The sequence below is a fragment of the Aulostomus chinensis genome, chromosome 2 (genome assembly GCF_037954235.1).
Source record: "Aulostomus chinensis isolate RoL2024-O1b breed Wild chromosome 2, RoL_Achi_v1.0, whole genome shotgun sequence".
NCBI lineage: Eukaryota > Metazoa > Chordata > Actinopteri > Syngnathiformes > Aulostomidae > Aulostomus > Aulostomus chinensis.
The window spans coordinates 11615681-11686778 of NC_141321.1; the positions used below are offsets into that span (position 1 = coordinate 11615681).

Genomic DNA, 71098 nt, shown 5'->3' on the forward strand with positions numbered 1-71098 from the left:
CAACAGAAATCAAACCCGTCTCCTTAGTGAGTCCTCCACTCCAACTCCACTCTCTACACAGATTTTCTCACTTCATAGTGATGTCAGATTTCTTTGTTACTCGTGGTCGTAATTATTACGACCACTAGATTGCACTTGCAGTAAACATCAATACCACTTGTATTTCTGACCCATCTGGTGGTTTTTCATTGGAGGAGAGTCTCTAAATTTATATAAAGGCTCCAAACTGTTGATCAGAAACCTAAAAGCTATGAAGAAGCTCTGCGTGATGAAAGGCTTCCCCTCTAAATGAATAAACCTCAGACGGAGCCAAACATGAACCTGGGTGGGCAGACATCTGCCTTGACCCGCTGGATTTCAGCAGATTAATGGGGGAGAGGTGAGAGACAGGAGGGAGAGGGGAGGAGAGGAATCAGTACTGTTGTAAACGGATTGATTGGGTGTAAACAAGATAAAATACATATGTATTACAAGCATGCATTAAATGAGAATTTGAAGGGCAGATTTGGGGCTCTAAATCTAGACACTAGTCTATTACACAAACTGGGGGAAAAAATGCAGTTGGACATGATTCCATCCATCCAGGAGTAAATGAGGCTGAGTCACTCATGTTTTTGTCTGAAGATGGCAGTACAATCAATGTTAACCCCAGTGTATCAACTACAGAAGGAGTCATACTCCTCCATCCATCCATCCTCTATACCGCTTAACCGTTAAGGGTCGCGGGGGGGGGGGGGGGTGTCAGTCTGTCGCAGGGTCATAATACTCCTCTTGTGAATTGTAAAATCATTTTGGAGTAATTGAGGTTATTTTTGCAAACTTGACAGTTCCGCGATACTTGCTCAGTTGCGCGCACACACACACACACTGTACTTTTCCCTCTCTAAAAGGTTTTGTGCGTGTTTTATTTTGAAAAATCAATTTCAAGGACAATTCAACAATCATTTAGAGAAATGTTTAAAAAAAAACTCAGTTGGGTGTGGTTATTGCTCCCTTGGGTCATACAGCTCTATACGGTTCTGTAGTAAACGGCTCGTCCGCTAATCAGCAGGAGAAGGTCGCCATGTTCAGTTGTTTGTTTAGCATGAACTTAATCTGGAAGTTCCATCATGTAAAATCTTCTGAGGGCCAAAAAGGGAACACAATGTATGAAGTGAGTGTGGCTGAAGCAGATTATAGTGAACTCACTGGCATAAAAATGTAAGCTGACAGTTGAAGAATCAAAACTAGATCCCGGCGCCTGGGTGGAAACACGTGGACAGCATGTTTTGTAACTGCCGGCTCCTCTTATTACTGTCCGACTCTCTCCAGTATGAAATCTCCTATGAAGGCACGATGCCAAAAAACCCAGCAGACAGTCGACGTGAGATACATCAGTGATTTCAAGCGTTTTGGTGTCTGTGTGCAGAGTAGCTGACACACATAAAACTCACCCAACTTGTGTGTGAATGTCAATAATATTAATATATGTCACCACTTGGACTGTCATGAGGCTTTTACTGAAGCTAAAAATCATAAACACATTTACACTTTAATCAATATCACAGAAAATATGGTGCAGCAATCAGTGTTCCTTCTCTCCTGAGACGTCGCTGCCAAACACGTTAATACAACTTGAGGAATAATTTATGGGTTGAGCGGCACCACGACAGCACTTGAACTGTTACACATCCCCCGATTGATTGAAAAGGCTTAGGAAAATAACGTTTTTCTGGGTTGCTCATAATAACGCGCCGTATAATGTACCCCCCCCCCCCCACACACACACACACACAAAAAAGACTGATAATGGTTGTAGTGATGAAGGAGAGAGGATCCAAAAATGGCACCAAATCCATTCAGTTTTATTTACAAACCTACATTTAAATGAGCTCTCTCTCGTTTTTTTTTTCTTCAGTGAGCGAGTTGAAACAGAGGACAAGGAAGCGATGGGAGGTATATCAGAATTCTTATGGGGGGGGGGTGGTTCTAGCTGGAGATGACAGCAGGGTTGCTGTGTGTGGATTCAACAAATGATACAGACGAGTATAAATGAAAAATAAAACTGACCAATCTGAGTTAATTATGTTTAAACCTACATGAGATTTCCTGCAATATAAGTAATACCATTCTTCCTTTTTTTTTTTTTTAAATGAGGGCTTATGTAAATTTCCATTCATCTTTGGATGATGGGTGGTTCCCTGGATTTGTTCCTGGTGGCTGGAACCTGTGGTATTAGCCAGAGAGAAGACTTTTAGCAATCATTGCTCTTAAATTCTGAACACCGTGATAATGTGGCAGCATCACCAGGACAATTTCATCAGTGACGTAACCCTGCCAGACGTGGACTCAGGAGATCACACCAGAATCCATCTAATCAGCCTGGAGTTGAGTCCAGTGGTTGGGGTCAATCGGTGACCTTTGAGGGTGCAGGAGTGCGGTTGCATCCGAGGTTAGCACAGGTGTTGCTGTAGCTTCAGTTCAATCAGAAACTACGGTATTTCCTTCATTGTGGATTTGACTGGTTGAATTTAGCGTGACGACGCTTCTGTCGGCATTCGTCTTGTTTCAATGACTTTTGCTTCACCTCAGAAGCAGGCGAGAGGAGCAGAGAGCGGTCGGGGGAGGAGCGAGACAGATGGACACTTGTGTTTCTGCTGGTTGTCTTCACTCGTCCCACGATTGCAGTCGCACCTGAACCAGCATTCCTTCACTGGTGCTCCTCCTCTGCACGCTCCCAAACACCATGTGAGGTCCACGCGTTTACTACCCCGCAGGCGGAAACTTAGCCTGCAGCATGAAAACTTAATTAAATAAAATGAAAGCAGTAGAATGACACAATTGACAGTTGATAAAAGTTGATGCAGAGGACACAAGTGAGTGTCAGTTCATGTCATACATATGGAGTAGGTATAAAATCATTAAACATAAATAATTAATGTTTGGATTTTACTTTGGGTGTATATGAAAACAGACAGAAATAATAATAATACTCCTCCTTCCAAACTGCTGTACGCATTGATTTTATTTTAGAATCACGGAATTTGTTGAACTTCTTCGAATTACTTTCTCATGATATATTTGTGAGTTTTGATTGTTATTTCGGTATAAATCCACTGAAGGAATGGTTGTTAAGAGAGCATTAGAACTGCGAGTGAGTTCTCTTATCACGAATAATTATGTGTGTCTGACAGCTGCAAAGTTGATTTTCCATAATGTTGATCAAACCAAATCGTTTCCAGTCTTCTGCAGTCGGTGAAGACCGACCGCGGCGCCTCCTCGGCTCACGCAGGCAGATTTTCTCAGCAAGTTGGAAAACATTCTAAACGTCACGAATGTGCTCAGTAAGTCTGTGATCGACGCGGCGAAGGCTTCGCTTTTCTCAAACGAGCTTTTTGTTTCGGGGTGTTGACACGTCATTTAAGCAGCCACCATGTGAAGAGGTTGTTTTCATGTATTTCTGTGAGATTTGGGTTGCGGTCTCCCACGGAGTCTCCTTTTCTTCATATTACATTCTTAACATGTCTGCTGCTGAACTTTGCAGACTGACAGGTAATAAATATTAATATAGTTATAATGTCATACATATATATTGGAATATATATTAAATGTAATTATTACCAGGCAAACGTCTGACTTTGAAATGTCTGAGTGCTTCAGGAAACTTTATTTTTACTTCCATGTAGTCATTATTTTTGCTTCTTCTTTTTGCTTTTTTTAAATTGATCATTCCCCAGCGAATCACGAACACAAAACCAAATTACTCACACTTAGAACCAAATCTAAGCACACAGAATCTCTGACATTGTGTGCTTCACAAAGTCATTTTCACTAGCTGGTATACAATTTCTTTTGTGAATTAGTGTCCCCGAATGCCTCATTAATGAGGAGATGGGGAGGCTTGGCAGCAGTAGTGCAGCAGAGATTTTGTTTGGGTTCTTTTCGTCTTTTTTCTTTTTGATTCTACGATTTTAAATGAGCCTATGGCATATTTGACAGCAGTCGGTTCTGAGCAAGTGCGGTGATGGAGGCAACAGGAACAGGAGCTTGTTAAATGAACAACTGTAGCTTTCATTAAAATGACACTACTGAGGGATGGAAGTGTGTTGTACACACGCAGTGGGATGCCGGCACCCTGTACACATTTGATCATACAGTAATTATCAGCGGTATTAAATCTGTTGTCCTAATGTGTAAATCAGGTATATGAGGAAAATGGTCTTAAATAGACATTTGCGACACTTTAAACTGGACTTTTAAGGCAAGAAAACTTAAAAAAAAACATTTATTGATTGAAGCAAGGTTCACTGATCACTGATCAGTTGAGATGCACACTGTGGTCATGCCCGAGATAAGCTGAGATCTTGATCCAGCGCAGTGATGCTGGACGTTGATTTGCTGGCTAATGAGCTGTCCCACAGTGCTTTGCAACGAGGTCTGCAGGTGCTTCAGGGGATCACATGCATCCAATCTCCTCCAACCTCAATGTCTGCAACTTCCATCAATTTCCATCAAATATGAAGCGGGTCAGTGTGAAAGGCAAATGATTACAGTCGGTTGATTCCCTGATTGAACGCCACTGACCTCTCTGCTACAAACGTCTTTTTACAAAGCACCAGAGGATGTCAAACGATTCCTTTCTCCTCTGTGGGGAGGGCTGAAGGGTCCAGTCCACACTGCTTCATCTGGACGGCGATGTCAAATAGGTAGTCATAGCATTCACACCTACAGGGCAGCCAGATGAACACATGAAATACATTTAAACCCATATTAAAAGGTCGTGAGACAAGCTCAGAGAAGTTTAAAAGCTCACATGGTTTTGGCTTTCTCCCATGACTCGCCCCAGACGTAGACCCCATGTCGTCGGACCAGGACAGCACATGAATCTGGGTATTCCTCCATGGCCCGAGCCATGCGGTCCTTCAGGTCCTTCTCTTCTGGCGTATTCTCAACGATAGGCACTCGCAGGATGTCATCATACCTGATCACGCAGCATAAGGTACATCATCCGGTTTCAGCCATCATCCGCAACTGTCATATTCAATTTTGACAAAACTTGCCAGCTCTGCTTGTCAAGGCTTGATGCTTCTCTGCCATGCAGCCTGACAGAATGTGAGGAAATCAAAGTCGTGCCTTGGTGGTGGATCCAGCGTCAGGCTGAAACCAGCTTAGTCATCTATCAAACTTAAGTACATTTGCTGGTACCTGCTTTTAGAATGTGAGGATTTGCTTCTGTTGTGTAATATATTGAAACAAATGTACGACTGTGGAAGCAGGAACAATAAATCCAGTCAGAATACCTACTATTAAGAAACAACATCATTGTAGGGGCCCACATGTTTCAGCCTGACATAGAAAGCAGGACAAGAAAGAGCAGATATATGAGCTAAGGGGTCAACCCAGCCAACACATGATGAGAGCTACTCTACACTGCCTTAACTGCCCATGATGGCGACAGGGTCTTTGTTCTTCAAAGCTGGACTTTGTTCCCCCTCTAGTTGGGCAACACAGCGCAGTCCTGCAGACATTTGTAATGGCAGAAACTTCTCGGGGTGCCTCCGTTGGTGCTCCACGTCATGGACGGCTCCAGTGCATTTCAGGTGTTAGAATAAAAATGGAATTGTGACGCACCGACAAATTTACCCCCCCCCCCCCTTTTTTAACCATCAGTGCCAAGATACCTCAGTAATTAAGACTTTACCAAGCCAGTCTAGAGTGAGAAATGAATATATTTGGGAACTCTTTGGACTTTGCCAGTTCTGACTGCTTGATTACATACTGATAGTTGGTGCCTGAGGTGCCTTTACGAATCCCCTTGATCATCTCCTGGTGTGTTATCCTGAACTCTTTGCCAGGATACAGCAGTGTTGCCATGACAGCAGCCTTGGAGTGGGTGTGTATAACTGCCTGTGCCCCTGTAGTTTTGCAAAGGAAAAGCAGATTTAGATTTTTGAGTGTTGTCTACAGGTACTGTTTTCGCTCCCCCCAAAAAAATGTTAAAGTAAAAAGGAATAATTGTAACAACTAGCAAGAGAAATCACGCCACCTGTCACAAATGATGAAAAACAAATGAAAAAAAAGAGTGCTACACGTGTGAAATCCGAGTTGTGTGAGAAGTAACGGACGCATTTGGAAGCTCCATCATGCAAATTGCCGCACTCATTTGCAGTTTTGTAGAGTTTGCAGATGCAGCCTGTACACGTTCCTCTGGAGTTCCACGAAAGAAGCGTTGAGCAAGTACTGCCGACAAAAATCTGAAGAAATATTGAAACTGCTGTTCACAATATGCTTGCTTGACCATGAAATATAGAAAAACTGATTATTGCTATTACTATCATTGATACATCAACATATCTGCTGGTGACTTTTTCATGCTGTTGATTTCTTACACGTCATGTCTTCATTTTTTTAATGTTCTCTTCGTTTTACTTTCAGCGCTAAAGGGCAGATACTGAGACACCAATCAAAACTATTCATAACTAATCAATATTAATGATAATATTTCTCAGTTCAGTGCTGCTTGAATAAAACCCCTACAAGAGACAGAAAGCTTTTCAGAATAAACCTCTGCAATACCTCACAGGCTGCGCATCAGATGAAGTAGCTGTAGTAAAAATACTGCAGATGAGCGAATATGCAGTGCGATAATAAGCAAAGAGTAAAGATGAAAAATATTTGGAGTCTATCAGGTGTTACAGGTGACATGTGAAGGACTAGATTTTTGCAATTCCAGTCAAACAACCAAGACTCAACTAAAAAGAGCCCACTATTGTCACATCATTATCTCAGAGTCATCGCTGGGCCTGGGCTCAGAGAGTGTGTGTGTTTAATCTCACCTCTCATTGTGTAGGCATTCATAAAAAGTGGGGTGCACTGACTCTTCTTCAGTTTCTTCCAGGCAGGAGGACAGCTGATGTCCCTCTCCTCCACATCACACACAAACATGTCATCTGGCTGAGGAGCACAAACACAAGAAAGCTCCACTTTAAAACCCTGGAAACACTACGCTTACTATCCCTGCTGGTGCAGACAAAGAAACCTGCTCACCTGTATCCTCTCCTTCTGGACTCCTGATGGTGCAATGTAGATCTCGTCTCTGTGAGACAACCACAACAGGCTTTGTGTTCATTTCAAGAGGAAAGTCGAGAACTGTCAGTCTGATCTGGAAGGAGAAATCCCCTCAGCTGACTGAATCCATGTTTGGAGGGTGCTACATATTTGTAGCAAGTGTTGGAGTTGGAAGTCTCCAGTCTTTTTAAAGGTGTCAGTTTGGTCTTGGAATCTGAAACATTTTTACTCTGGTCTTGTCTCCGTCTGGACCTAACGGGCTCAAGATTTTATGTCAAGACCACAACTGTGGTGACATTGGTTAGTGCCAGCAAATCATCTGACTGGGGAGAAAGATGTCCTGCTACAACTGCAACCAATAACTTGACTTGACCAGCCACTTCTGAACAATACTGGAATCTTTTAGCAACTGCCCCCTATTGACCACTCCCCACCCTCCTTCACCGCTCCTCACCCTCCTTCACCGCTCCTCACCCTCCTTCACCGCTCCCCACCCTCCTTCACCGCTCCCCACCTCCCTTCACCGCTCCTCACCCTCCTTCACCACTCCCCACCCTCCTTCACCGCTCCTCACCCTCCTTCACCGCTCCTCACCCTCCTTCACCGCTCCCCACCTCCCTTCACCACTCCCCACCCTCCTTCACCGCTCCCCACCCTCCTTCACCACTCCCCACCCTCCTTCACCGCTCCTCACCTCCCTTCACCGCTCCTCACCTCCCTTCACCGCTCCCCACCTCCCTTCACCGCTCCTCACCCCCCTTCACCGCTCCCCACCTCCCTTCACCGCTCCTCACCCCCCTCCACCGCTCCCCACCCCCTTCATCCCTCCTCACCCCCCTCCACTGCTACCCACCTCCCTCCACTGCTCCCCAACCCCCTTCACCCCTCCTCACCCCCTCCACCACTACCCACCTCCCTTCACTGCTCCCCACCACCCTTCAACCCTCCTCACCTCCCTTCACCGCTACCCACCTCACTTCACCGCTCCCCACCCCCCCCTCACCGCTCATCCCCCTTCACCCCTCCTCACCCCCCTTCACTGCTCCCCACCCCCCTTCACCGCTCATCCCTGTTAACTGCTTCTCACCCTCTTTCACTTCAACTGTCAGTGGAAGAAGCCAGGAGAAGGACGATGTCAGCTAATTCGCCTGTTATAAAATTTGGCGAAACAAACCATAAACATTTAATTTGTAAACAAACTTAGAAAAAAAAAAGACCATCTCCTGGCTCTGGTCTGTCTGCACACCAGTCTCGGTCATGGCTGGGTCTCAGTTTAGGTGGTCTTGACTACTTCACTAACCGTAACTGTCGCCTCACAGTCTAATCCTGTGAAACGGTACGTTCTCTATAGGATTTAAACTGGATCTCCATTGCTTTTGGTGGCTGTTGCTAACTTCCTGTGGCAGCCCTATTAAATTCTTTATTTTCTACAATCTCAAGTAGCTCCTATGAGTATTGTTTTATTGTCCTGTCTTGCTGCTGTGTTTTACTGTGGTTGTATCTTGTTTTATTGAGTTGTCCTGCTACTATGTTTTCGTGTGCATTTTATTGTGTTCATTAAATTGGAAAGCACTTCGAGCCACCCTGCTGTTTTGAAATGCGCTCTCTAAATAACGTTGGATCAGACTGGATAATGATTTAGCTCATATTTTATTCAATTGTTTATTAATATTGGGCACTTCACTTCCTGTGGTGGCCATGTTGGTATATGATAGGTAGATTTTGGGCTGTGTGACATGTTAAAGTTCCAAACGTGAGTGGGGGGTTGATGAATCATGGCGTGAGGGTAAATGTGCTACATTTGGCAGACACCCTGGCAGCTGCAGGTGCGGACCATATCTCTTTCATCACGAGCGTCACAGCCTTCTACGGCAATAGCCACGCAGATTTCCTCAGGTTTGCCAAAATGTTATGCTGTGATAAGAACGCTGATATTTTGCCACTTCTTTAACATGCTGCCTACTGCCTTCACCAAAAATAGTCGGAGAAATCAACAGTTTTAACTGTTAAGGTCAGTTGATTCCTCTTTGAAGTGGATTGTGTTAAATGTTGAGAGCGTTAACATTTCCCTGAAGAACGCACTGCCTAGTGTCATTATACTCTTCTTTATCTTGGAACAAACACTGTAAAAGGAGTAGTCTATTGATTTTCGGTGTAAGACTTGGTGGTGAGGCTGCCTCCAGCTGTGACTCATTTCTGAGGCAAACCAAAGCAGCATAGGACAAAAAAAAGGCTTCAAAACTTCAAATTCAGACCTGCACACAGGAAAATATAATACAGCCATTCTCTGCCCTGCTGCAGGGTATATTAGGGTTTCCTTAGATGACACCCAGCTTGCTTAATCTGGTTATTTATTTCGGTCTTTATAACGGGGCTATGCCATAGCATCCACACCTCTCCCCCTCATGACACGTTTTTCATTATCAATACCCTTCAGGTAAATCCACGTTATTTCAAGTGTAACTCTGAGCCAGTCTACACTCACTGCATCATTTTGACAACATCTCAAAAGTGGACAAGAGGCTGAGAGTGGGTCGTGTACAGGTGCAGGGAATCAGAGGCATGGGGCCCTCGCTCCCTCATGGTGTAAAGTGGCGCACAGCACACGTGTGATTGTTTAGCTTCCCACCAACGCAGGGTTCATTTTCCCACCCAGCGCCCATGTTTGACTATAAATGTGCTTCTGCTTTCTGTGCGTACCAGGCACAATGTTGGAACGTTTTGATTCTGAGGCAGCTTAAAGCCTTTGCACTGATACTTCTCCTCCAATAAATTCTGTATTTTGATGCAAATTTTAAAAGTACTCTATCATTCATTTTCTACTGCTTATCCCATTAAGGGTCATGGGGGGGGGGGTGGAGCCTATCTCAGCAGTCTTCAGGTGAGAGGCGGGGTTCACCCTGGACAGGTCACCAGTCCATCACAGGACCAACACATAGAGACAGACAACCATTCACACTCACAGTCACACCTACGGTCAATTTAGAGTATCAATCAGCCTCGTCCCCTCTTGATGTCTTTGGACTGTGGGAGGAAGCTGGAGTACCAGAGAGAACCCACACAGGAACAGGGAGAACATGCAGACTCACACAGAAAGATCCTGTGATGGAGCCGGGACTGGAACCTGGAACCTTCTTGCTGTGAGGGGACAGTGCTGACCACTGAACCACCGTGCTGCTCAAAGTATTCTATTGGAAAAGGCAAAATTTTAAAAAGTTTCCTCTATTTTGCAAAAAAGGTTCTATGCTTGCTTAGGGAGGTTTTTTTCTTGCTTTAGAGTAAAAACAAATATGTTCTGGTCCAGCGAATCCTTGTTTGTGAATGACCAGCTCCTCCTGCTGCTGGTGTCTTCCCGGATATTCCCAAACTTTGTCACTGGACAGCAGCAACATGACCAACCACAGCTGGTACCAAAGAACAGTTCCCCCTCTCCAGTTTTGCTGATAGACTGCCAGGAGGACCCCTTCTCCCACTCTGTTACAGTCATGTGTAACCAATTTGAATTCACTTTGTTGCAACATTTCCCAAGTTCCCTTTCTTGACAATTAAATGGAAACATGAGAAACAAAAACCCAGTCTCAAGCCTAGAGGTACACTGCTTTTCCTGCTTGGAGTAATGTTCACACATGATGCTGCATCAACACAGCTGGTGTCCAATTCATATTTGTTTTAAATATGTTTCATGTAATATCTCCAACGTTTGAACTGACCTAAATTAGGGGACCTTGCGGGTGGTCTGCTGGGCCTGAAGCATCAGACAACTGATGTCTGCTGCAATGTCTAACATGAGGACTTCTGTGCTCTGTAAATGTGCCAGATTAATGAATCTTTCTGTCCAGCAGTACTTAAATATTTATTCTAGGCTCTGGGGCCACATTTAGGGAGTGTCTGGCAGACCCTTGGCAGTGGGTAATTTGTCCTGCATGGGCACTTGGTTCTCTGTGGAATGGAGCAATCTATTTGAATTTGGTTTTGAGTGTTAAGTTTTGGGTTCCTTTTTGCGTGCCTGCAGCAGACAAACTCTCTAGTGGGTGCTGGTGTGTTGTCTCTCTGTCCAATCTGTTCTTTTGAAATTGGTTTATGGTAGCTGGAATATTTGATCAAAAGCAATTTTGGCACCCACTTCGTGGCCTCCAGAGGGCACACGCAGAAGGGGGTCCCCAGCAGACATCCATATCTGCATATATTAGGTGACACCATGAATGCTGCAGATGCTGGTACTCTGTTGTCTGATCAAAATGCCCTGAGCTGCTGGTCTATGGAACTCAGTGCTGTTTCTTTTCAATCAGACCCTAAAGCAAGAGTTGCAAATAAATAAACGATATTAAAGGAAAATATTGTCTGGAACAATGCTTTCCCATCTGATTGAGATACCGGCAAACGCGGAGCTGCAGTTCTTCTGCAGGCCATTTGATGATAACTGATGGGTTTGTAGCTGCCATTCAAAACAAGAGAGTTCAAAGATGTTTGTAATAACCTGTCAAAAGATGTCAGCTTTCATTTTGTTTCATTACAGAAAAACTGTGACCTTCTGTCCTCAGACCAGATTTGCACCCGTTGTCAAAGTTGATATAAATTATCTCCTATCAGGCTCAGTGGACTTTGATGAGTTTGTCATCTAACATTTTCTTCTCAGGGGAAAAAACAAATCTCAGTTTTGACATGAAGATATGAAAACAGAAATGTTTAATCAAAGTGTGTCGGTCAGTTGAGTTCCTAATGAAAGCTTCTGATATACAGTGGATGTGAGACGCGGTCACTGCTTAGCGTACAATGTCAGTTCCTTCATGACATCTAGATAGAAATAAGTCAACATACAAACCCTCTTCTCACGCTGATCCCTCCGCCCGTCCCCGTCACCCATCCCAGCTGGTAGAAGAGCCGGCACAGCTCTGGAATGAGGACACGAGGATGCTCCTTGTCCTGCAGCAGCCAGAGAAACCAAACAATCACAAATCACCTCGGTCATCTTTACACTACCGCGGCAGCATAAATCGAGCAATAACTACATATTCACCTCTTACTTAAAAACAAAACTAACCATGGCAATGGTTGCAACAACCTATTTGCAATTTAGCAAAAACAACTTCAAGAGGAGAATTCAACAGATTTATATGTTAATTGCCTATAAAGCCTAATTGCATTGGTTTTGCTTAGTCTGTTCTTTTGCGTGTTTTTTTTTTTTATCTACCACTATTTTCAGTTCAATGGTTTGAGTCATTGTTTACTTTCAATGTTGAATTATAATTGTTTATCTTTCTCACTTTGTTGTGTGAGGCCCTTTGCAATGGTTGTTTCATGAAGTGCTAAAAATTAGGGATTGACTTTTTTTTTTTTAATTTTCATTTAGTGGATGATTGTTTTTTTACACAGTAATGTAGCAGAAGAAGAAAACCACTTGAGCATTGTGCTGAGTTAAGCCTGTAACACTCCATGTTTTCTCACGGCAGTGACAGTCTGCTGGGAACCTGAGACACTTTAATATTCATCCAAACAATGTCTTAGGAGTTAGCAATCTTATTCGTTTTTCTCAAAAGAGAAAAGTAACAGAAAAAAAAAAAACGCTGCTCAAAGATATGAACGATATTAGAATTGCCAACTTAATCCGAGAAGCTAATGTCCAATTAAGATTTTAATTCTGACAGTAAATCTCGGTTCATTACTGGGTTGGAGATACTGGATGATAACGTGTGAAATGGCTGCAGCAGGTGGAAAGAGTGTAGAGAAAAAAAAAACAGACTGAGGAGACAGCAGCAGGGTTTCTATGTGTGTGTGTGTGTGTGTGTGGGGGGGGTGTATGTGTGTGCGTAAATACTGCTTCGTGACACCACTTAGCAACACTGTTGTCTTGAGTGACGTGTTCACCACCAGCTCAGGGGCTGGAGTCAATTTTGAGTGAATCCAACATCCAGGGTCCCGCTGCTGTAAACACGTATTTAGAGGGCTTTCGCATCAGGGTCACAACTTTCAAGATTGAAGTCTTCAGTAGTAACCAGCAGTCTGGAGTGCCAGAGGGGATGAAGGAAGTTGGAAACTACTGAGAGACTTAAATCACATCTGGTTTTGGTCTTTTCATTTGAAATTTCAGAGGAAAAATAAGGAATAACCCCAGTTTTTTAACTGAAAGTCCCCCCTTCACTGCAATTTTTTTTTTTTTTTCCCCCTTTGGTTTGAAGTTTAGTTTTTCCATCCAGAATGATGCAGGGCATGTGTACAGCTGTTGTTTCTCTGATCACAAAAGAAAGTTTGTCAAGTTTAAGGTGTGTACTTGGTATGTCTTGTGCAATCATAACTAGTTCGAGCCCATCGTGGTCCAGTGTCACGTCCGCATTTGCATTCTCAGGAACTTCAGGATTTTTTTCAGTGGGGAGGAAAGGGAGGAGCTGCGCTTTTTGAAACGTGTCTACAGGGGATCCTTCACCGCTTACATGCACTGTGCTTTTAATGTCCCCCAATTTGTGTTTTCAGTAGTGCCCCGCCAGTGCCAATAAACATCGCATTATTACTGAGCGCAACCCTACACTCCATAAAAGACACACATTTTTCACTCTGGCTCCTGTTTGTCATGTTCAGGCATATTTTATCACTCCATTTCAGCCAAATGTTTGCGTTTATCTGTCATATTACAGTTGCTTGGAAACCACTGACCACATTTAATAGCTATTCATAATACAAAAGAGAAGATATTTTGGAGATCGTTGCAGCTGCATTGATTTTAATGTCAGAAAGAGAAAAGGCGTGGTGCTCTTAGGTCACAACTGAAGTGGGTTTAGTCCAGTGATCCTCAATAGGTGGCCCCCAAGGCGGCATCTTGATTTGTGACTCCCAAATCTGTTATTCCTTCACTGTGTGTTTTGGTTGGGTCAGCATATCAACGCAGGGTGGCCATAGGGAGTTTTGGGAGGTTTTCTGAATGGCCGGTCCCGTTAGAGCTTTTTTTTTTTTTTTTGTAACCCCGAACGCCATGATTATATTCCACCCTGCCCTCACTCACCACGAGTGCGCAGGTGGTTTACGGTGGTATCGGCTCGTGTAGAAGCCTCCAGCTCGTAGGGTGACATGCTTGTTTCAAGATGAACAGGTTTCAACAGTGAACTCACAGAGAATTAAAACACATTACTAAAGTGGAAATGCTCAGATTAACTTTATGACCCTTAAGTACTGAAGTTCATCTCCACTGCTGCACATACAAAGTCCCCCTGGGTCACAAATGTGTTTTCCTCGGCCAGACGCTGCCAGTACCGACTTGAAATACAAGCACCAACGCCTCCTTCAGTCACAGTTTCTCATGTTCAGGTGTATTTTACAGTAATTTCTCCACAAATCAGAGGATTCTCGCCTGTATCTCGATGGACTGTTGACCTGCATCCTGGCTGCCATCACTAGTGCCACACAAAGGTGAAGAGCCCTGTGAAAAAAAAAAAATGACATTATAAAAAATGTCATCACTGGTAGCCAAAGAAAATACGGTTTGGAAAACTGTTGCAGACACATTGGGTTCAGGCTCATAATCACATTTAATCACACAGTTAGGATGAAATTATTACTCCCTGAAATATGAAACTGTGGTGACACCACATAAAAAGAAGTCAACTCCTTCCCCTTCCTCTATCAGTTCAACTGAACTGAAGGAACGTGGGCAATGGCCCTGTTGATTCTGGTTTTATGCCAATGATTACACAATAGGAAACCCTCAAAGATGGTAAGGCAAATTGATTTTTACAGCGCCTGATCTTGCGCAGGGCACATTTGTAGAAAACTAAACAAGTAAAAAAACAGAAACTAAAAACAGACGGCAGGATCAAAGACCACAGAGAACAAAAGAGGGAAAGAATAAATGACAGGATAGTGAAGGTTAATGCGAGAACCACATCTGAGGTCATGTTGTTTCAGTGCCAGCGTCACTTTTGATAGGAACGAACAAACTTCATGTCCAAACATGCTCCGTTACTGCAAGAAAAAAACTCTGAGCCGAAAGAGACAGACTGTGTCACTGTGTGTGTGTGTCAGGCAGGGATATGTTTAATATCTGACGGTTACAGCCGTCAACAAATATTCTACACGTGAATGTACATAAGGGATGGCCATTTTAAGCGGAAATACTTTTTGATATTCACTGGCAGGTGAGAGACGAACAGAAAATATGACATCCTCACGCTCTCATCAGGCTGTTTTCACTTCGTGGGAGAAGAAGTTCCACACTGAACTTTTAGACATCCGCTATGGTCGCACTGCGCGTTTCTCCTGCAGCCTCTCACACTAAACTATACACCGCCCTCATCCAGGAAACAGCCACTGCTACTGAACTCACTGCCGGCGCCAGCTAGCGTGTCACATGCTTCTTTGATTTTTTTTTTCTAAATATTCAATGGCAATCCGAATCTTGAAAAATGATCATCCACCCCAAATAAACATTCAAACTTAAGAAAAAAAAAAAAAAAACAACCTCAAATTTCTTATCTAATGTGAAAACTGTGCCAGACAAATCAATTAATATTGGCCTTGTGGATTCTTTCTGCTGAGAAGATGAGAATCACTGAAGGCAGCGGTCGATGTTTATCTGATGGGCTGCAAAAAAGTTTAATTAAAAGATAGTTTCATACATTTAAAGGATTAAGTTAGTGCTCATTCAAATGGAACAAAAGCAAAACACCAGTCACTGGGGCCATAGAGAAGTAGCTGCTGTTTTAGCAAACAGTAAAATGTAAAAAAAACAATAGTCATCTGTGGAGAGGCTGGTAAACTTTGAACATTCACTTGAAGCCATTTAGCCAGTGGACGAAAAGCTCATTTCAATTTGGAAAGACTTATAGAAAGGTTTCTTTTTTTTTAATGAATTTAAATTTTAAAAAAAAAGTTTAAGTCATTAAACTGTTCACTAGGGACCCTGTGTCCAAAATAAAAAGTGCAGGCAAAACAAACCTTGGTGCTTTCATTTTCTAGACTCATGAGCAGCAGGTACAAGTACACACACAACCACGCTCACAGTATTTGTATACTGATGTAGTCATGGAAACGCTCTGACGAGCAATACGTCGCTCCACCTCAGGAGCCTCAAGCCTCAAGCACTGAACGAGGAGTCCAGTCATTGCATCGATCTGCTATCAGTAACATCACCTGTTTTGGCTGGAACGGAAATGTGCAAGACAAACATGCTGGCACCCACGATTAGCAACAGCTCTGCCAGGGAAATGTTTGAAGCCATAATGCTTTGTAGACAAACACAAAATGGCCAGACTTCAGCCATGGAGTCAACATGAAGCATCATCAAGTCTGCCGGTGGGTCTGCCCACCTCAGCTAAAATCATCCGAGTTTTAAATGTCCTGCCATGGTGAAACACCTGCAAAAACTGGTGTGGTGTCATTATTCAGGTTTTATGGTCGACATTTGACATCTGCTCTCCCTGCCATGCCCCCCCACCCCCCAATAAAGAGTGGCATCATGCTCAGGAATGACCATTCTGTTACAAAACATTCTCTTGATTCTTTTCCAAAGGTCCATAAAACTGACAAATGTTAATTATCAGTGACACTCACCGTGATTGAAAGCTGAAGATAAAAAAAAGGACAGCTGGCATTATAGTAAAATGAATGCTAAATAATGCTATTTATCATAGGAAAGCATAGTACACCAGTACAGGGATACGCAATAATGAAAGCTACTCCAGGCTGTCAGTTAAACATGCAGCACAGGACAAATTTACATTTTTCTTTCTCATACACATGGATTTATGTTGTCATAGCTCTGTGAATGTGAAGCTGATTGACTTTCCAGATAAATTACAGCACATCTCACTCAGTTGATGAACACTTGGAAAATTTCTTTTTACAATTGTGTTTCCATCCATCCATTCATTCATTCCATTTTCTGTGAAGGTCGTGGGGGGGTGGAGCCTATCCCAGCAGCCTTCAGGTGAGAGGCGGGGTTCACCCTGGACAGGTCACCAGTCCATCACAGGACCAACACATAGAGACAGACAACCATTCACACTCACAGTCACACCTACGGTCAATTTAGAGTATCAATCAGCCTCGTCCCCTCTTGATGTCTTTGGCCTGTGGGAGGAAGCTGGAGTACCAGAGAGAACCCACACAGGAACAGGGAGAACATGGAGACTCCACACAGAAAGATCCTGTGATGGAGCCAGGACTCAAACCCGAACCACTGCACCACCGTGACGCCTCATTTGTTTTTACACTTAACTGAAAATTTTTCATGGAACTTTTTAGTATTGCACCAAAAATAATTCACTACTTCATCTGACACACTGAACCTTACATTAATTGATACTAACTTCTAAAATGCATGTCCTAGCCGCAGAGACATAGTATTACTGGTAGGGTGTTAAACCATGAAGAGTCCCATAAACAACTGATGGAACCATGAAGAGATATTACATCTCCGTGTTTTACTACATTTGAAACTCATGAATTAAAAAGTAGAAATAGGGTGTTTGATGATGCAAAGCAGTACACAGTGACACTAGTAGGAATAATAATAAATGGCAAGTTGGTAAGATGGCACTTATTATGATTAGCCCACGTTGCTAATGCTCATTCATTACGTCATGAATTCTACTGCCAAAAAGTTTCTATAATGACAAAACTACCAAGTATTCTGTTTGAATTAATTTCTTTGTACTTTGTTTGAGTTTGTCTCGTTAAGTCCGAGTTTTAACGATAACGTAATTCGCAGAAGCTCACAAAAACGTGACAAGGGAGGTCGGGGACAACTATTGATTACGTTGCCGTCACTGTGAAACAGCGGCGGTGGAGCTAAACTACGGCGGTTCACCATAGATGGGCATTCATGCTAGGTCTCCGGTATTAGCCCCTAGCAGCAGGAAATAAAACCTGACCGAGATGAAATGAAACTCGAATGCTCACCTTTTGGTAGGGTAGGCTGGAGAACATTTTCAACAAACTGGGGCTGGGGTTACGTCATCACTGTGCGACGTTTATGACCGAGATGAACTCCGCGGACTGCTACGGCGTAAACGCCGCAAAGACATCCCTCTCATCATCATCACATATTCTGTATGTATACTTTTATAATATTTTACAGGGAAATTGTATACACATGAAACAAAGTAACAAAGTAAGTCATCCTTACAAAATACACAATTGCGGTCATATATATATATATATATATATATATATATATATATATATATATATATATATATATATATACATATATATATATATTTTTAATAACAGGGTGTTTGATGATGATCACAATTGTGATTTTTTTGATAGAGAGATAAAGAGATATATAGATATAAATAAATAAACATATGAATAAATATTCATGTATATATGTATATATATATATGTATATATACATATATATATATACACACACACACACACACATATATATATAGGGAAAACATTAAACTGAATAATAATGGGCTTTTAAACAAAAATCAGAGGGCTACACTTATTCTGCACACACACACACACACTCATACACACACACATACACATATACACAGATTTTCACTCTCTTTCACTCACTTTTTATCTGCTAAACATTTCCCTAACGTAGCAAGTGTTTTCAGAAAAAGTCACAAAGGCTCCTATGAATCCACATCGGGCTCCACCAGTTGCTTCACATGGAGGTGATCACTTTACAAAAATTGATTAAAGACCATAATTGCTCTCCTGAGATGTGATCTTTTTTGTCCTCTCCTCAGTGATGGGGGTAATTGCTTATTACTGCATTGTAAACAGTGAGTAAAAAAAATAATTTTGCTCATAAATATGAAGGAAAAGATATGTGTAACACTTCTAAACCTACAACATCCTTAAAATAAATCAACAGCTCCTGGAAACAGATGAACTAAATGTAACCATCTTTACTTGGCGATTTACACCAGGTCTGTTCCCAACCCAGTCTCATGTCAAAATGTGAAAAAGTGTGTTTGCGAAGATCTCATCTACTTTACAAATGTGTACAGTAAATAGCAGTGAGTCCTCTGTATGTTATTTATTTACATTTGGAAAAAACAGACAATATCAAAAAAGGATGAAAGGTTCAAGAAATGTGAAAGACAAGGAATTTTCTTTCCCAGCTCTCTCCAACACTCAGTCCCCTGGGTGGTTACATCCAAACTGCAGCCATTATCAGTACTAGATTACAACCCATAAATTCCAAGATTCCTTTTAAGATTTCCATCAGAATAAAAATATATTTCACAAGAGTGTCTGGTCTGAACACGTTGTGTAGTGTGATCGCGGGAATGATCTGCATTTGGCCCCTACAGCCGCTCCTCCTCACAGTTTCGAGTTGCTTCCTCTTCAACACTCCCATTGCATGTGGTAACGGGAAACTCCGAAGAGGCTTGTTTACTCTGTGGCAGTTTGGCCAATATTTTGTAGGGCAGATGTCAGCGAGAGTCTGTCACTTGTCAGATTAAAGTGTCATTAAATGTTCAAAGGAGTGGAAACGGTCCCACCCACTCTAAGACTACGGCATCTTTAAGAGGCTCTGTGAGCTACGTTTGACATATTTACTCATACTAATGCTTTCTGAAATATAAGTCAACTTAAATTGTTTGAGACTTGTTCAGACGTGCGAACATTGTGGCTCTTTGGATGGTCAGTTTGGACCTCAACAGCTATGGATTGATAAATGGAGATTTGGCAGCAATATTCCCAACCCTTGCATCACGTGCGTTCAAACTCGCAGCTTACAGTAAATTAGTTATAACCGAACAGAGATGTCAGTTTTTCCTCAGTGTTTTGTTTCCTCTTTTACTGTGCCAAGGTTTTTCAGATGTTTCCTTATTAAGGAAAAAAAAAGGTGTCACAAACCCCAACACTGATTCTTCGGTCTGTTGAGGAGAGCTGCGGTCGGATTTTGATGAAGTTTGTGAAACTGATAGAACTTCCTCTGAGGAATAATAGATTCTGGAACTTCCGTGTTCCTCTGTTCTCTTACACAGGCTGCAAAAAAAACCAAACCCAAGGTACGAAAGCCCCGTGTGTCACGGTCATGAATTAGAAGTCTGAAAACATTTCACATGGCTGATGTCATCAAAAAGTTACTCACATTCCCAGGCTGGTATCATCTGTATAATCTATAATCTGCCACTACGTCTCGGTTCATAAATTCATTTTCATTCATAGATTTTTTTTTTCAACAAACATTTCCTTGTCTAATACCTTTTTAAATGTTTGACAGTTCATCTACACAGACAGAATATGTGTTTTTGGGATGATAAACATGGTAGTCATCCACTGAAAGGGACGTGTGCAGCAGCAAGAGAGAGCACTAAGACGGATCCTCTTAAATTTTCCCCACATGCTGCTGCATTTTGTCCAGCTGTGCCTGGATTCAGACCATTTTTGAAGTTGAGGGTTTTTCCTTTCAAGATTTCAATGCACTTCTATTTGAGAAGAAAAGGACTCACAGCATCAAATGATCACAGCTTCATTCAAAAGACTCGCCTTTGAAAGATGAAAAAAAAGAAACCTTCAACCAAAGTGAAATACTGCTGCTAATTGAACAGCTCACCCTGAAATTCAGGATTCTGTCACTATTGATTCACCCTCGTGTTGGTCGACCAAAAAAAACCCCAAAACCCTCAAGACTTAAAACTTAAATCTTTTTTTTAAGTTTTGGAGTTTCCAAAATGTCAGTAGTTAAGATAAAAAGTGAACTACAAATGTCATTATACTTTATATTTTGTCATAGAACCACAGATCCTTTAGCAATAACTAATTTGTAAGATGTAGGACCTTTAGCACAGCTAGAAAAATCTGACTTATAGATAATAAAATATAATATAATATAATATAATATAATATTGCTATCAATGAGAATTTGAATGAATTTGAGACCAAAAAAACATTAATAGTAATAAATATTTACTTAGATAAATATTTTTACAGAAGAATTTGAAAAAGTTTGGGTGGAAATGGGCGTAGCTTATAGCAGCATACTTGGCATCATCCAAAGGATGCAATGACCAAATATGGTCTCAATCAGTCTCCCAGTTCATGAGTTAAAACACATAATAACTGGTTGGTCGGTCCTCTGTTCAAATATGTAAAGTGTATATAAAATGGGACACCTGATAAGGAAATATGAACATTTAAGCTCTGTAAGTGTTTGAGATAGGACCTCTGAAATGTTCCTCCGACTGACTTTCCATTATCGAGTTTAATTGTTTCAATAGAAAATGCTTGAATCTCCTGAAGGAGATGTGCTTTTCTCATTGAAATGAAGATAATAAGACAAATTGTGTGGAACTAGTAAGACACCGCAGCACGGAGGAGAGCCCAGTGCTGCCATGTCTCTATTCCAGCTGGTGGGAGCTGACTGCTGCACTCGTGTGAACAGCAGATTTGTGTTAAAGCCTGGAGGGTGATGGATCATAACTTTTATTGTACAATGACACGCTTAACTGTAACAAAAAGGAAGAAATTTTAAAAAAAAGGGAAGAACATTTTCTGGGTGTGGAGTACAAGACTGGACAAGTGCACACCTACACATGTTGACTAATTGATGACGAACTTTGCAAACTCCAGAGTACGCCAGCCAGCCAGCCAGCCAGCCAGCCAGCCAGCCAGCCAGCCTGAGGCTGTACGTCTGCAGTGACACCACCATTTCCGTCAAATACCAGCATGTCACATTAGTAGGCATTGCCTGTAGGGAACTGATACTGAGCTCATGCAGTATGATATTCAGATTTTGACAAATGATGTTCTTGTTTTGGAGAAACTCTCCTTTGATTGATGGAAGATGATAAGGAAGAGCTGGTGAGAGGGTGTGCTGTTTCCTCTAAAACATCATTAATCTCTTTAGACATTCTGGTGAATATCAGCCAAAGAGTTTTATTCATCTGAGGTGTTTGTTTCTTTTGTTCACTGTCTACCCTGTTATTTGGTGTGTCTGGGGTTAGCTGGCATGGTCATTCCCTTAAACCTTGTCGTTAATCGGCGTTCCATTTTTCGATATTTCACTGTGGATCAGGAAAATGGAGTGGTTGGACTGAATTTAACTCCCTGTCATAGCGCCACCTACTGGTTACAGGAAATATGATGGAGCAAACGTCATTTGATTTACATCCAAAGACACTGGGCTGTTTTCACCTGATGGACAGCAACATTATCCATAGTAAAGGTGTGTTCTCTAGTGTGATTATTTACCACCAAAGTGACGGAGCTGAAAGCTCAGCTGGGAGGAGGTCCGAGCATTCCGAGGGTTTTCTTGTTACACCTTCAATAGATTCAATTGTCATTCTTGATGGGTTGCGTTCGGTGTCTCTGGCTGTGTGTAACCATCAGGCTACAGCTATTTGTTTACTCTTAATTGACAACAATAACATGACACAAATGAATACAAACACATTTCAATAAGCAGCAGAGTGTAAATAATTATTGTAGCTTGAGATTTTGGGGCCAAACTGAGCACGGTCACATAATTTTTAGGGTTTCTATTCCCTTGTTCTCATATGTTGGTATGTAGAAGCAGCAGTGATTCCCCGGCCGTCTTAGTATAAGATGCCAAGATCAATAACGTTTTTACGATCAGCTAAAGTGTTTGGCCTATTAGAAATTGACTGCACAGCAACATGTTCACATCAATATTGAACTTTTTGCTCAAACAAGTATTTCTTGGTCTTCCCAGTTTAATACAGTTTGATTTCTTTGTGTGGTTCGGTTGGTAAATCCTCTGGGGGATGTTCTGGAACTGAACTTCCCAGATGCAGGTACATTTTTCTGGGAATCTTCCTTAAATGTTTGTGCCGCCGCATCAGAAAAAGCGTGAGAAAGTTTGTGTGTGTGTGTGTGTGTGTGTGTGTGTGTGTGTGTGGAGGGTGTGTTCACAGGTGTCCCGGCCCTCCTGTTGTCTGCTGCCAGCCATTGTACTGATGTAACTCATACCTACTGTTGTGTATAAAAGGCAGCAGCATGAATCATCAGCCTCAATTCAGACTGACAAACACGCCTGGTGCTCCAACAGTAACCTTCACTTCAAGGCTTCACCCACATTGTCTGATATGACGATTCTTCTGTTCGGCGTTATTCTTGGACTTTTCGCCACAGTCCAGTCCACGACGGTTAACAGTAAGTGACAGCCCTTTCTATGAATTTCTTTATTTATATCTCTTAGAAACAAAATAAAAACCTATGTCAGAATATTCATGCTTTGGTCAGATGAATGAGACGGAAGGGACATTTGTCTGTCAGGATGCTGCGCTCTCATGCAGCAAATCTACCGAACAGACCTGTGAAATTGTGTCCTTTCTCTTACCCCGTGAGTCAGCACTTCCTCCTCTGCTGCCTGAGATTCTCTTAATGTTTCAGTCTTTCTTTAAGAGTAGTATTTCATCGTTTGTGTGCAGGTTTCACTGGCAGCTCCGAATTACACACACACACACACACACACACACACACACACACACACACACAGGTCTTTGTAAAAAAGTGCTGAGCTGCTCCAGGAGGTGCATTAATGTCTTGAATGAGGTGAAACCAAAGATCAGCAAAGAAGCCGTTACACGAGTTTGAGCAACTTCTCACTGAAGCTGAACGTGACTGAGCAAGAATGCGGAGGAGAGATTTGTGACTCGATTCTAATCTCTTTTTAATTTACTTTTTTTTTAAGAGTAACTGTACAAGGCAGCAGATGATTACCATCCAAATCAGTCGTTAAAAAGGTATACTGATGTGTTAGATGATGGTCTCCCTTAATTTAGCTTCACATCCGGCTTCCGTCGTTTAAAACTCAGAATTCCGATCAATCCAGCTTTCATATAAATGTTCCCCGTTGTGATATTTCTCTCTTCGCCAATTGTACCCTGTGAGAATTTTTTCAATATTTTTCAATTTCATTAGAGGAAGCTTCCAAGGAAGGGTAACGGCTAGTTGATATGCTGGAAGTACTTATGTATTTATTGCAGGTTTTTTTCCCCCTGTTTCTTCTCTGTAGTTTTGTATTGATACTTTGTAAATGAAAAAGGAGAACTGAGCATCGTTAATATATGCAGTGTAATACTATACGTGCAGCATGAAAATATCACAAAAAACAAAGCAATTTGCTGATAAAAGCTTCCTGCCACTACAACAGTTTTGTGCAGGTTTTTACTGGTTGCACCACGTGGTAATCTACTGCTGATGAGACCTCTTTTGTGAACCCACTATAGGAGATTAGTCATCAGGGTTAATCATTACTGACTCTCACCACACCTCATCAAAGGCCAACACGCACGTTTATACAAGAATCCAGGGCGTTGCGTGTTGTCTTTGTGTGGTCATTTGTTAACACAACTGAACAAACTTGGTAACTTTCCTTCCTATGATAGAACTGGTGAGCAAACACTCTTGCTGATCTTTGGTTTTTTTCCGTCTCTTTGTCTCAGCTGTGACCCAGATCCCATCCAAATCCGAGGATGACGTGTTCAGAGAGGCTCTGACTGACGGGTTCCTGGTGGAGAACTTGTTCATCCCCTCACTCACGACTAGATCACCTCAAACCACGACCGTTCAGTCATCATCTGAATCAGACGAGGGCCTCGCAGCAAGTGGCTCCGGCGATGAGTTCCTTCGAAATGAGCGTGAAAATGTGGCAACCACAAGTCCGAGCTCCACATCTGCGGTGCTGCGAAGTGATGCCACCGAAACCCTTCTGTCCAACTTCAGCTCTCCTCCAGTGCCAAATGAAGATCAGTCAAATGTCACAGCAGACCTGAGTTCAGTGTCCAAAAATGCTCACTCGTCCTTCACTGACCTCTCGATGCTGAGTTCAAGCTCTGGAGATGGAGAGGCCCCGGACCAGCCCCCGTCTACACCTTCCAGCAGCTTCAGCTCCAGCACAGAAACTGCATCATCAACTACTGGACCCCAGATTCCAAGAGAGGAAGGATTGGGATTAGAAATTATAGAAGAAACTATTCAGACACAGATTGTTCAAAAAAATTCTGCCGTCCAGCCAACTCCGAGTAAATATCCTACACCTACACCTGTATAACTCCCATGTTACATTTTTTTAAATGTTAAAATGAAATTTCCTTTCTGATCTGGTAGGACATATTGTACAACCTAATGCCGAGGACAAATCACAGCACAAAGGACACTCTACACCAGGTGAGTCTGGGAAAAGTACATTTAATCAAAGAGATTCCTGCTTGTGAGGAGAACCTGTCTTAACTCCAACTCTCCCGTATCATCAGACTGGATCATCATCGTCGGCTTCATTGTTGGTGTAGCAGCTCTGATAATGCTGTGTGTTGCAATTGCCACCAGAGACAAGTAAGTCTTAAACAACATGCACATCATATTTTCAAGTTTACTATTTTGATCAAATATATTAATCTTTTCATTATTTTTCTACAAAGGTGGAATGGACCAAACCAGGCATCCAAGAAAGAGGGAAAACCCTCACACCAGCAGAGGGAGGTAGAGATGGAGACTTTCATTCACAGAGACGCACCCAGGGAAAATGGAAAGGCATCGGAGTACACGGTCATCCCCCTGGATGAGCTTCCAGAGACATATTCACACTGAAGCCAGGGACAAAATCCCTCCGGATGCTGGAAACTCATCGCTGGTTGTCTGAGAAGAAGAATTAGATCCACAGCAAGACTGAGCAAAAGCTTTGTCGCCCAGCATGAATTAGAATCATGGTGTGGCGCTCCTGCTGACTTTCAAAGACCCTTCCCATGCCTTTAATCTGAAACTGCAGCAACAGTCATTTTATTTATTGCTATGACTTTGATTTTTAGCTGTATAATACACAAGAAGTGCAAATACATTTTCAAACATTTTTTTGCTGCATTTCTTTTAACAGCAAATCGAGCACTTTTTAAAAATATCATTAGTGAGCAGACCAAAATAATAAGTTAAATTATGTTTTTAAAGTGTTTTGATTATAGGATTATTTTTCATACTTTTTGTTTTTTGTAATAACATTATTGATGAGTGTGTTGTGGATTGTAACTTATATTAAGCTGTTTCTTTTGGGTTTCTTGTGCACTGAACAGTTTTTTTACGGAATCCTGGGGTCGCCACAGAGGAGATAAATAGATGAATACAATTGTGAAGTCATGAGATATCACTTGCTCCTTCAATGGAATTGATTTTTTTGATAACAGATATAACTTGTTAAATAATATAAAGTAAATCAATTGAGGGCGCAAGTTCTACGTTATGCTCATATGAATGAGTGTGTGTGTGTGTGTATGTTTGTGTACATCTATTTTTTTTCTTTTTTTCACATTTCTTTTTACACTGCTACCCAAGGACTCCGTACGCCGCCTGCTAGCTCTGGAGCTTTTCTCAACAACCAAAAAGTGTCATTATCTGTTCTACTGTGCTGTAACATAACGGAAAGAAAAAAAAACAACAGCAGCTCATCAATAAACTTTTATTCATTTTCCATTGATATTTACACATGAGTATTAAAACATTTACATATTTTCAATCCATTTCCATGACAAACATATTTTGTCTCTGTTGTTTACTTTGTATATTCAATGCTGCTTGTATTCAAAACACATGCTCCTTCACAATGAATGACAGTAACAAGTACTGAATAGATTCCTGTGCATGGAAACAAAGAGACATAGAAAATATAAGTTGAATTCTCTAATGATTGTACAATTCCACGTGTTCATAAAAAAAAAAAAAAACTACAACTTGCTACACGAGCTTCCTGAGAACATACTCTGATCAAGGACCAATATCCTGTTACGCTATTGCATTAAACTGAAAAAAATGGGCTTTTAATTTTAGTCAGGGATGCTTGAACCACACTCTGGATGGCCTGCTGAGGTCTCACAACATACTGTAGCTGCCAACAGCAATATCCTCATGCACACAAAATTAGTTTTAATGTGCTTGTGACCTTTGAATAACCAAAACAACATTCACTTGTGAATTAAGTGGAAAGTTTTTAGAATTTCTTCCCCTGACAACCATTAGGAGCTCAGCAGACACTCAGAAATGGTGGTATGTAATAGTTTTACACTCTTCATGGGTACTTGTGAAGAATGTTCCTTCAGAGATACATGCGTTCCCTCAAAAGTACAATATTGGGCTTGAAGAGGCCAGAAGTGCACAAAGTGAACTGAGGGGTTCATAACCCCCCCGCCAGCAACAAGTACCCTTTCAGGATGGAGTGTTTTCTGAACAGATCGATTGAAATTATTTCTTGATAAATGTTCACAAACTATGAATAAAACTACCTCCGTTAAAGGATGATCAACATTTCTCTATTTTCATTTTATAGATATAGTAATAGTTATAGAAACTTTTAGCATAGCAAAAATCAATTCTGACAGATGACAAAAAAATGTCAGCTCTATACATTTTTTTTATACACTAAAGAAAGTATATACACAAAGTGCAAGGAGGCACTTTAAACATGAATACACACGCTGTTGCTTATATCAAACAAGAGAGATAAACACCCCAGTTTAAGTTGCTACACAGCTAAACAACACGCACAGATTCAGCCAACATCCAGTGACCTTGTGGCTTTAATGCTGGAGGCGGAGCTTCGTGAACACATGCTAAACAGACGTGACCAATTAATCCGACATGTCATCACAAGTTCGCCATTCGTATCTAAGTGTACAGCTACAAAATCCAAGAAAGAACCCATGAGGAGGGCCCAGCCATCCTCAAACCCGCTACTGAAGCTGGAAGGTGGCTACAATGTATTTCTCCAAGTAAAATACGAGTTTCATTACGCAACTTAAGTGAATAAGTTTAATCTAGAAATGTTTTACGCTGACTGCACTTTGCAGTTGACATCTTCAAGGCAAGGTTATCAAATAGCAACCAAATCAACAGTTTGAAACAAAACAGAGAGCAATGCAATACACAACTCCGAGGGTTCCCCCTCACGTGCTCTGTTTTCTGCACGTCATCCTGTGCTGTTTTGTTGCCACATTTGGAGGCCACACCTCCTCCTATTAAAGTCTAAGTCCTAAGCTTTGCTTCTTAGGCTTGACTTTGCATGTCTACGTGTGTGTGTGTGTGTGCGTGTGTGTGTGCATGTGTGTGTGCATGTGTGCGTGTCTGTGACATCAGAGTGTAATCCCCTAAGTCAAAAAGTCAAAGTAATGCAGTTACACCAACCTGCACTACCACCATTATAGTACACAGAGTGCTGAGATACACAAGACCCTTCAGGATGAGCACATTTAAAACCCCCAACGTTCCAGTCTATCAAGTTCTGATGCTCTTTAAACTTGAACTTAGACTTGGTCCTTGAATGATACTGGCAAGGCCATCATTAGCACTCTTTCAGCTACAAAGAAAATGCTTATATAAAAAAGAAAATGAGATGTTGCAAAAGGTAGAAGAACGATGTCGTTGACAGAACAGGAAGCTCGCAACAGCACCAAGTAAGGCCCAGAGTCTTGTCAACCGAGTGTATTATTCCCATGTGCAACTGCTTCCTTGTGAGTTCAAAAAAGCAACATCTAGGTGAGGTGAGTCATTTTTCTCCAGTAGTGGCTGTAGTCAGGTCTTCAGAACAGTTGACTCTACGTATTGTGGTTGTTTTTTTTTTTTTGTGGTTTTATTCTTTCAATGTGTTTTATTTTTTTGTTTTGTTTTTTTTCTACAGGTTTGTCGGCAGGAAGTGAAAGCTTGTGGAACTCAGGGTAAGGCGCAGCAGCATCTGTATCTGCTGCTTTACTCGCATTTCCATGGTTCCTCCTCAACAAGAGAGAACTCTGCCGTCTTGCCGTTTTTTCCCATGGTAACCTGTAAGCAGTTATTAACAACATCTAACTATGGGCCCAAGGCACCGTCATGAATCAACAAACCATCAGCGGTTGGGAGCAGAGAAGCCTTCACACCCAGGCCATTGGCCCTGGGGTGTGGGGGTGGAGTTGTGACTTTGAGACAGTCAAAATACAACTTTCATGTACAATGATACACAAATGACAGTACCTTCATTTTGGAGTCACAGAAAATATGTTTTTCAGAGTTGGCCATGTATTTAATGGATTCTCTGCCCAACCGAATTACAATGCTCATCCGTAATAAAGTTGCATCACACAGGCAATGTAATAAACACGATGGCTCTACAATATGAGGTTTTCAGGAATGTAATAACAGCAGTCGCTTTGTTGCTGTGTGCAATACGAGATCAAAAATAGGCATTTCATGATTTACTCTGGATGAAACAGCAGTCTTTATGAATACCACTGGCTACAATAACTCATTAGAAACAGATGGACAATGAGGGACAACTGTAATTTGGTCAGGGCCGCAAATACATAAATACATGTCCATTTAAGTAAACAAAAGAAAGATAAAACAATAAATCCCAGGCGTATCACAGCAGAATACAAGTCAAATATAATTGTGTACAAGACAAAGCATTTCTAAATTGTTTTGGAATAGAAAAAAAAACACATTTATGTGGATTTAACAAGAGAAAAACCTTATTAGTTGATCATTTAAAGAAAGTATCTGGTAACGTCTTATTTGGATGCACCCGGTATCATAAAAACTGCTTTTTCATATGACTAACAGGTGAATAAAAAAATAAAGAAATACTGTATACGCATGTTTGCCTCAATAAATATCTGACACACGCTAATCACACAGACACCGGTATAGGAAGTCACGTGGAGATGATACACAAACACAGACGAGCAACCAAAGACAAACACAGACACAGAGCTGGAGGGGGCGTCTCTACATACAAGTCTCTATATCCGTTAACGTGAAATGTACCTTGCAGTCGTCTATCAAGATTGAGTTGTGGTGAGCGTATACATTCTGGTTGGTGTTATTTTCAAAGAAGGATTGTGTTTTTGCCATTTCAAAGTCATCCATCCGGGGCTGTTGGGCATCCAAAGAGTCGAGCTCGTCTTTGGAAAGGTGGTACACGATTCCTGCTCCATATGAGTCCCCAACCACATTTACAGAGGTGCGGAAACGATCTCTGCACGTTGGAGAGAGATAAAGAAAAAACAATGAACAAAAGTGGCATATTGAAGAAATCGCTCAATAAATATTCTGGTTATTGATTCAGGGACTCCACTCGTGACAAGTTTCAAGAGATCCCTGTTGGTCATACGATGAGCGTCAATGCATGGATAAAAGGAACTGTTGTTATAATAATCAATGACAGCCAGAATCAGCTCCTCCTCCTCCTCCTCGCCTAGTACGCCTGCACCCTTCTTGATTTGGATCGGTTGCTGAGGGGTGACATTCACAAGCTCAGTTGGTGTAAGATAGGAACAAAAAAAAAGGAGAACTGGCTAACAAACCATAAAAACTGGCTGGTGGTTTTGAGATGAGGAGAATGCTGATCATCATCATTGTACAAAAAAAAAAAAAAAGCTGAAATAACACACAGGATGAAAAGAAACCAGAAAGGAGTTGGGCTTGTTGTGAAAGTAGGAAAACAGCCATCACAGCTGCCTGATCCTGTGCCTCTTGCTCACAGGGATTACCTTTACATGGTCACGTTTAATAGCTTTAGAAGATGGAAAATATGGAGAAGCACAAGCTGTTCCCTCTCTTATCATTTGTTTGCTACTTGATTTTTCACAGCAAATAATGCACACAGGAAAGGGTAGCATTTTGGATTTGTGCATGAAAAAGCAGCAAAGGGACACTCAGCAGCACTGTGGAAGATATTCCAAGTTTATTAATTTGTTAACATTCATAAGCTTTCGTATTAATTACTCACAGTCCCGTTTAGCCCGAGGAGCAACATGATAAATGTGATCAAGTGAGCTGGAACAGATTATTCACAGATGAGTAATATTCACATTGTTGCCAATGGAGAGGGAAGAGCCAATACTTGTTTTCCTCAACTGAATAATGCACTTCTAATTTTTTTGAATCGATGTTGAGATATCAGCAGGTTGGCATATGGAGAGTAAAGCCATATGTTTTCATCATAGCCAGAGCTGAGAGAGAGAGAGAGAGAGAGAGAGAGAGAGAGAGAGAGAGAGAGAGAGAGAGAGAGAGAGAGAGAGAGAGAGGTAAAACATGCCTAGCAGCAAAACCCTCCACATGTAGCTGTTTAAAGGTTTAGCTGCATTTTTAGAAACTATGAAGATAAAGTTTATTTCATTTTTTGTCATTATATGCTGTTTGGTAAATAGTAACATTTCTCCGGCAACATTAAGAAAATAGATCAATAGAGAATTAAAGACGGACCTCATTAAAAACTTTTGGATATTAACAAGTCAAAGAAGATTGCTGGATTAGTTTTAACGTCATTTATAGGCTTTTAAAACTGTACAGGAACAGAGAACTGCACCCTAGAAAGAAAATTAAGCAGATTTCCAGAAGTTGAAAAATTGTATTTTTCATCTTGCTTTGAAGCTGCAACTTAAAAGTGCACGATGTGTTTGTGATTACAAATTTTGTGTGATGATGACATTGGTTTTATTATTTCAGGTCCTGGGAGTCAAAAATAGTAATTAGATCATAGCAAAGTTGCACATTAAAGTAGCACAAAAAGTGCGACTATATGAGGCTGAAATATGTTCAAAAGGCAGAACAGAGGGTGTGGTTACGATGTGATATTTAAAGACTTCTGAAGTGATATTAAGATGAAAAGTCAAAGAACTCACAGCAGCCAGTCCACAGCTACCAGGAGGCTGATGTCCTGGGTGGGCAGCCCCACCGCCGTGAGGATCAGAAGCATGGTTACCAGCCCGGCACTGGGGATGCTGGCTGCCCCCACACTGGCAAGGGTGGCGGTCATACTGAACAAAACACCAGATTATTGGTCAGAGGATAAACCACAGCTGTGTTTTTAACTGAGTATATAATATATATGGGATGTGAAGCAATATAAAAAGAGCACTATCACGTTGTTTTTTTCACTGTTGCATCACTCCTGTGTGACTCCAAACAGCTAGCGCGCTGCTGTGAACCAACAAACTTCTGCTTCATGGTAACTGGCCAAACGGGAAGTGTTACAGATTGTTTTTAGCTCAACTCAGGGTTTCAGGGTTCAGCTCACTGCTGGATGAAGAAGATGTGGATTATACCGCTAGGGTGTTTTCACTTGGACGGTTTTGCACAGTTTTGCTGTTGCTTTGTTTCTGTAGCTATTGAAAGCTGTCAGTAGCAAATTGGCACCGAGCTAAATATAAGTGTCTGGCTCTTCTCGCATTCTGGGGTCACATAAAATGCACAAAAACTTCATGAACTCAAGATACTTATTTCTGGGTACTTGAGAGGGAAAACGCATTGTTTAGCTGATGTATCACTTTCAGTGTCGAGCAGCATTTCATTGATCTATTACCAATCTTGCACATTTTTTGTGATATCAGCTACATTCTCACCTGACAGTCACAATCTGGCCCCAGTCCAGCACAATCCCATTCATCTGAGCGATGAAGATGGCGGCCACTGCTTCGTACAGCGCTGTGCCGTCCATGTTGATGGTGGCCCCCACAGGGAGGACAAAACGTGTTACTCTCTTGTCAATGCCCAGGTTCTCCTCTAAGCACCGGAACGTGACGGGCAAAGTTCCAGCACTGCGGGGAATTAAAAAAATGCTTTATTTCAACATGCGCAGCAAATGAGTTTAGCACCCAATTTGGCAGAAAAACTTCCAGAAATAAAGACTTACGAACAATTACAGAGTTTCTACACAGAACTAATTGAAATGGTTGAAACCTAATTACAATGTTCTTGAATTGAATTGCTAATTTATTGGTTGTTTTCTTTTTTAAAGGCTATAATGGCTAGTTTTGCATCATCAAAGAATCAAGAGCTAATTCTACTTTGAATTAAGAGTAAATCTCAGAGCAAGGAAGGCAGAGAAGTGACTCAGCAGTTGTTTGTTCTGATAATTAAGTGTCTTGTAAATGGCGGGGCTGCAAGCAGGCGGAAACTTAAAAGAACCGAGCTCAACTCAGGAGGGCAAAGAATTTCATTAATAAAACACAGAGTAAATGAAATATAGCCCACATGGTGGCCAAGTTAGAAGTTGTTGCTTGAGAGAATACATCATTGGCATTACAATTTCTGTTGTTATCTTCCATATAGCTCAAGGTAAAAGGGCAAACAGTCAGTGCTGACCAGCATCGGGGAATGAAGCTAAAAAAACAGATCCAAAATCAGATACCTGGATGCTGTTCCGAGTGCCGTGACCCACGCCTGAAATAATCCCATGAAGAACGTGTAGGGGTTCTCTTTCACTATCACAAAGTAGATCAACGGAAGGAATATGCCTCCGTGGATGATGAGTCCCACTATGACGGTGATCATATACATCCCCAGCTGTCGAGCGACCACCTCCAAATCAGCAATGGAGATGATCTTTCCACAGATAAGGCAGGCGATACCCAGAGGTGAGTACCTAGAGACACGAGGCTGCTGTTAGGATGTTGGATATCATGCCATTTCTGAGGAAGCTCAAACACAGTGGGTATTGCGTCGACAGAGTTTTTGAATGTGGAGGGGAGCCTGCTGGACTTACCACATAATCGCACTAACCAGCCTCATAACTATCTCGTTCAGGACGTTGAAAAACTCCAACATCAGCTTGGCCTTCTCTCCCATTTTCCCCATAATGACACCAAAAGCAACAAAGAAGCCAATCAAACCTGAAAGTACAGTAAAGATGAACTGAGTTGCAATTCATGGGGATCCTGAACTATGGAAATGTCCAGGATGACAAATTTTAAAGTGATGCAAATGAGAAAGCCTGGTTAATGTGACACTGTTACATTTAACAAAGAGGTAGTGTTTATGTTCCTGTTTGTTTGTCTGTTAAAACAGTGTACACTCACTTGTAGATTTATTAGGTACACATACAACAGTGTAACAAAACAACCTTATAACCGGCCAATAAATCCCTTAATGTTCCATTCTTATTGTAATCTCTTAGAGAGCGCTGTTGATTTGTACTAATGCTCATTTCACTGCCGTGAGCACGCTATCAGACGTTTCACCTACCCAGGACATTCATCCCACCCTTGAACTGAAGCGACCTCTTGATTGTGAAATGTGGATGAGCTTTGGTTCTGTTCGTGGGCACGGGTACTTTAGTAGTTACTGTTTGGATCTGGAGGAGAAGAAGAAATAGCTGAACCTTCTTAAAGATGGCTCATACTTGTATATTGTGGGTGGAAGAATTGTCAGAGACTCCCACCTGTTGGAAGCAGGCCTGCACTAAATTTTCTGGGAAAAGGTTTCGGATGAGATCGAACAAAGCATCCATGCTCGACACCTCATCGTTCTTCTTTCCTTGTCCAAGATTGGCCCTCAGCTTTGGGTTCCCAGGATGGATGAGCAACACCAGAACCACTCCCAGCACAGCTGCGATCACGGTTGTCGACATGTAGTACACCATGGCTCTGGTGCCCAAACGCCCGCTTGATTTAGCATCCAAGCCAGCGAGTCCTGTTGGCAGAGGTTTCACATAAATATCTTACAGTTACCAAAGTGTTTCTGTGGTAGGAATTAAACTTTTCCTCTCTTGTGATCCTTGAAATCGATGTGTTTCATCGACTCACCCTTCTAAAGATCACCATAAACTCCAATCAAGCCTCCACCTGTGCATCCTGTACATGGCTGCAGAGTTCATGTATGTGACATCTCAGTCTGGATGTTTTGTGCATTATGTGCAGAGATATTTATAAGAAAAAAATTGAAATACCTGGAAATGTAAATAAATGAATAGCGTCTGAGAAAATTCTACAAACATGAACTCCTCTCCACAGGCACTTTAACGGCAAATTTTACTTGTTCAGAGAAAGGAAACATGGAGCAAGGCATAAAATGAAAATATCAAACTCCACACGACATAATAAGTACAATTTAAAAAGCCCCGGTGAGCCATTGCTGCTACTAATCATCATAAGAGAAGATGAAGAGGATTACATCAAGACAAAGTGGGAATCTGAATCTGATCTATTTCATCCAGAACACACACATGAGGAACTACAGATTTTGATGGGGACCTGGTAAGGTGGAGGTATGCTAACACTTCCCATCCAATATCACTCATTGTGCTCGGCTAACTAGCAGTTAGCTCGTCCCTGCGGGTTTCAGCTCCCTGATGCAGAGGAGAGAAGGATAACTACCTCCTTGTGTGGCTCTGGAGAGGATGATATATGAGGGTATTTCCCAAAATGTTGCGATTGAAATTACTGCCAAAGTTTATAGCTGTGTTTATCATACGTTTGAATGGTTATTGGGGAATAAGATTGTAATAGGACCTAAAAAGTTGCAGATATGGAGAATAACAGGATCTGAACAACTCAACTACCAAACAGGTCACATTTTTTAAGTGTATCTCAAAGCAAAACATATTACTTATACAACGTTTAAGTAGATACTGGCGGCTGCAATTATCCTATCTGCAAGGAAAAAACCCTTTCAAAGCAATTTCGATGTAAGGAGAAATCCATCAGTATTACATTATGAGACTGCCGCAGTTTGAAAATCATCTTCCAAATATATGCAGTGTTTACCTGCTCAACTATAGAGAAAGACAGTTTTTTTACTCATAACACTGCAGCTTTTAGAAGACTGCTGCCTAATTTGATTTATTCAGACAGCAGAAATATTCATTTGTGGTGACCGTGGAGATTGACCCCATCGATTATAGGGAAGTGTAGATATTTTATTTATTACATATGGAGTTGATATGGCAGATATTTTTAAATTTAGCCTTAGTCCTGAGTCAGATGTCCTCATCTAAGTCAAAGAAACCCACAGCTATTTTAATCTTATTTTAAAGAAAACTGACCTTGATTTTACCTGAAACTTTTGAACAGCTGATTTTGATTTAGCACTGACGACTACCTCTTAAATTACGTGGTGGTTTTGGAAGCACTTTTGTTGTGGGAATCTAAATTTCACAAAAAAGAGTGTAGCCGGTGAGCATCTGTAATGTAGACAATCTACAGGAGAAATGAACATTAACTGTTTTGATATGAGAGATGACAGTTGCTGCTGTGATCAGGTGGGTACTTGCATCTCAGAGCATACAAGTGGAGAGCAAACTGTTCTTCTGCTCCAGTAGGGGATTAGCTCCTGTCATTTAATTTGCATGGGAATTTCAGTGAACTGCTGCCAGAAGCACCAGGCGACCTAGCACGTTTTGTCTACAAAGATTGTGTATTTTGCATTGAGGTGTGCATTCTAACTGAAGTATGGCTCAAAGTACAAAAGATGCAGTTGCCTCCAAAATTTGTCCTCAATAAAGTAAAAACCCACTGTGCTCTGGCACTGTGCCCCCCCCCCCCCCCCCCCCCGCAACCACCATACAGCCTCATTTGTCAGCAAATTCAACAAATGGTGCAGGGCATTTGCTGCCACTACTGTAGCTCACCCACCTGTGACCAGACTTGAAACAACAAGAGGCAAAATGAGCATCTTCAGCATCCTCATTAGGATCTCCCCTGGAAAGCTGATGATCATAATAACATCAGGAGGGAGAGGTGATATGTGCCGCAGCAGCATCCCGGCGATGGAGCCCAGAAACACACCTGAGCCGACCAGAAAAGACAAATCAAATACAAAGACACTTAACTCTGAGCAGTCACAAACTAACAACCCCGTAGAAAAATGGCTGTATTAAAAGATAAAAAAGGAAATCTCACTTCTTGCCGACATAATTCTGCAAAGATAATAACATACTTCAAGGTATCATCTGAGAGCCAACTGATGTTCTTATTATAGTTGAGACGTAAAAAGCAATTGTGCGGTTAACTTGGGTGTGATGTCACTCCATGTTTTGACCACTTGAGTTCTGAGGTAAATCAAATGGGCATTAATTTGCAGGAAAGTAGGAAGTCACATGGCATCAATAAAAGGAGAGATAAATCTGTATACAGAGGTGGAGGGAGCAGTAAACGGATTAATAGAGTAATAGTAGAGTAGTACCTGAGGCACATGAGACTCATGTTCAAGGCTTGTCGGAAAAATGCTTTCTGGCAACTGCTTTTTGATTGGATATTCATACAATTGCTGATGGAGAGTAGATACCATGCAGGGGGAGATTCTGATGAAGTGTTTTTGTGCATAAACGTCGCTAGACAGTAAAGATTGTTTCAAATTAGTGGAGCGAAGCAAACTTTGTTGATAGCTGTATGGGCTGGTATGCCTGTAACCCGCGAGTGTAAATGTGCATCTGTCTGCCTGTATGACAGTTAAGAGACCTGTTTGAAAGGCATCATGGGACTCCTTAAGTGCATGCTAAAGTATCTGCTTCAGCCCCATGAGAAAAAAAAAGATAATAAATGATAAATAAATGATGAGTTATATCAAATTTGCATGCAGGACCTGGAACTCACCAAGGATTGTAAGTGTGAGAACCATGTTCTTCATGATTTTATCACACAGAGCGCCACATGGGTTCTCTGTAGTGTCGACTGTGGGCTCCAAATGGCTCTCATCCATCCTGACCTCCACTTGCTTCTGCATTTTGTTGGCACTGCAAAATAAGGGCAAAAGAAAAAGACGGTGGTATTATATTACAGAATGATGGAGAGGAAGTGTTTCAGAGTGGAAGAGATTGTAAAACTTCTATGCCACATATATAATTTAGAAAACAGCAGGAGCAACCATGGCTCACACTCGAGTCCACATCCTGGTAGTGTCATATCTAGTCATGAATGGACTGATACTTTTCAGAGTAGTACTCCCTTCGAGGCCATACGTGTGAATACATCGAACCTTTTGGGTTTTGAGTTTTTCTAAAATACGACACCAGTCTAAGATCATTAATGATAATAATAATATTACCTGTAAGGCCAGTGATGCAGGAGGTCCACCCAAATCATGAAATATGGAGACTGTAATCAGTGAATTATCGTAGCTATGAATGCAGCACATGAACATATCATGGAAGCAAGCGTGTAGCAGAGGACACGCAACCATCAGGTGGGTGTGTGCAAGTTTGAGCACAATTGAGAAGTCCAATTGCTGTATGATACATATTAGAAACAAAAAAGATTCCGTCAAAATGATTCGCTCATTCATTTTTGTAGGTACGTAAGGCTTTCCAAAGCTTGTCAGGGTTCCTCAAACATAAATCCTGGCAATAGGAAATTTGCATTGGGGTTAAGGGGGTGTCGGCATCTATTGTAAAAAGTGTTAATCATATAGGAATATGCACACATGCTCAAAAGACTTCTGAGTGAACATAAAGTTCTCAAAAGACCACATATGGCCTTTTGTAATTAGCAGCTGACATTCCAAAACACTTAATGCCGATTCAATAATGAGCATGTGTATAATCTGCATTATAAACAATTTTGTTCCACTTTTTCTTGGTAGATTTGAATAAACAGAACACCAGCTGTTACCCATATCCTTCCCCCTGCTGCCACTGCTGTTGCTTCATGCTATGCATGATAATTTATGATAATGTGAGATACTTCATGTCTGTGCTGAATCAAAGGTGGCGACGGTGGCAGAGATGAAACCTGCATGTTATGTTGCAAAAAGCCATGAATGACCGGGACTTTTATTTATTTATTCCACAAGTGTGTACTCCATATAACACAGGTGTCTTGTGGTTGGTGAATGGGTCTCGTTTTCTGTTTGCGGGTTACACAAGTGCTCAGAGGCTGCATTGAAACAACAGATGCGCATTTTCCACAACATCCACTTTTCTATTCATTCTTTTACTGCGCTGCTTCATCACATCAGCAGAGCAGCATCAGAGGTTTGTTGTGGTCTGGCGTAAAGCCTCTTTGACTTAAAGATGAGCTCTCCCCTGTGTAGCCTTTAAATCCTCTGGAGAGTACAGACTTGCACAGTTATGTAACAGCGACTATCATTGAGATGTTTGACCTTTGAGACTTGAGCACCTGGATTATTAGTTCTGGAAGAAAAGACAAAAAAAATTACATTTTAGTCAGCAAATGCTGTAAAGGAGGAGATGCGTTTCTCCCAGAAAGAAAAAAGTTGTAATGTTTAGCAGAAAATTCACAGCAGGAAAGGAGGTGATGCTTGAATTTTAAGCAGTATTGTAATGTAATAGAGTCCCACATTTGATTATTCAGTATTTGATCTGTATCATGAATCATGAATGAAAGAATGAAAGGTTTAAAAGTAAGAAGGGAGCAAAGCCACTGGCACCTGTCTGATACACTGTGCTCCAGCACAGATGAGACTTAAGCCTTTTAAAGAGGATAAAATTAGCACCTCCAGCACAAGTGATTGAGTTATGTAACAGAAAAGGGGCTTCCCAGGAAAAGTCAAGGTGTCACCACGGCGTGCCTGACGGCCGTAATGAGGGGATTACTAATTTAAAGTTCTCACATTCAACTTTGGTGTTTTCTCACAACTCGTGTCTATAAAGCTCTGAAGATTCAATAAAGCTCAAGACAATCTTCCAGACTGGTTTTTGTGCATGCAATTTAGCTCCAAACCAAAGGTAAAACAGTGAGGGACGTCTTTTCCACTGTCATCTCATGACAAGATGCACACAATGCAAGGTTTATGCTGTTCTGAGATTGATGCCGAATCAATTTTTTTTTTTGTTGACTAACTTCAAAAATATTAGAAGAACGGCACACGCATCAGTAACACAAGCAGGATTCACTCTGGCACGGTAGTCGTTCCTACGCTTCCTGTGATGCATCATTCAGACTCCAAGTGAAAGCTGCTGAACAATATTTGAAGAGTGACAATGTTTTGATGAGTCATGTCATCAGCTACTACCACATTACTGCATGCTACTCCTGCTCTGATGATACTCACCAGCTGTTTTGCGACTTGTTCGAAATTTAGATTGTTCTTGTAGAGATTCACTACACAGCCATCTGCGTCATTGAGAAAATTAACAAAGTCATGGCTTAGGCGTCGGTAAATCCAGTCAGAACCTCCAAAAAAGTGCTTTGTCCCCTCTGAAAAAGGGTTTCAGTCTGTAAAAAAATCTCACTTCCTGCCTGAGGGATATCCACAGATGCTTGGGTATTCAGCTACAGAGAGGTGAGTAAAGGTAAACTGAAGAACCTGGAGGTGTGACAGAAGGCACCCAGACAGAAAGGGTGGAGTCAACCTGCTAAGATTAGCAGCAAACACAATCCTGGTTGCAGGGTTTTTCGTCTCTTTTTTTTGTCCTTTTTTAAACAGCTCCAAGAAGAAATTATTTGAATTATTGATTTAAAGCTTCTACATTCAACTGACATCATGAAAGCTATTTTAAACAGCTTATTTGAACAGATCAAATGCATTTACTGTACAGAAGTTTTCAAATTCTTCACATCATTGCAAGAAAGGTCTTCAGGCTGCCTTTCCGAATTTCCAAATGCTGCACTTCCAACTGCACCCTCAAACACTGCACTTTTAACTGCACTCTCAAACACTGCACTTTTAACTGCACTCTCAAACACTGCACTTTTAACTGCACTCTCAAACACTGCACTTCCAACTGCACTCTCAAAGAAACACTACACTTTTACCTGCACTCTCAACACTGCACTTTTAACTGCACTCTCAAACACTGCACTTTTAACTGCACTCTCAAAGAAACACTGCACTTTTACCTGCACTCTCAACACTGCACTTTTAACTGCACTCTCAAACACTGCACTTCCAACTGCACTCTCAAAGAAACACTACACTTTTAACTACACTCTCAACACTGCACTTTTAACTGCACTCTCAAACACTGCACTTCCAACTGCACTCTCAAAGAAACACTGCACTTTTAACTGCACTCTCAACACTGCACTTTTAACTGCACTCTCAACACTGCACTTTTAACTGCACTCTCAAACACTGCACTTCCAACTGCACTCTCAAACAAACACTGCACTTCCAACTGCACTCTCAAACAAACACTGCACTTCCAACTGCACTCTCAAACAAACACTGCACTTCCAACTGCACACTGAAACAAACACTGCAGCAAGTGAAGTGCATGTCATTTTGTTTGGTTTATGTTTTTACCTTAGCAGGACATTTGTAAAGCTAAAAGGCCTCTTAGATTGAGTTTATCTGGATCCTTTGGAGGTGATCTAGATCAAATTTTAGATCCTGGATGCCTAGACGGCAGGCGGCATGGCTCAGGGGTAGAGTGGCCGTCTAGCAACTGACGGGTTGCTGGTTCGACCCTCGACCCTGGTGACCATGTCGAAGTGTCCTTGAGCAAGATACTGAACCCATAATTGCTCCTGATGTGTAGGTTGGTGCCATGCGTGGTTCCCTCCACCATCAGTGAGTGTGTGTGTGTGTGTGTGTGTGTGTGTGTGTGTGTGTGTGTGTGTGTGTGTGTGTGTGTGTGTGTGTGTGAATGAGATGACACTGTAAAGCGCTCTGAGTGCCGCTAAGGTAGAAAAGCGCTATGTAAAATTGAGTCCATTTAGACGGTTCTAGAACCTTGGCAGGATAGAACTCTTACTGGTTCCTGATCACCAGGACCATTGGGTCCTGATGAGTTGTGACAGATAGTGTGGTTTCAGTAACTGTTTAGCACAGACATATTTCACTCAGGATGTAGTCGCTGTTGTAGTGTGTGTCCAAAAGCAAAACTTTTAATCGTCTGACTTTCCTTCCATCAATCTTTGTCAGCGGCCGTGGATGTGGACATCAATGTGGATGTTGCCTGACTGAGATTGTGACTGATATCGCTGCGCCGATGAAAACATGACTCACGACTTTACTGATGCTGTCAAAGAGCCCGTGAATTAGCATGCTTCATTCATAACCAACTGACTTCGAGTGATTTCCTCTGCAGGCGTTTGTCTCTTTCATCAGACAGTTTAACAGTTGTGAGACAGTTTTAAGGGAGACGTGCCATCCTAGTTCTCATTTCCTGTGATAGAGATTTCAGGTATTTTAATTCATTTGAGGCGTGACGGCTTGAGATGATCATGTAGATGAAAAAAAAAAGCAAAAATGGTTTCTTTAATTCCAACATTACTGCAAGTTTCTTGTGTATCTCTGCCTATACCACCAAGGTTGTTCAGACACGTGGCTCCTCTTACTGGTATCCATGACATTATTCTCTGCCTGGAAGTTGCCCTCTTATTCTCTCTTGGCCATTGTGTAGACACTCACTGTGATATTGTTGCCATAGCAACGTGGGTTTGTTACAGCGTTATTAATGAAGCTGTCCATTTTTTTTTAATAAGGATAGGATGATTACCTAGGTGTGTGTGTGTGTGTGTGTGTGTGTGTGTGTGTGTGTGTGTGTGTGTGTGTGTGTGTGTGTGTCTGTGATGCCATTGGAACCATTTTAATAATGTGACTGTCATTAACCAGCGGTCCAATAACAATAATCCTTCATAATCATTGTTCACGGCATGATTTAGAGATTAAAATGGAGCGGCAACGACAGCTTGACCAGGATGTTATTATTTCTGTGCAGTTTGCAGGACTTTGCACACCCACAGAGTGTGTATGAAGTCTGTCATGATGGAGACACTGTTCAAGCTGGGACAGAAAGACAGCCTAAGAGCACATGGCAGACCATTCGTCCCTGCAGTTTCACACTTTGCTCCGCCTTTCCTACCCTCCGTCCCAGGCCAACCTCATGCTGCAACACCTGACAACACACACCACGCTTAGACAGCAGGTGTCTATAATTAACTAATCTGTCCTGAGCCACTCTAATCCAGCGCACATACACACCGAGATGGATCAGACACATTCAGAGAACAAGACTGCAGCTGTGATGTCTTTGCAGATATTTCCTTTAATCATAAAACAAAGGTCTCATAACGTGCTGTTACACCAAATGATGCACTCTGTGGTTTTCAGTCACTATACTAGATGCTTCATAACAAACTGAACCCTGCTGAACTTTCAATGGTCGGGCTTCTATTCAAATCTAGCATCAATTTTAATGACACTGTCACAATAAAATGCAAATGTATGCGTGTTTCCATGAAGTAGTGTTCTGCAGATATTAGGAGCTGCTTCTCTGTCTCTCCTCCCAGACACGCTGTTTCATTTCCTCATTCATTCAGATCGTATCAAAGCAATTCATTATTAGGGGATGTTTACTGTCAAAATTAAAATCCTGATTAGAAATCAGTTTGTTACAAAGGCTTTTAGAATCATGCACATCAGTCATTTCTTTGAACGGCCGTTTTGACGTCACACCCAAATATCATCAGGTCACCCTCAGAGTATAATCTCTGCTTGTCCTTTTTGTGAGAATATTGAATTTTAAATGAGGTAAATGGCTGAACTGCTCCGTGTGGGTTTGTATCTCCCGAAGACTCTTTTTTTTTTCAATAAAAAAAATGGCCAGAATGACCTCAAACAAGCTCAACTTTCTCGTAAGAGGACAACTAAGCTGTGATCGTCCACCTACACCTTCCCATGATTGTGGCAGTGTTTTGCAGGAATCCTCCAGATGTTTCGCCCAAGAAAAGCGGGCAGATCACTCGTGAATGCAAACTGCTAGAGGATGTATATTTCAGACAGCATCTAGTGGCTGTGGTAATTGTGAAGTATCAGGAACTCAGATTATTTGAGTTGATGGGCTACAGCTTTGACACTTCGTGAAGCAACATTATATCTCATCAGTGATTTGAAAAGAGCCTGAAAAGAAAGAAGCCCTTCCACCCCCCACCCCCGCACTCCTCTACCAGACGCTACTGTTGCTAAGTTGCTGTTGTGAATTTGTGGGGATGAAAAGGCTCTTTGTGTGAGATAAAGTTACAGAATGGACTGGACGAGTATTCTCCCTTCGATTGGTGGTTTTTTTTATATGCAGCAAAGAAATGTATTGATTTCACATTTCCAAAACATACATGCCAAAGACTCTGATGGGGTTTTTCATGGTTCTTAATGACCATCCTCTCAGGTCATTGAATGTCCGTCATCAGTCTCATCTGGATCATGAACAAGAGTTAGTACCAGGCCTCCTACCTCGCTCAGTATTTACTTGAAAGTGGCGAATACTATGTAGCAGCCGCTGTACTTACGAGCAGAGTGAAGAGAAAAATCAGGTTGGTCAATGTTCAAAAAGTACATGGTTGATTTCTATTCTAATCCCATCTCTAATTAAGACTGATTTACAAGCCACAAATGTAGGATTTAATTGTAACCATAACAACCTCATTCATGTATGTTTACCAACAATCAAGTGTGTGACTAAACACTACTCCGCCTGCATCGGCTGCGAGATGTTAATTAAAACTCAACACAATTATGAGGCTCTTAATATGTTTTAGGGCTGAAATCAGTGGCACTGTTCGTCTGAGACTGACAGAAGAGTAACAAGGAAAATACTTTGTTTTGTCACACAAGTATGTGTGTATATATATATATATATATATATATATATATTGTTTAGCTTATCATGGACAGTAATGATAAAAATCTATCTTTTAAAATGACATTTGCTTACAGGAAATGTGAAAATGAAGGACAAATCTATTTTTGGCGTATCGGGACGTAGCTGTTAACTGAGTGTTTCCTGTTTTCTTGCCATCTTTTTTAATTTTCTCATGTTGCTGCCCACATATATTTCGACGGGCTGAATCATCTCACATAGATTATTCAGATCGCTGGGAACTTTTGTACTGATTTATGATGATTCTTAAATTGGGTGTCAGGATCCCTCCCTCACGTGTGTGTGTTTTTGCAAGTACTTATTTTTTCGTTTTGTTTTGGTCATGGATTTTCTGTGTGGGTTGCATATTGTCATGGAAATACATCAGTTTGTGAACTGAATACATGCATTAACTTAATGTATTAACTCACTTCCACAGAACAGGAGACAGAATAAAAGCAGAAATCCCACTTTAGCTTAATTGTCTGATTTGCACTGATCTTTTTAACCCTAACCTCATAGTGAGGCTTTTTGTGCTCCTACTTTTATATTAAATACTTTTCCTTTATCATATTTTATTATTTCTGTGTCGCTGTTTCATCTATAGGTTCTACTACTTCCTTCCTTGGGACTATACTGATGAAAACAAGCTGCAGTATATGTAAATAAACGAATAAATGGGGTTTTATTTTATTCACTCCTTTTACGAATCAGCTCGACAGTTGTGAGTCATAAGTGCTTTGTAATTGTTATAAAAATATCTGCTGCATAAATTGAAGCTCGATGGAGAGTTAATGCCCTCTTCTTTTTGCATACGAGCACCCTTCTTCCTGGTGAAAGCTTCTTTGCTGTGTTGAGGTGCAGGAGAAGACACGAACACACGCTCGGCCGTTTCTTAAATGCCAAACGCTACGAACATGTTGGTTGTTACTCAGACGGATTATTGTTGTTTTTTTTACAAGATTTGAGTTTCCATGGTGAAAACATTTCTCCATCACCTGGATCAATTGGAAACCTGTAGCCTACTTCAGCTAATTTATGCTGAACACCATCATGATACCAATTTAAATTTGAAATACTAAGCAGAGCTTTCCTGTGCACAGCCTGGATAAGTAGTCAGTTGATTGCAGGAATATTTTATAAAGCTGGAAATTAATCACTGCACACTGAAGCACTTTACTGTGACTTTATTCAGAGCAAAGTTCACTCTTAATTAATTCTTATCTAAAATACTATTTTCCCTTGTAGTTTGAAGTGTTTTACGGAGCTACAGGTTACCGTGGGATGACGTGCCTGGGTTTTATTTTGTCTGCTCATGAACGGAAGAATAAAGAAGTAAGAACTAATTGTGTGACGTCAACCAGGGTTCTCGTTGCACTAGACGTATCAGAACCACGGCTAAAAACAATCTCGTCTTTTCAGACCACTTGTACAAAGATCAAATCCATCATGGTGTTTTTAAAAGTAGGACTTTTTGAAGTGTATGTGGATTTTTTTTGTGTGTGTGTTTTTTTTTTTCCTCTGAAAACCATCATCTTTGATCTGACAAGCAAAAAGAACACTTCAAAAAGGCAACATGCTGTAGTGTCACGGAACTCTCTGAGAGGAGGATTCACAGTTGCTGCAGATACTTTTGGAAGTGATGTCAGACGAGAGGGCAGGATGGAGATATAGGTAAATATTTGATGAACAACAACAACAAAAATCAATAGTTTTGACATGCTGCAGTGAAGAAAGTGATGGTTGTGAATTTGGCAGGAATAGTTTTCAGGAGGAAAATAGGAAAAAATAAAGTATGACTGAAAAAAGTAGCAGCACCACCACCCCCTCACCCCCTTAATATCAAAAGGAAAAATTAGAACATGGATGTAGTTTACAGATTAAACTGTTCGTGGTGTCATTCTGAAATAACAACTCCATTTACTACTTGTCTACTGTAGGATTTCAACTGGATCAGAAGCAGGTTCAAATTACGTCGGCGAATGCAGGAAATCTACAATTAAGACATTTCCTCTCCAAAGAGCAGCTCTTGACGGGCTCTGCCATCACGGTCCCCACTTCAGAATCAGGCTGAAAAGAAAGTGCCATTTCTACTCACTCATTTTGACATTTTCTTGCTCCTCAGCACTATTTTACATAGTTTATGGCATAAGGAGCTAAATTGTGCACTTCAATGGCATAACCCGCCGCTGCTTCAGGAAGTTTGTTTGTGTGCTGTCTTGGAGGAGGCTAAGTAGAGACGCTAAGTGAGCCTTGCTGTAAAGACAAACTATAAAACACATAATCTCGTTTTGTCTGGTTCTTTTATGATGGCCAGTTGAGTTGAGAAAGCCACAAATACTGCGTGCGCAGTAACTGGGCTGAGCTGCTGACGTCACGCGGCTACTGTGCTGACTGCTTCTACACAACAGCAAAGATACAGCACTGGAAAAATCCGACCTTGAGTTAGACCTGAGATTTAACCATCAGACTGGATAAAAGATCAAGTCTCTTTAATTAGCTTGGTTTATATTTCAGATGTTTAAAGTTTAATTCTGTTTCCACCAGAAATGTTCTTCTTTCCTACAGTGTATTTATTAAAATGGTTGTTTTATTCATGTCAAGCCCTAAAGAATATTCAAACCAAATTAATTTATATCAAGTCAATTTATATGCCTGAAAGGGAGGAAATAAGAAGAAGTGGCAAACTATATAATCTTTCCCTGCATACATATATATTAATAAACATTTTCTTTTTATTAGCTACATATTTCCTCCATAGAAACGTTCACATTCTGTTTTAGGCAAGTAGGAATAACAGTGAGTACAGGATATGATGAAGTACTGCAGAGCTGAGGGCTTATCAGGAGGCTGTTCTCCGAACTGTCCCAGTGTACTGTACTGTTTGGACTGCTGGTCTCATGAAGTGTTTTGGAGAGATCTCAGAGTTTTTTTATCCTGTAGTTTATTTAGAATCTTGTTCCTCTTGTGTTCATGTTTGTTCCTGCGTTCTGGTGGACAACACAGATACAGAGAGAAAGAGGGTATAAAACTGACAAACCCTGAATGAAACCACCATGACTGGACAGAGCTGGGGAACCGGACGAGGGATCTGACCAAAACTCCAACTGATCATGCAAAAACAAAAGAAGAGAACAAAGGACACAGCACAGACAGAGGTGGGAGAGAACGGTGCAGGTCGGAGCTGACTGGAGGGAGCAAGGCGCATTAAATAATGATCAGGCAAGACGAGAAAAGTCCAACACAAAAAAAACAGTAGAGTCCAGGATTAAGGAGAGACTAACAATCAGTGACGGCACACTGCTGTGCCTGACTGGTGGGTGACTGGTTTCATGTGTTGTGAAGGATATGTGAGACTGGTTGATCAGGGACTGGCAGAGAAATGCAGGCATTTATGTGCCAGGATCGGTTCCTCTACAGGGAGCCTCCAGCGACCGAGCGAGCATCTTTGCGGGTATTTTGGCCCTTCAGGTCTTGGTGCTGCGTGGCCAGGGGGCAAGAACACGCAGTGATTTCCTGGAGCAGTTTGTGCCATATTGTTTTCATTTTTTTAACTGCTGTTGTTGAATCACCTGCTCTGCATCAATGGGCACAGCCTCCCTCTCTCCATCTCTTCAAGAGCTGGAGAGGCCTCGATTCTCAATGCGGCTGAAGATACTCAAGCTTGGGGACTCCGGTTGCTTTCGTAACAATTTGTCTGCTGCATCTGGTCTCTTGATTTGAATTTTCAATTTACTGAAGACATCTAATATTAACCGCTGACCAAAAAGTCTCAGTAAAAAAAAGTTACCAATTGGGAACACAACATAACAGTCGTCATCCTCAATGGAAGACGTGAGGACCAGGCACACTGTCCTCACTCTCCAAAAAAGTTGTGGTCCTCATTGTATAGAAAATACAAGAACACACACACACACACACACACACACACACACACACACACACACACACACACACATACGATTCTAATTTGATCTCTCCTACTTTCAAAAGCAAACATGACCACAATTTTCTACTCCGGGAATATTTCCTCTTGAAGTGCAACCAACAGCCGGAGAGGTGGAGGCTCCTGTTGAGAGAGCTGAATTTCAATGCTGCAATGGGCTGGCCTGCATTATACATTTAAGGGGTGTAAGATTTAAGGGCCAAGTCTTGATGAAACGACATTAAACAGAATTATTCTCTTTAATAGTCTTGTAATGACCAGCTCCTAATGCTGTGTAGTTTACAGAATCTCAGGCACCATATAGTGATTATATAGTATCTTTTTATGTCCTCTGTCTTTATAATCAGTGACGGTCTTTAAAAAGGAAGCTGAACGTAGTCGTAGCATTTAAAAATTACAGCGTGCTGTGTCAAGGTCTCTCAGTGCCTTTCACTGCTTCGCTCGCCTGCTGAGAGAAATGGCACATTTAGAGGTTAATGATTTGCCTCATGCTGGAGGCTGCGAATAGGTAAAATAGGAAGGTGGAATAGTAAATTATGACCTAAGCGTTTGAAAGGCAGAAATATCTGGAGATCTGTGATTTTCAGCGAAGTGAAGTATTTACCACTTTTTGTGACTGAAATAAATAAAGAGGAAAGGAAGTCCTTTTTCTCTGAAGTTTTGCAGGGGCACGAGTCTGCTTGTATCAGTCGTGTGGATTTGAAATACTACTCTAGTTAAATGTGGCTGATATCCCATAATGTTCCAATAGTTGTGTTATACATGTGAATACTTCATCATTGACTTAATAAGGATGCAGTCGGTGCTGAGCAGGAATCCAGTGAGAGTAATGATCCTAAATATTGAGTTTTGCATTTGTCTATGAGCAACATTTCCCCTGCCTGTCATCTCCTGCTTGAACGTCTCACATCCTGGGTGCATCTCAGCCTCCCTGACGAGGAAAGACCCTCGCACTGTTCAGTAGAGGGAGAAGGAGATGAAACCTGGACATATTTGGAATCGGCATGGAGACTAATACACACACACACACACACACACACACACACACACACACACACACACACACACACACACACATGTGCATGCACGTCCATCATGATGTAGCTGGACTCTCATCAACTGGTAAAAATCATCAGCCCCACCATTTTTTTCTGAGTCCTGCTGACAGACCAACACCTGTGAAACATCCCCACCAGCAAACTCGGGGGGGGGGGGGGTGCTCTACCAGGACAGGCAGACTCATGCAATAGATTCCAGAGGTGGAAAGCACATCGACAAACTCACATCATCTACAGTGTAGTTGATCCTGGATCAGTGTACTGGTCACACACCTTTTCTTTGATACACACTCAGACATGTAAACTCACCAAAATAAAACCTGCAGTATGCAGCTTGTTATTCTCTCTGAAAAATGTGGCTGAATTAATGAGGCGCTACATTCCCTGGTCGCCATTTATGAGTTATCTTGATTTTAAACATATGCCTAATGTACGAGAAGTTATTTGCTTGAGGGTATTTTGTGTGTTTGTGTCAAAGGACCCACGCTACCTATAGCTCACTGATACCGTCTGGTTTTGGAGTGTAAGGATTATTTGTTTGTAAAATGTTACCTCTGTGTGAGAGTACACTCTATTTTGCAGATACCTGTAATCGGTGGTGAATGAAGTACACAATCCTACTTCTTCACAAAACATACTCAGACATTACTGTACAAGAGAAAGTATTTCTGTACGTGTTTAACTTGAGTTACAGAATAACTAGCTCTTTAAGATATTTCAAAAGTATATGTTCCCTGTAGAAAGTGAATACTTAGGTAGTTTAACGTCATATTCAGTTAAAATTTGAATGAATCATTTTATGAATAAACATATTCAAACATTACACTCCTAGAGAAAATATTTCTGTCAAATTTTTACCTGAGTTACATAACTGGTTAATTTATTTGCTTTTAAATAATTCAGTAGTAAACAATTTATATTCAAAAAGAAAAAACGTATTTTATGTTTGGATAGTTTGCTGTTTTTCTTTTTTTTTTTTTTACTAAGTTGGAATTTTGTTAAACTTTAACTCAAGTAAAAAAAAAATTGACTGCAATACCTTCAGCAAGTCAATATGTATACACTGACTCAAGCTCTGAGGTTATGCTTTGTACACTCCCCTCCCCCCCCCCCACACACACACACACACACACATACACTCCACACACACACGTACACCCCCCCACACACACACATGTACACCCCCCCCACACACACACACACACACTCTGTTTTCTTTTTATTTTGATTTGAAAATTGTTTCTTCCTTTTTTAACTGACTCAGTATGACACTAACCCTTTTGTTGGAATGATTAAAGAGGGCGTTGCCACTCCTAGTTTACTCAGTTTTAGGAAGGATTTATGGTTTTCTGCTGCAGGCCATCTCTTTGATCTTTGTGCATCCTTGTCTCTACGTGTTGAAAAGTGAAAGTAAAAGTCACAGGTATCCCCATGCTTCGTTTTAAAATATAGGCCCTTCCATAAAAAGCACACCTTTTGTACTGAGACATTAAGTTATGAATAATTTACTCATGGACAGTTAGCATTCGGGGCAGAGCAGAGCTAACCTTTCTGAGAGTTCTGAGCTGTAATATTTTCAGAGGTGGGCATGTTGTCTGTATCCTGAAGTGACCTGGGTCGTCCCCTCAGGTGTAGGAGTGGGAAAACATGATCAGCTGGAAGTGGGTCACCACACTCACAACATTGCAGCCATCTTCTGCATGATCAACAGGACAGTGACAGGACTCCTTTGACACACTTGAAAGTAACTTACTCACCTGTGGATGTCTTCGCTTCCTTAAATTTTTTGGGGAATTTTCTGTTTGGAAATGAATGTCCTTTGAATGTTCCTAAAATTAAAGTTAACTTATGGTAAATAATAATGGATATTTATAATAAAAAAAAAAATCCCTCGGGTGTTGCAGCAGCTCCCGCCTCCTCTCTCCTCTACAATAAGATGTAGAGATCCTCACACCCACCCTTGTGCAAACTAATCAAGCACACACACACACACACGCACACACACACAGCTCCTCAGCACATGCACTGATGTCCAGACAGAAGCTGGAGATTTGAGGACACCTCCTCTTAGCCATGGGTGGGGTGTTCTCTCACTTAAAGAGTAATAGATTAGCAGACTTTCATCCCATTTTTAGCATCATGACGTAAGATGGAGACTTTTAACTGCAAAACTTTGAGGCCCGTTTATTCACTCTCCATGTATCAACTGTTGCATTTGCTGAACAATCTTGTTTCTGAGTGTGTAGCTCGTATGTTTACATAAGTATATCGGCATTCACTAGTATTTGACCCTACTTTTGTTGCATATGTGCAATGTAAAAATATGCTCCTCAGACATCCAAAGAAATTGGAAATTGCATTTTGATCACTCACTTTGCAAGTTGCAGATACTGACAACTGAGCTTCTCATTGTTTAATGCAGGCTTAAAAGGCGTCGTGCGCAAATCCACAAGAGAGCACAGCGAGTGTCTGCATCCCAGGAGTAAGAGCTAAGTTTAGCAAATCCTCTCAGTGTGTTTCTCAATGACAGCACATGTTCGGCAGTCTGCAGGGAAACTCACGAACACATAACCTCACATGCAAAGTGGCTGCAGACACACACATGCTTACTGTACATATTTAGGGAGGCATGCAAACCATCCATGGTGTACTGCCATGCATGTGCACACATGCACATAAAGATAACTGTGCTGATTCTTTAAGAACAGCTTTGTGTCGGTGTTTCTTACCAGCTAATATTTTTCACAATGCATCTGCGATCCCAAAACAGAATGAAAGATTTACTTTATTTGTATTTGGAAACTGTCATCCCTCAACCCCTAAGCGATGACAAAAAAATAGACATACAAATATGCTGGGGTTACGGGGGGTATTAAATTTTCTCTTTATTTGAATATGAATATTTTAGTATTTGAATATGACATAAGCAACTTCAGATGTATTGACAATGGTCAAAATTACAAGTATGTTGAAAAAGTGATACGTTATAATTACCTTTATTCAAGGTAATAATAGCTTTTAAAAAATGGCCACTGGGACGGCAAAGGGTTAAAACTCTGGTGCGATGCTTTTGTCGCTACCTTCTGGCAGTGATGGTTACTACAACGAACTGTCAATATGCCAGGTCATAGGCTTACAGTACGTGGTTGTTAGAGATCACACTAATATAAATAAAGCACACATGCACACACACACGCATATATATATATATATATATATATATATATATATATATATATATATATATATATATATATGTGTATGTGTGTGTGTGTATATTTTTTTCTCATTTTTGCAGACAATAGACCACTCAAATGTAACGTGGTATGATAACATTCAGATTTCATATCCATGTAGTAAACAAAGGCAGGTAGGATTACTTGAAGACCTACCACCTCTTGTCTCAGGGCGTGTGTCCACTGGCTCACTTCGGCTCGGGTTGGGTTGGGTCAGTTTGGCCCTGTTTCCACTGGCCCCAACACGGTACTCACGTTACCATTTTGGTCCCTGCTCATCTTCAGCGGAATACTGGCAGATCGCTTGGTGAAGTCTTTTATACTTTTCTTGGGTGTTCTGTTTCACCGCTTGAAGCCTTGCATGAATTTCCCTTGGGGAATAATAAAGTATCCTTCTATCTATCTATCTATCTATCTATCTATCTATCTATCTATCTATCTATCTATCTATCTATCTATCTATCTACCATCTATCTATCTATCTATCTATCTATCTATCTATCTATCTATCTATCATCTATCTATCTATCTATCTAACGCTGCCTCCATGTCGTTCATTGTTGTTGTTGTGTCGCACACAAATTACGCTGGGGAACTCTCGGTCGGTGAGTCCACCCATGCTGACGTGCTACCCAGTGTTAGTGGAAACACACCTGTACTGAGCCGTACCGACCAAACCCCACTCGACCTGAGCCGAAGTGAGTCAGTGGAAACGCGCCCTAAGAAGCTTCTTCAGTTCTCACTCACTGGTGGGGAATCACTAGCTTTTACCCAGTGGGGGCATTCACCCTTACAGGGTTGGAGCTGAAGAGGCCTCTTGGATGAGACGTGGAATGTCAAGCATGTCCAGTTGCCTTCATTTACCGCCATGAAACACTACTGACCAAACAACTGAGAATCTTCACCAGTGTACTCAGAGATCATGTGACAAGTACGATGGCCTTGGCAAGTACAGTAACATACCAGACACTGAAAGTCTTTACCTGAGATAATGGGAACAAACACCTACTTCATCTTTTCTTTTATCCAGTTTAGAAAGTTGGCTATTTTGGTGTGAATTGCGTAGGTTTTCTGATGGCAGTCTGTTTCTTTAGAACTCTCTAAACCAAGCAGCTGCCAGCCTGCAGCAGATGCTCTGGCTGTCCAGACTCCTCTTGCAGAGGGAGACGCTGCAGGTATGGTTGTGATTCCTGGGATAAAACCAGAGCAAGAGTCATGAGGACTGGACGGTTTGCTGATGACACACAGGGTATTGTCACTGATGGGAGCAATATGTGCTCCTCCCTTTTTAAATTCCCTTTCACACTGAGAGACATCACCCAATTCAACACGTTTCATCTGGCTCAGGGGAGACCTGCTGCTTGGGCGATCATTTGATAGCTTCCATCTGGACGTGTAAGCCACTTGAGCGGTCACTTCTCCTCCTTGTGTTTCAGGTAGACACACCGGCAGCACTAGTTCACTTATTTTGGCCTTGTCCCTTAACTTCAGCACTGCCACATTGGAATCTGGTGCAGAGTAAAATTCTGGATGCACTGAGATGTCTGAAACCTGTTGTTGCAGAAAAGAGAGAGAAAAAGATTACCTGGGAAAGCAAATACTTTGTTGTTTTTGGAATATCTGTCAAGACCAGATAATATGCATCAAGATGTACAAATATTTCAAAGCCAATTCAAATATATCCCCAAAAAGCTTTAAATGCACATCTAAAAGCCTAAGGATTTTACCATCTACCATTTACAAACAAAAACCTATCCAGAGAATTATGTGTGTGTAATGAGGCTCCTTGGCTAATACTTTGTCATTATATTTGCTGTTTGGTAGAGTCACTGGAAAGTTTTGTGCTCTGTGTGATATGAAAATGAAATGTGCATGAGTTATATATTATAAGACAATTAGAGGCATGCATATGGTAATGTGCAGATTAAAAGTCTTTGAATCCAAATTAAAGTTGGGTAAATTCGGTTGAAACTTTTCAGACATCCATTAAACAAGGCAATTAGATAATCTCCTTTCATCCAATGAGGCAATTTTCTTAGCAGGAATCTTACTTGTCCGTTTGGTCATCAGAATACAGGTTTAGAAATAATGCAATCCATGCCTATTTTGAATTATCACCGTTGTGAGAGTAGAACACATAAACAAATATATCAGAATATTACTGTCACGCTTCAGTGAAGGCTTTGCAACAAATAGGAATGATCCCTACCCTGAGAAAGTGCAGGTTTTTCATCTGACTTGTGGCTGTCTGGCGCTGCATTCCAACCAGAACCTTCACATTGGCCGACTGAATCGGTTGCTGCTTGTCCTCATCAGCCACACAGTGAGCCGCCACCAGGATGCTACGCTGGCTGAGCAGAGCTCCGCTGCAGGCAAGGTACCAGAATGTGGACTCTTCTGAGGCCCCCTGTTGGTGTGACATGGCCGTTACAGGGGGCCTGTGGCTGCTGGCAGTGTGTTCAGGAGGTGAGCGGATGTAGATGGCTGCATGCCATGGCAGCCGTGTTTCTGTGAGGTTGTGTGTGCTGGGAGTGTCAAATTTGCCACACACTGGGAGAGGAGAAGAAGAAAGAGTATGTCAAAGTAAATGGATGAGAAATGTATTAAACAGAGAGCACTCTGCTGTTCAAATTTCTGAATCCAAAAAATAAACTGGTTGTGAAATATCTAATATATTTCCCGGTTTATGTTAGCCATCTCAGCTCATGCTGTGACGAATTCCGATTCTACTCCTCTGGTTTAACTGGACACACCAAACTGTTAAACTGTAAATGTGAATTATGCTGCTGAGGAGAAAACATGAGAGTGTGAAGGGGAAGATGGCAGCATGCAGGAGGATTTGCAATGTCTGTTTTCTAGAAAGTTGATGTGTGTTTTCTGGAGTGAGACATGACAGAGTTTGTCTCCAAGAAAAACAAATATACTTCCCCTCTCCTACTGTTTGTGCTCACGCTCACTCACATTTCTGTATTTTATCAGTCAAAGTCACAATGAGGCTGTTCTCAGCTACGTTTTTTTTTCCAAGTCTCTGTTGTAAGAAAACAGAAAAACTAACATTATGAAATGATCATTGGGGCCACATCTTAACTAGCACTCATTAGCTTATGCTACCATTATGCTACCATTCATTAGCCTACGCTATCATTCGAGTTCCCAAAACTCCACATGCAAGAGCCGACACCATCTGTGAAAACACCAAACGCACATTCAAACATAAAGTTCACGAGTAAAACAATCACTCAAACAAAGTCTCGGAAGCTACGCAGTATCTTTCTGAAGTATTGTTCTTGTATGTGTGGCTACAGTGTTAGCATTAGCTTGCCGCTCTGATCTGCTGATCCCCGTTTCCACTAATTGGTTTGACAGAGTGAGAAGAATGTGCAACTTCTGTGCTCTGTGAAAGCTTACGAAAGGATGTCAATAAAACCACTAGACTAGAGAGGCAACACTAGCCTTCTTCTAGCCTCATCCACTCAATTGTTGTGCATGTGAAGTGTGACACCGTGTGGCTATTGTTAACAGTCCAGTTCACCAGACGATTTTGAAAAAAATCCCCACCGTCACATCTCCAACCCCGACGCTGTTTAGACTTCTGCTGCTCTCACCTGGTGAGCAGGAGACATGGCGCCCACTCCACCTGCCGTTTTTGAGGCAGATGCGTCGGGAGCTTCCAGTGTGGTGGTAGAGCGTTGAGGCACACTTATAGTCGATGCTTGTGCTGACAGGGAAAAAGCCAGGAGGAAGTTCATCGAAGGCAGTATCAATGTTTTCAGACTTTCTGTTCGAAGTCAGTGGAAAAAAGCCACCCGACAGGATATCCTGATTGACGAACTTGGACGAGCGGTGACGTCTTTGGTCTGAATCGTCTCTGAGGAAATAGGAAATAAGTTTAGGCTGAACAGATCATCCTCAGGAATATCTTTATGAGTGATTACTGTCACTGCATCCATACTGTATAATTTTAGATTCATTGATGCTGCAATGTATGGGACAGTGATGGCGTGATTTTGTGGGCCAACTTGGAGTTTAGCTAAGGGTTCCTTCAACCAAAGCCCATGGAATTGTGGTTTATTTCTCAAAATAATCTTTACCCGTGAATACCACTTTTATGATTTTTGATGAGAAACAGCAATCAGAAGAAGAACAAAACAACATTATGCTATGAACAAAATACACCTCTGACACATGACTTCAACAATGCATGCTTTTGGTGTGATGATGTTGAATGTATCCAACAACCTCTGTAGTTTAATTTTGCCCCTTATGTGCAACCACCATTTCTAAGACAGATTAACATATTAAAATTCAGGAGCACAGTATTTACTTATTTATTTTATGCTGTAGAGCCAAATGTTATTGAATTATTGTATGCTAATTGACAGACCATGGACCTCATTTTAGGCATTAAACCAAAACTCCACTCAGAAAAATCAGTGCCTTTGATGCGAAGGCCCTGAAATTCAACAATGCTGACTTACCAGGGGTTTAGGAATCATTCCCAAGGCTGCCCGACCCAAACAAAGAGCTTGCACTGTGTGTAGGGCCTCATATTTTCAGTGCAGCACTGAAGTGAGGCTCGTGTGTCAGGCAGATCCAGGACAGAAAAGTGATCTGTCATCAGATCCAGCATGCATTGCAGCAATGATTGATAGCAATCAACATCTGACCTGACCAATCACATCTCAGCGAACATGAGCAGAGCAGAGGAGGTGAGGGAACGGCATCAGAAAGGGGTCACGAGTCTGGAGCCTCTAACAAGCAAGTTGGGAATTACACTGTAAACGTTTTGAGGTCAGTATTTCCACTATTTTCATTTCATTCAGTTTGATATTAAGTCCAACACACACCTTAAGTCTGCTTCGCTCACATATTTCGTGACTCAAGCCACTGGGGTTCGGTGATGATGTGAAATTCGGAAGCAGCACCCAGAACATCACCAGGTTATATTCAACTCTAAACAAGTTATTTTTAATTGACCCATTCTTACCAACAAAGGTTGTGAGTTCAATGGTATTTTATTACGCACTAATTTTTGAAGTACATTCTGTGTGTGGCTGCACGAGGGGGCACATGACAAGGTTAAGCTTTGGGCCCTAATTTATCCCTGCTCATTCCTGCACCAGTCTATTGATCCAACCTTTAAAAAGTACAATGAAAATTCTGAAAGCAACACATAAACCACTGCAGTTTCACATGAGATGAATTTTTGGAGGATTCCAAGGTGTTGATAACATGACATCCTCCACGTAGTGACTTCACATGGACGTAAGCCACATACATGCACACAGTACAAGTGATACCTTGAGATGAGGTGTGGCTTTACAACACTTTGTTGCACGAGTTCAGACACTTTGGGCTCTCGACAGGCTACGAAGACAAATACAGCAGGAGAATGTTAGTGCACAAGAATATGTCTTCAAACTCCAACTGCTGAAACACTTCAGTTGCATGGATGTGAATAATTACGGGTAGGTGAGTCACTTTGTCTGGGGATGTGGGAACAGTTACGTGAATCAATTATTAGGGATATTCATTATCAAGAATAATTGAAAACCATTACTGATTACCCTGCAAATGACTTTGTTACATGCACTCAGCAATATGCTTTTTTTACATCTTGTCTTATTTGAGCAACTTATATAAACTCATTATGTCTGTCACCAAAACATAGTGGGAATAAATGTGTTTAAAACAGTTTCAGTGGTCCTGACATCATACAACACTGGAAGAAAGAGGCTGCGCTCCTCATCGGAGTGTGTTGCAGTGTTTCCCCAGCCCTAATATGTTTTTGAAAACAGCTACCTCTCACACACTTGGGAAGCCTGCCACTCCACGATCCATTAAAGAGGCAGGTGCTGTCACGGTTTCCACTGAGGATGTAGGATTTTTTACAGGAGAACTCAATCGTCTGTGCACCTCCGGCTGTGGCAGGAGTGGTTTTGTAGAAGCCATTTAGTAGTTTGGTTGGAGGGGAACACTGGACCCTTTTTCCTTGGTCTGAATATGTATTTGAAAGAGAAGGGAGAAAAAAAATGTTATATTCTTGAGGTTCTTAAATTGCACATACATGCACTGGAAAAGAAGAATGAAAAAACTCCAGAAAGGCACATGCAAAAAGTACCTTTTTCACACTTGGGATCTGTACCATTCCATGTACCATTAGGTAGACAGGTCCTCTGCTGAGAGCCGTGCAGTGTATATGGTGGATGGCACCGGGAGTTTACGGCTATGAGCTCCTTCTTCGGGCCATAAACAGGAAGAAGGTATCCATTAACCAGTGTACCTGGGAGTGCACATGCTGGATTCTTGATGGCTGAGAGTGTGGACAAATGACAGTGATAAACAGAGGGCAAGCTTCCTTGTATCATTGCAAAATTGTATAAAGATATGTTATAATTTGACAATTCATTAAATTTGATTTAAAAAGAAAATTGGTGACAGTGTAGGCGGCACGGTGGTGCAGTGGTCGGCACTGTCGCCTCACAGCAAGAAGGTTCCAGGTTCCAGTCCCGACTCCAGCACAGGATCTTTCTGTGTGGAGTCTGCATGTTCTCCCTGTTCCTGTGTGGGTTCTCTCTGGTACTCCAGCTTCCTCCCACAGTCCAAAGAGTGTCAAGAGGGGACGAGGCTGATTGATACTCTAAATTGACTGTAGGTGTGACTGTGAGTGTGAATGGTTGTCTGTCTCAATGTGTTGGTCCTGTGATGGACTGGTGACCTGTCCAGGGTGAAACCCGTCTCTCACCTGAGGGCTGCTGGGATAGGCTCCAGCCACCCCGTGACCCTTAACAGGAATAAGCGGAAGAAAATGGATGGATGGTGACAGTGTTTAAAAACAGTGCCTTTCTGGAGTTTTGGAATGCTGCTGAGTATAAAAAATTTCCCCTCTAAAGCAATAAACTTTTGTTGAATTATCTTCTGCATAATTTCAGCATCCCTGATGAGATCCCACCAGTTATAAGATAAATAACTAAGAACTGCATTATTTACAGCGTTTATGCCTGCTGGGGACAGTTGATGCATTATGTTACCGGCTCATCCGTACATTGTAGTAGCAGTAGTAATAGTAGTACATGCATCATCTGTCCCTCTCTCATTCATGTGACAACTGCAGAACGCCTTGAGGGAATTTTCTTCAAATTTGCGTCAAATGTCCACTGGGACTCGAGGATGACTGAAAAGATTTTGAAGGTCAAAGGTCAAAGGCCAATGTGACATGTACAGTTCAATATCAGTACAGTATTTTTATTTTAATAAGTTAGATTTGACTTATTCTGAATAAGTTTTTTCACTTTTTTATATTAAATTCAGACTGTGAAAACGTCCCATGTTCTAATGTGTGTAGGAATGCAATGTGGGAATAATACTAATCACCTCATTTTCGATCATTTTAATTTTGGCAGATAAATAAAAATGTCATTGCAGCAGCTGCCCTGCTAAGAGTTTTCAATGTTTATTGAGAAATGAAACCATCTTGGTGTCCTGTCACAAAAGCTGATTATCCTAAACTAATCTCATATCATTAAATGCAACTTAATGAAAATTAAATAAAAGTGGAGATTTTCTTGATCTCCAAAAATCAATGGCATCTGTTTTCTTATTCCCAACATATTTTACACGGGAGCTTATTTCTCTCTGTGATGCTCCTAAGACAGTATTGTCTACATGAAGAAAGATTACATGAGCAGGCTGCTTTTAAATCATGAATGCACATAGGAAAAGAATAACGGCCCTGGGGGACCCCACAGAATGTTCCAATCGCATTAACATTTTTGGAAAAGGAGCATGTAGGGAAGGAAGTGAATCCTTTAATTGCTGCCACACTAAATCCACTTGGTTTTTAGTTCTGTCAGGTCCATTCACGTCAAGAAACACAAGAGATGATAATGAGCTTGATTTGTTTATTATAGTACAAATTGGTGGTATGGCTCTGTTCAGAGGAGTCCCCTGATAATTTTTCATGAGCACCATGAAACAGGGGACCAGCAGCGTGAGGGAAGGTTCTCTCAGTTTAAGACTGGAAGAGCAAACATACCCCCGTGAACAGAGCAGCAACATGACATGGAATGAACTATGCCATGTATACACGACAAGGTGGAGCTGGGGAGGTGGAGGGTAGCAAGTTGCGAGCAGGAGCAGGAGCAGGAGCAGGAGCAGGAGCAACTGCAGGAGCAACTGCAGCAGCAGATAGCAGCAGCAGATAGCAGCAGCAGATAGCAGCAGATAGCAGCAGCAGCAGCAGCAGCAGCAGCAGCAGCTAGCAGCAGCTAGCAGCAGCTTGCAGTAGGTAGCAGCAGATAGCAGCGATGACAGCGGGCAGAGCAGCATAGCCAGAGCTAGCAGAGCGGGAGTTGAGGCCGGGTGACATTTAAGTTGAGAGGGGCCAATCAGAAGCAAGGGATTTGCTCGCTGATGCGGAGCAGCTGTGATCAGCTGATTGATCAGTCTGATTGATAGACAGGAAGCCAATAGCGCTTGACTACCACGGCCTGACAGAACTAACGCAAACGCTTGATTTTTGGCCGTTTTGTACCACCAAATAGGATTGTTATATGTGTTTGTGAAAAAAAAATAAAACCAAAAAAACTAAACTCCCATTTCTTTAACATTTCTTAGAATGCTGTTGCTTGGTTCTACTCTCAGCAGTTTGTTCTATAGATTTTTACAGCTTTTTGCACCTGGTGAAGGTAATTCTGTCGTTCTCTTTCAGCTCTGTTTGATTTCCTCTACCACAATGGTATATTCAGGTTAGCTTGAAGTAATTAATTCCTGGATAAATTTAATTCTAATTACATTCACAATTTGCTTAAAAGAGGGCACACTGAGAGGATGAGTATGATGTAGTGTGTTCAGCTGGCTGTCCATCAGTGCCCTGTGTGGGAGGCTGTGCTCTTTCTCTCAATCTCTCTCTCTCTCTCTCTCTCTCTCACACACACACACACACACACACAAACACACACACACACATACACACACACAAACAACCTTCCAGCTCAAAGTAAAAACTTTGTCACGTAACCCATGACCCCCCCACTGCCCGCTGCACTAGTGGATATAAATCATTGCACGAAAGCGCTGCCAAAAACATACAAGCCTGTCAAACGGATTAAATGATACTTCATGGCTCTGTTTACGTACTAACACACATACAGGATAACAAACACATCGTTCACAATGGTAATACCTGCCTGAACTCTCCTGAAAGGTAAGAACAAAGCCCTCAAAGTTGTTGTAGCCATCTGAGATGAAAAGGATGTGCATGTTGTTCCCGGAGCTTTTTATCAGAGAAGGTACTGTATCCCCACAAAAGCGACCAATCACAGGGGAGTTCAGATCGTTGCCATCACGCACTTCGACATAGTCGTAACGACACAAATGATCAGATTCCAAACTGAGCTGTGAAAACCTGCAATAAAAAAAAAGGTTATGAGTGTATTCCTCAGTCTCACATAGATGACCCAAATGTACTTTGAACCATCAGTTAGTGGACATGAGATCCACCGAAAAAACAAAGAAACTAGCATATCGACGCTAAATCTAATGCACTCTCGTCTCAACCCCATCCTTTCAATTTATGCAAACACAGACAGGAAAAATCCATTGTTTGCTATTTGTCAGATATTTTAATTTGAACTTTATCTAAACTTTAAATAATTGGGTAATCTCTTGAGATTATCTTTTGGAACAAAGGATGCATGAGAACGAGAGACATGCATAATCAGACAATCACAAAGTCTGCAAACAGAAAGAACACAAATAAGGCGGCAGACAACCACAAGTGATGAAGAATTAATAACAATTAGAAAAGAGTCACAGAAACAAGCTTTAAAATCTCTGACAGAAATGAATGAACCCAGTTTAAAACCAGTTTCTGTGTCTTTCAATTTAGGTTTTGTATAGAAAGTAGGCTACAAAAGGGTTGTGTAAGATTTGGAGGATATTGGGCTTTAGCCTATCAAACCAGTACCTCAACCAAGGAGAGTATAGGAATTTATTTGAATTGGGGGCAGATAGTCATAGTGCCAGCCCCCCCAACCCTTAACACAATAAGTGCAATAGAAAATGGATGGCTAGATGGATAGTCAGAGTGCCACCTGGTGGCAGCAAGAGATTAACTCCTGGTAGTTGGTCAGTCAGATCCACCTTAAATTTGGTACCTTAAGCACTTGGTGATGGGTTACTGTGAAGACTGTGAGTGCCTGTCACATGCTGTTACCAGTTTTGACATAGATCAGGAAACTGGACTGCACATGGTCAGATCGTTTCCAAACTTATTTTGTGTTTGGCATTATTTTCCAGTCTCCATGAGTTGAAAAATGTTCAACTTTGAGTAACGCACAGAGCTCATAACTGTCATTTTGTCCTAAACGTGTAACCACACAAATACCACAAAGAAACAAACCATCATATCCTACATGTGCAAGAGCTGAATGACAACTAGGAGGAGCACCTGAACCAAGACAGTTCTACTCTTCACGATGGTCCCTCAGCCCCAAAATCTCATGAGCCCACACAAAGCAGTTTGTCTGTCTTCTTTCCCACTGAGTTCAGTCTTTATTTCACCGACGGGAAGGGTGGGAAGACGAACCATGTGCTGACATTTTTACTCCCGCTGATATTGTGTGTCATAGCAACCAACACCACCAACACCTCCTAAGTCTTTTCAAACGCCCCCAGCAGGGCATTTTCAAGACAAGAAGATAGTTTAGTAGACACAAACACTAAGTCTGCTGTTCAATGCAAAATCCAAACATTATCATGTTTAAGCACCCTCTCACACATGCTGTGACGTGCGGGGGTGTGAGTGCCCGCTGATCGCTGCTTGCAACTTTAATTAGGGATTTTGCCAGGGGCTGAAGGTTTACCTCGGTGGAGGTACGCATTCTCTGAGTGGTTCCTGGTTTAATGATTATTTCCCCTTGTCCGTCTCACTGTTTTGCCACAGGCAGTGATGGTGATTGGAAACATTGTGATAATGCAAAAGGACAAACAGGATTTAAATGCTGAGGCGGTTGATTTCTACTTTCTCTGGCTGTTTTAAAATGTTGCTCTATTAAGTGTAAGCTTTGGTGGGGGGGATGGGGACCCCTACCTGAGTTCAACGCTTCTGCCTCTCTCCACATGCACTCTCCACTCACAGTGTGCATTTGTTGGGTAACTCTCCAGGGCTATGTGACCCTGACTCCGATGAATCACGCCTCCACATGCTACACACAAGAGAACAGTAATTACTCTCACATCCCTGCAAAATGTGCGTATATCAGTGGCCCAGAACATTTTTGTTGTTGTAGTAATCCATGTAATTTCTGACAAAATACAAAGATGACAGGATGCAGGCCCCCCCATAATCATGATTATGAACACCATGCTCGGATTCATCTTGACATGTTTGATCTTTAGAATTAAAGCAGGATACAGAAAACCCATCCAATATATTTCTGTCAATCTTCCCTATTAACATGGGTCAGGGTCAAAGGGGAAATACGGATTTGAATATAATAGTTTAAGAACATTTCAGAAGATTTTTTTTTTTTGTCCTCATAGTGAATCCTACAGCCTTTCTCATTTGAATGCAGATGATCCACACAGACAACATAAGTTGCATCCATTCCTGTCTTGCGTGCATCAAACTGACGATGCGTGACTGAATGGCATCTGAGTAAGTAATGCCCCTCTGGGCCGTGACAATATAGAGATGGAAAATACCAAGAGAGTGAATAGCAAGAGGAGGAACCTGTTTGCTTTGCTGTATTAATAGAACAATGGTGCCAAGACCTAACAGGGAATTGCACCATGTTCATATTAAGTTGATTAGTTAAGGTGTTGTAAAGAGAAACGCTGCTGGTTACGTTCTCATCTTCATCAAGATTTCTGTGTCACTGGAGAACATTTATGTCAACCAGAAATGAACTGATGCAATCACAGAGCATTGTTGCCACCAAGTGTCCGTACATTGTACTACAATTATAGATGCAGGAAATCCACAGCGCTGACGATTCTCGAACTCTTTTCATTTTTTATCCTTTTCCATAAATAATGTGGTTATTTCCACAACAACAGTTACAAAATCTACGTTAGTAATGATGTATGTTTCCCCAATTTATATTTACTCACACTCTTTATGCTTAAAAAAAGGCATGTGCATCACTGCTTTGTAAATATAGATTTTAAAGCAACAAATGTCCTCTTGTTGTAGCAACAGCGGCCTCTGCTGCCACCAGTGGTAATTACAGGGAGGGCTGGTGCACGATATTATGCTGATATTTGAGGGTGGTGGTACCAAAACTGTTCAAAAAAATGTGTTCATGTGATCGTTAAATCTGATTAAGTTTCATGACAAATCAACTCAGATGAGCATAGATCAAATGTTTGTGTCTCACACTCCTCTAATCCCGCAGAGCAAACTGACTCAGTTAGCTTGGATTATATTAACAGATGTTTTAGGGTCTGTTATGAGCCGATATACCATTAAAATAGTTTTAAGGTAAAAAAAAAAAAGTAATAGAAAATGAAATATCATAATATTGATTTTTTTTTTTAAATGCCACATATTAACAGACCATGAAATGACAGATCTGTGACAATGTTTTTAAAAAAAAAATCAAGTGGGCATATTTATATCACATTTAAATCAATAATACATTAAAAACATGATTTGTTTTAATTGTTTTTGTCAGAGTTGTGTAAAGGAATTGAACAGCTGATACAGTTACACACTCATCACGCTATACTACTAATACTACTGTGACTCCTTTTTCAACCAAACTTTTATCTGGATTTAGAAGATTAAGTTTATCCCGAGGCCCCAAAGAAGGGTCATAATGAACCTGAGGCAACACTGAGAGAGATAACTCACTTTTACAGTCTCCTCCTCTCCAGCCTTGGCGGCACTCAGTGCAATACTTTCCATTGACAAAGAAGTCATCATTGGCTTTCCATGTTCCATTGTGGCAGGTTTTACAATTCTCAAAGAGACTGCAGCCTGGAAGAGGCAAATGGAAGATGGAAGTCATCTAAAAATTAATGATTTGTGACATTTTCAAATTAGTTTGCTGCTTGGTTGGTTAATTTAAACACTCAGAGTGAAGGAGATGTATCCCAGGAGGTACAATCTGTTATGCAGGAAGTGATATATAGCGATGTAAAACCTATCTGCCCGTTACAGAGAGAGTGGACCGTACCTGGGTGAATGATACAGGGATCACACTGATCCAGAGCATTACGACAGCAAGGAACAGTGTAGCCCACCTTTGACCCAGTGGAGGGGCACCGACACTGGATCAGATGGTACTCACAACAAGGACGACACATGACGTTCCACCTAGAACTGGGGCACTCGTCCGTCATTGGAGCTGTGGAACATAAAAAAAGCCCGATGGCATGAATCCTTGACCTCTACCAGTTGTACTGGTCAGAGCTATGAAGGTAGTTACACATTTAGGACATAGTTGTGGTAGTGAACAGGGTAGACTGTCCCTTTAGAGTGCTGTCCTCATATCAGATAAGCAGCTTTGCTCCCTTGAGCAAGACATGCCACATATTTAACAACAAATTGGGAAAATGATGCTTTTGCACAACAAATGTATATGTGCTTGTTTAAATTCGGAAGTGTACCATTATTCCGATCTGTTTGTGATAGCTGTACCAGGCAATTGAGTGTGCAATTAATTTCACCTTGGGCTCGATCCCTTGGTGACAATAAACTGTTCTGCTTAATTCCAAGCTGTAAACTATGTGAGCCCATAGGGAGCTGACATGGTACCGATGCATGTGAACTCTCGTGTATCACATTCAACAGTTTGGGATGTTCATTTTTCTGCTAATGTATCCCCCAACCACAATAACCATGCTAACTTTTTCTTAAATCAAAGGCACAAAGACGGCTACACACTGATAGCTCCCTGAAGTGTTTTTTACCTCATCATGGAGGATGAAATACAAACCACTTAAGGGAGCTAAGGGAGCTATCAGTGTGTAGCCGTCTTTGTGCCTTTGAGCTCTCGTGTCTGGACCAGCACCTGCCTTTAGATTTCTTTTCAATGTGTGTCACACCCATGGATTCTAAAGCTTTTATATATCTATAGATGAATTAAAAAATTCCCCGTCTTAAACATCCCTGTATTCTGGTTTGTCATGCAGATGCTTTCCTCCATTTGGCTGATCAAACGTAAGTCAAAAAGCAGAATTCAGGACAGAATAATAGGAGTGAATCTGTATCTGGCTGCTGCTGTTATTCCGCCTGACAGCATTTACGTGACTGGTGCAGGTTAGAGAGATTTTTGGAATTGTATGGTCAATGATGGTGAGGAGTCTTGAGAGGCAATAGTGAATGTTTGGTGTGACTGAAATGAAGTTCGGCAGGGGGGGGGGGCATTCTCCTCCACAGCGGAGCCAGCTAAACTTAACCAAAAATCTGTCGTTCCCCCCCCCCCCCACCACACACACACACACACACACACACACACACACACACACACACACACACACACACACACACACACTCACATACACCTGGAACAATTGACTCAACTGAAGCCTTCACCAAACAGCCTTGAAGCCTTAGGGGGAATTATTGAGTGCTTCTTTTCTGGCTTGAGGAGGGTTGGCCCCCAGGTTCAGGTTCAGGTTTGGCTTCAGGAAGGGGAGCCCCATTCCTGGCCTGCATGTCAGGAGGAGCAGAGGGCTGCTAAAAGAATGCCAGATCACCACTGCTGGAGTAAACAGTGATGTGTGGTTTGAATGTTGGTTTGCTGATGAGGAACAGCTGGGGGTGACGAGGGTGACAGTTTTCAGAAGGTCATAAAAGACCTCTGATGAATAAATGCATGGGCACTAAAAAATGATTTCTGGACATCTATCAAATGTCTTTTAGCAGCACACACTTGGCAACTCAGTGACTGAAGCTGAATAATAGCAGAGGCATTAGCCTACTTAGCGGCAAACATCATTTCAGCTCAACAATGATTCATCACACTTCAGAGCCTGATGGTAATTAAATGCATATCAGCATTTCATTTGATCAGCTTTGACACTCCGTGTTTATGATACCACTTTAAAAATAAGTTTGTAAGGGATAAATATCTGTATTCAAAGAATATGCTTAAAAACACATGGACGCAGAACACTGTAGAGTTGAGCCTAATAAATATGAAACAATGAATCAACTATGATGTTTTCCACAGGGAGGATCGAGGTGAGAACAATTGCTTCGCAGAGCAAGACTCCCTAAGATGGCTTTCTTTGCTAAATGAAACATATTTCTCCCTAAATTTGAACTAAAATGTTCATATTGCAACAGAAGGAGCTGTAAGGAGGAAAAATAGCAGGATTGTCTCTTATTAGTGAAGTTGATAAAGACACGTCTTAGCAAGCGTAATGACTCATCAACTCCATTTGTCCACAAGTACAGCAATACTTCATGCAGCAAGAACATCAATATAAAACAGAAACTCCAAACAAGTACTTACTGTGGGGCCAAGCTGTTACACAAACCCAGAACATGAGGAGGACGTAGAAGTGTTCCAGAGAGGAGGACATGTATAGCTTTCTTCGGAGGAAAGTCAACATATTTGCTGCCAAGCGCAGACAGAAAGTTTGACGAGTTACCTACAGATCTCCCTTGTCGACTGAAGATGTGACGCAGCTTTGGGTGATGACTTTTTTCCCGTCTCAGCATGCTGGATCGAGCTCCTTAACTCTTTCCCCGCTTAATGTTTTCATTTGTAAAAAGCCTGATTTGTCTTTGAAAGTCTGCAAGGAGCTCCAGTTTCTCTACTTTTGGTTGGGTGCTGGGCACTGAGTTAGTTAAAGGGGGAAAATACTTGCTTAAAAAGAGAGTGGAAAATGCATTTAAGGAAAATCAAGTGGAGAGATAATGAGGAAAACAGTGAGAGTGTTGTAGAAAGTTCAGAGAAGAAAAATACATCCTTCAGAGAGTTTGTTTTCTGTTTCTCTCTTTCCTCTCTGAAGATGCAGCCAAACTATTTAAAAATGATTTCCGCCCAAAACCTCTTAAAAAAAGAAGACATTTCTGTGTATATATAAAACCAAATTTGTTTGCTGATGTGTCATCATGCACCATCTGTCCTGCTGGACATGAAAATTAAACAACTTTGGGAAGACAGGTAACAGATGTCCTCTGATGACCCTGTGAAATGTTTATGATGTCATTCTCTGTAGGTTTTTGCCAGGGGCCCTGAGACTGTCAGGCTTGTCTCAGCCCATTCAGCGCCAAGATTTATGTTCCATTGCCGAAGCCCTCATCCTGAAGGCTCCATGTTTCCATATCTGTGCTCATCTTCTCCATGACAGCGAGAGAGATGAAGTCTTTCACGTGTTATGGCTGATATTATCTGATATTTTTTTATCTAATCAAACATTAAAAATCAGCTCTATTGATGAAAAATATTTCTGCATGTAGTCTTTAAGCCTACAACATAGAAACATTTTTTTTAATCCTTAAAATATAAAGTAGATATGATGAACAAAGTTTGTTGGTTAAAGAGCCCTGGGGCAGCCAAAAGGGGACAGAGAAAGGGAGAGAAGCTCAGTGCACCATGGGACATCCCCCGGCAACAGCATATCTCAGGGCTAGCCTAAGCCAGACCTAACTATAAGCTTGATCAAAAAGAAAGGTCTTAAGTCTGCTCTTAAACATAGAGAGGGGTCTGTGTCCCAGACTGAAACTGGGAGACGGGTCCACGGGATGGTGCCTGACTGTTGAGGACTTTGTATGTTAGAGGAAGAATTTTAAATTCTATCTTTAATTTGACAGGGAGCCAATGCAGAGAAACCAGTACAGGAGAGACATGGTCTCTTCTACTAGTTCTTGTCAACACGCGGGCAGCAGCGTTTTGGACCAGCTGGAGAGTCTTTAGGGACCTACTGGTGCAGCCTGATTGGAGGGAATTGCAGTAATCCAGCCTTGAAGTGACAAAAGCTCGGACTAGTTTTTCTGCATCTTTTTGAGACAGGACGTGCCTGATCTTAGTGATGTTGCATAAATGAAAGTAAGCAGTCCTAGAATTTGCTTAATGTGAGAGTTAAAGGACAGATCCTGATCAATGAGAACTCCTAGGTTCCTTACAGTAGTGCTGGGGGCCAAGGTAGTGCCATCTAGGGTACCTATCTCATTAGATAGGGTGCTCCTAAGGTGTTTTGGGCCCAGCACAATAAACTTCAGTTTTATCAGGGTTTAATAAAAGGAAATTATGGGTTACTCATGTTTTTATCTCCTTTAGACAGGCCTCCAGTATAGTCAGCTGATTTGTTTCATGTGGATGCATTGATAAGTACAGCTGTGTGTCGTCTGTATAGCAGTGAAAATGAATCGAGAGTTTCCTTATAATGTGACCTAGAGGAAGCAGGTGTAAGGTGAAGAGGACTGGTCCAGGCCAAGACCCCTGTGGAACACCATAACTGACTGTAGTGTTTTTTAGAGGAAGTATCATTAGTGAGTATGGAGGAGGAGGAATACTATCAGGCTCCCCTCCAGTGGAACCGTCTCCCAGTTTCGGTCCGGGATGCAGGCACCCTCTCTACCTTTAAGAGCAGACTAAAGACCTTCCTTTTTGATCAGGCTTATAGTTGGGGCTGCTTAGGCTGGCGCTTAGATATGCTGCTATAGGCTTAGGCTCCTGGCGATCTCCCATGGTGCACTGGGCTTCTCTTTCCTCTCTTTCCTCTCTGTCCTCCTGTATGTGTCATATATACATCATACTCATATGTGTTACTAACTAGTCTTCTTCTCTGAGCCTTCGGGCTCCCCCATATGTGAGATCCCGGGTGCTGCTGGAGGAGGCTGCAGACCTGAAGAGGCTCAAGCTGCCACCCGTAGCTCCACCTGCTCACGTCCCCGTCTGTCCATCACTCTCTTTCCTTTTCTCTCTCTCTTTATCTCTGTCCCTCTCTTTCCTTCTGCATATCTGTCTTCCTCCATTATCTGTCTTTGTCTCTGCCCTGCTCTCCTGCTCTCTTTCCCCCCAACCGGTCAAAGCAGAAGGCCGTCCCCACTGATCCTGGATCTGCTTGATGTTCCTGCCTGTTGAAAGGAAGGTTTTCGTCGCCGCTGTTGCAGGATGTGCTTGCTGATGGAGAATTGTTGGGTGTAAATTCATTGAAGGAGCGTGGGACTAGACCTGCTCTACCAGTAAAGAGTCATGAGATAACTTTTGTTGTGATTTGGCGCTATACAAATAAAATTGACTTGACTTGACTTGACAAGTGGCAGCTTTTTTAGAAAGAGGAATATTACGCCTCCATATCACACAGACAAGACAGCAAATTCCCGTCTCTACCAGGCCGCAAATTTGGTGCATTCTCTGACTAAACAGGGCTAGGAATACTTGGTTCAATAGCGCTGTGGCTCACTGTCAATCTGGCTACAGTGCTGAAGAGGAACCTGGGGTTGTTCTTGTGTTCTCAGTAGTTGGCTGCTCTAGTTTTACAAAGGGCTTTCGTATAGGTTTTGCCAGACTATATGGCACTCCTCCAAACTGGAGGATATGGTTCTGAGTTTTTTTGTTTAAGCTGTCGGGTTTCAGAATTTTACCAAGGTGCTTGTTTCCTTGGATTCATAGTTTTTTTTTTTTTTAATGGGGCAATAGAG

At 41.6% G+C, this 71098-nt stretch overlaps 5 protein-coding genes across 7 annotated transcripts; 1 reads left to right on the plus strand and 4 right to left on the minus strand.

The window, feature by feature from the left end:
• Positions 1-4246: 4246 nt before the first annotated feature.
• apip (APAF1 interacting protein) lies at positions 4247-18016 on the minus strand. Of its 3 annotated transcripts, none has more exons than XM_086179311.1 (9): positions 17935-18016; positions 14387-14455; positions 11870-11970; positions 7027-7075; positions 6816-6933; positions 5759-5894; positions 4793-4960; positions 4564-4704; positions 4247-4468 (listed from the first exon to the last, which is right to left on the minus strand). In XM_086179311.1, exons 1-8 carry the CDS (start codon positions 17959-17961, stop codon positions 4605-4607), a joined length of 768 nt encoding a protein of 255 aa, XP_086035437.1. In that variant the 5' UTR covers positions 17962-18016; the 3' UTR covers positions 4247-4468; positions 4564-4604. The 3 variants fall into 3 exon arrangements, with proteins under 3 accessions (XP_086035437.1, XP_086035427.1, XP_086035417.1); XM_086179301.1 differs by having other exon boundaries at positions 4247-4474; XM_086179291.1 differs by having other exon boundaries at positions 4247-4704.
• Positions 18017-22965: 4949 nt separating this feature from the next.
• Positions 22966-26437, plus strand: LOC147269071 (uncharacterized). Its single transcript, XM_086179336.1, has 5 exons — positions 22966-23127; positions 24423-25001; positions 25087-25146; positions 25233-25311; positions 25398-26437. The coding sequence occupies exons 1-5, from the start codon at positions 23061-23063 to the stop codon at positions 25564-25566; spliced, it is 954 nt and encodes a 317-aa protein (XP_086035462.1). The 5' UTR covers positions 22966-23060; the 3' UTR covers positions 25567-26437.
• slc1a2a (solute carrier family 1 member 2a) lies at positions 26383-39727 on the minus strand. The gene is made up of 11 exons (XM_086179323.1): positions 39721-39727; positions 37305-37444; positions 36345-36497; positions 34154-34404; positions 33958-34066; positions 33479-33605; positions 33125-33358; positions 32337-32531; positions 31617-31751; positions 29758-29968; positions 26383-28776 (listed from the first exon to the last, which is right to left on the minus strand). Exons 2-11 carry the CDS (start codon positions 37432-37434, stop codon positions 28705-28707), a joined length of 1617 nt encoding a protein of 538 aa, XP_086035449.1. The 5' UTR covers positions 37435-37444; positions 39721-39727; the 3' UTR covers positions 26383-28704.
• Positions 39728-52518: 12791 nt separating this feature from the next.
• On the minus strand, positions 52519-58859 carry LOC147269073 (inactive serine protease PAMR1-like). The gene is made up of 6 exons (XM_086192445.1): positions 58613-58859; positions 58294-58488; positions 57792-57858; positions 56097-56359; positions 54701-55041; positions 52519-54042 (listed from the first exon to the last, which is right to left on the minus strand). The coding sequence occupies exons 1-6, from the start codon at positions 58857-58859 to the stop codon at positions 53497-53499; spliced, it is 1659 nt and encodes a 552-aa protein (XP_086048571.1). The 3' UTR covers positions 52519-53496.
• A 2762-nt stretch (positions 58860-61621) lies between these two features.
• Positions 61622-68112, minus strand: LOC147269074 (inactive serine protease PAMR1-like). Its single transcript, XM_086192459.1, has 6 exons — positions 67959-68112; positions 65673-65843; positions 65348-65473; positions 63584-63698; positions 61676-61897; positions 61622-61628 (listed from the first exon to the last, which is right to left on the minus strand). The coding sequence occupies exons 1-6, from the start codon at positions 68056-68058 to the stop codon at positions 61622-61624; spliced, it is 741 nt and encodes a 246-aa protein (XP_086048585.1). The 5' UTR covers positions 68059-68112.
• Positions 68113-71098: the final 2986 nt, after the last annotated feature.

Excerpts from the sequence above, each read along its gene's own strand:
- LOC147269074 (XM_086192459.1), bottom strand. The coding sequence starts at position 68,058 with ATGTTGACTTTCCTCCGAAGAAAGCTATACATGTCCTCCTCTCTGGAA. Across the intron at positions 65,844-67,958 it reads TGTAACAGCTTGGCCCCACA|CTCCAATGACGGACGAGTGC; the intron begins GTAAGTACTTGT and ends TATGTTCCACAG. Across the intron at positions 65,474-65,672 it reads TCCCTGTATCATTCACCCAG|GCTGCAGTCTCTTTGAGAAT; the intron begins GTACGGTCCACT and ends TGCCTCTTCCAG.
- LOC147269073 (XM_086192445.1), bottom strand. The coding sequence starts at position 58,859 with ATGATACAAGGAAGCTTGCCCTCTGTTTATCACTGTCATTTGTCCACA. Across the intron at positions 55,042-56,096 it reads CCATGTCTCCTGCTCACCAG|TGTGTGGCAAATTTGACACT; the intron begins GTGAGAGCAGCA and ends CTCCTCTCCCAG. Across the intron at positions 54,043-54,700 it reads AAAACCTGCACTTTCTCAGG|GTTTCAGACATCTCAGTGCA; the intron begins GTAGGGATCATT and ends CTGCAACAACAG.
- apip (XM_086179311.1), bottom strand. The coding sequence starts at position 17,961 with ATGTTCTCCAGCCTACCCTACCAAAAG. Across the intron at positions 5,895-6,815 it reads GAATGCCTACACAATGAGAG|GGGCACAGGCAGTTATACAC; the intron begins GTGAGATTAAAC and ends GCAAAACTACAG. Across the intron at positions 4,961-5,758 it reads ACCTCAGGCACCAACTATCA|GTATGATGACATCCTGCGAG; the intron begins GTATGTAATCAA and ends CTGCGTGATCAG.
- LOC147269071 (XM_086179336.1), top strand. The coding sequence starts at position 23,061 with ATGACGATTCTTCTGTTCGGCGTTATTCTTGGACTTTTCGCCACAGTC. Across the intron at positions 25,002-25,086 it reads TGCCGTCCAGCCAACTCCGA|GACATATTGTACAACCTAAT; the intron begins GTAAATATCCTA and ends CTGATCTGGTAG. Across the intron at positions 25,312-25,397 it reads GCAATTGCCACCAGAGACAA|GTGGAATGGACCAAACCAGG; the intron begins GTAAGTCTTAAA and ends TTTTCTACAAAG.
- slc1a2a (XM_086179323.1), bottom strand. The coding sequence starts at position 37,434 with ATGCAGAAGCAAGTGGAGGTCAGGATGGATGAGAGCCATTTGGAGCCC. Across the intron at positions 34,067-34,153 it reads TGCAGGCCTGCTTCCAACAG|ATCCAAACAGTAACTACTAA; the intron begins GTGGGAGTCTCT and ends CTTCTCCTCCAG. Across the intron at positions 31,752-32,336 it reads GGCCAGATTGTGACTGTCAG|TATGACCGCCACCCTTGCCA; the intron begins GTGAGAATGTAG and ends TGTTTTGTTCAG.